The 72,089-nt window shown below is 47.9% G+C and overlaps 6 non-coding genes across 6 annotated transcripts; all 6 read right to left on the bottom strand.

Moving 5' to 3' along the window:
- Positions 1–18,572: 18,572 nt before the first annotated feature.
- Positions 18,573–18,736, bottom strand: LOC135032635 (U1 spliceosomal RNA). The gene has a single exon (XR_010228127.1). It is a non-coding gene; the product is annotated as a U1 spliceosomal RNA (small nuclear RNA).
- Positions 18,737–38,774: 20,038 nt separating this feature from the next.
- LOC135032628 (U1 spliceosomal RNA) lies at positions 38,775–38,940 on the bottom strand. The gene has a single exon (XR_010228121.1). It is a non-coding gene; the product is annotated as a U1 spliceosomal RNA (small nuclear RNA).
- A 13,665-nt stretch (positions 38,941–52,605) lies between these two features.
- Positions 52,606–52,768, bottom strand: LOC135032655 (U1 spliceosomal RNA). Its single transcript, XR_010228145.1, has one exon. It is a non-coding gene; the product is annotated as a U1 spliceosomal RNA (small nuclear RNA).
- Positions 52,769–52,920: 152 nt separating this feature from the next.
- Positions 52,921–53,084, bottom strand: LOC135032640 (U1 spliceosomal RNA). Its single transcript, XR_010228132.1, has one exon. It is a non-coding gene; the product is annotated as a U1 spliceosomal RNA (small nuclear RNA).
- A 674-nt stretch (positions 53,085–53,758) lies between these two features.
- On the bottom strand, positions 53,759–53,921 carry LOC135032645 (U1 spliceosomal RNA). Its single transcript, XR_010228136.1, has one exon. It is a non-coding gene; the product is annotated as a U1 spliceosomal RNA (small nuclear RNA).
- A 152-nt stretch (positions 53,922–54,073) lies between these two features.
- Positions 54,074–54,237, bottom strand: LOC135032622 (U1 spliceosomal RNA). Its single transcript, XR_010228115.1, has one exon. It is a non-coding gene; the product is annotated as a U1 spliceosomal RNA (small nuclear RNA).
- Positions 54,238–72,089: the final 17,852 nt, after the last annotated feature.

The following is a 72,089-nucleotide window of genomic DNA, read 5'->3' as shown; positions in this document are numbered from 1 at the left end:
GCATTTTTTTCCCAAACGAAGGACACTAGAAAGAAAATTTTAAAGCCTCCTGTTAGGCCATCATCTACACGGCATAGCCCTGAATTTTCCAATGCGCAGCTCCTTGCAAAAGAGAGATATTGGCAAGGAAAAGCTGTCTTGTACCTTTGCATTTTTCTCCCAAACGAAGGACACTAGAAAGAAAATTTTAAAGCTTCCTGTTAGGCCATCATCTACACGGCATAGCCCTGAATTTTCCAATGCGCAGCTCTTTGCAAAAGAGAGATATTGGCAAGGAAAAGCTGTCTTGTACCATTGCATTTTTCTCCCAAACGAAGGACACTAGAAAGAAAATTTTAAAGCCTCCTGTTAGGCCATCATCTACACGGCATAGCCCTGAATTTTCCAATGCGCAGCTCTTTGCAAAAGAGAGATATTGGCAAGGAAAAGCTGTCTTGTACCTTTGCTTTTTTCTCCCAAACGAAGGACACTAGAAATAAAATGTTAAAGCCTCCTGTTAGGCCATCATCTACACGGCATAGCCCTGAATTTTCCAATGCGCAGCTCTTTGCAAAAGAGAGATATTGGCAAGGAAAAGCTGTCTTGTACCTTTGCATTTTTCTCCCAAACGAAGGACACTAGAAAGAAAATTTTAAAGCCTCCTGTTAGGCCATCATCTACACGGCATAGCCCTGAATTTTCCAATGAGCAGCTTTGTGCAAAAGAGAGATATTTGCAAGGAAAAGCTGTCTTGTACCATTGGATTTTTCTCCCAAACGAAGGACACTAGAATGAAAATTTTAAAGCCTCCTGTTAGTGCTTCATCTACACGGTATAGCCCTGAATTTTCCAATGCGTAGCTCTTTGCAAAAGAGAGATATTGGCAAGGAAAAGCTGTCTTGTACCTTTGCATTTTTCTCCCAAACGAAGGAAACTAGAAAGAAAATTTTAAAGCCTCCTGTTAGGCCATCATCTACACGGCATAGCCCTGAATTTTCCAATGCGCAGCTCTTTGTAAAAGAGAGATATTGGCAAGGAAAAACTGTCTTGTACCATTGGATTTTTCTCCCAAACGAAGGACACTAGAATGAAAATTTTAAAGCCTCCTGTTAGTGCTTCATCTACACGGTATAGCCCTGAATTTTCCAATGCGCAGCTCTTTGCAAAAGAGAGATATTGGCAAGGAAAAGCTGTCTTGTACCTTTGCATTTTTCTCCCAAACGAAGGACACTAGAAAGAAAATTTTAAAGCCTCCAGTTAGGCCATCATCTACACGGCATAGCCCTGAATTTTCCAATGCGCAGCTTTGTGCAAAAAAGAGATATTGGCAAGGAAAAACTGTCTTGTACCATTGGATTTTTCTCCCAAACGAAGGACACTAGAATGAAAATTTTAAAGCCTCCTGTTAGTGCTTCATCTACATGGTATAGCCCTGAATTTTCCAATGCGTAGCTCTTTGCAAAAGAGAGATATTGGCAATGAAAAGCTGTCTTGTACCTTTGCATTTTTCTCCCAAACGAAGGACACTAGAAATAAAATTGTAAAGCCTCCTGTTAGGCCATCATCTACACGGCATAGCCCTGAATTTTCCAATGCGCAGCTCTTTGCAAAAGAGAGATATTGGCAAGGAAAAGCTGTCTTGTACCTTTGCATTTTTCTCCCAAACGAAGGACACTAGAAAATTTTTTTTAAAGCCTCCTGTTAGGCCATCATCTACACGGCATAGCCCTGAATTTTCCAATGCGCAGCTCTTTGCAAAAGAGAGATATTGGCAAGGAAAAGCTGTCTTGTACCTTTGCATTTTTCTCCCAAACGAAGGACACTAGAAAGAAAATTTTAAAGCCTCCTGTTAGGCCATCATCTACACGGCATAGCCCTGAATTTTCCAATGCGCAGCTCTTTGCAAAAGAGAGATATTGGCAAGGAAAAGCTGTCTTGTACCTTTGCATTTTTCTCCCAAACGAAGGACACTAGAAAGAAAATTTTAAAGCCTCCTGTTAGGCCATCATCTACACGGCATAGCCCTGAATTTTCCAATGCGCAGCTCTTTGCAAAAGAGAGATATTGGCAAGGAAAAGCTGTCTTGTACCTTTGCATTTTTCTCCCAAACGAAGGACACTAGAAAGAAAATTTTAAAGCCTCCTGTTAGGCCATCATCTACACGGCATAGCCCTGAATTTTCCAATGCGCAGCTCTTTGCAAAAGAGAGATATTGGCAAGGAAAAACTGTCTTGTACCTTTGCATTTTTCTCCCAAACGAAGGACACTAGAAAGAAAATTTTAAAGCCTCCTGTTAGGCCATCATCTACACGGCATAGCCCTGAATTTTCCAATGCGCAGCTCTTTGCAAAAGAGAGATATTGGCAAGGAAAAGCTGTCATGTACCTTTGCATTTTTCTCCCAAACGAAGGACACTAGAAAGGAAATTTTAAAGCCTCCTGTTAGGCCATCATCTACACGGCATAGCCCATAATTTTCCAATGCGCAGTTCTTTGCAAAAGAGAGATATTGGCAAGGAAAAGCTGTCTTGTACCTTTGCATTTTTCTCCCAAACGAAGGACACTAGAAAGAAAATTTTAAAGCCTCCTGTTAGGCCATCATCTACACGGCATAGCCCTGAATTTTCCAATGAGCAGCTTTGTGCAAAAGAGAGATATTGGCAAGGAAAAGCTGTCTTGTACCATTGGATTTTTCTCCCAAACGAAGGACACTAGAATGAAAATTTTAAAGCCTCCTGTTAGTGCTTCATCTACACGGTATAGCCCTGAATTTTCCAATGCGTAGCTCTTTGCAAAAGAGAGATATTGGCAAGGAAAAGCTGTCTTGTACCTTTGCATTTTTCTCCCAAACGAAGGACACTAGAAAGAAAATTTTAAAGCCTCCTGTTAGGACATCATCTACACGGCATAGCCCTGAATTTTCCAATGCGCAGCTCTTTGCAAAAGAGAGATATTGGCAAGGAAAAGCTGTCTTGTACCGCACTCAAGGGCCCACAGCCGCCGGCATTACAATGAGTCACAATGACTCATTGTATCATGCCGCAGCCGCACACCAGCGCTCCCGTCGGGTCTGCGTCCTGCGACTCCCGCCGCCCGCCCGTCGTAACGAACAGATCAGGCCAGGGCACTACGGGCAGCAGCCGCAGCACCAGACACGCTGCCGCCTCTGTAACACACGAAGAGGGAGGAGGGTCGCTTGGAGATGAGAGGAGCAGCGGCACGGGGGGGAGGAGGAGGAGACGGGAGGTGAAGGAAGGAGCCGCAGCAGCGCTTTGTTACTGGTGGAGGCGCTGCTGCTGCCCCTCTGCTTCACTATAGGCTGTCTTCCGAGAACAGCCTATAGTGAAGCAGAGGGGCAGCAGCAGCAGCGCCTCCACCAATAACACAGCGCTGCTGCGGCTCCCTCCTCCACCTCCCTTCTCCTCCTTCTCTACTGCCCGGGAATCGTCAAGCTGCACGAGGAGCCTGAGCCAGCGGAGAGGGTAAGTATAATTCTTCTTTCTTTCTTTCTTTCTTTCTTTCTTTCTTTCTTTCTTTCTTTCTTTCTTTCTTTCTTTCTTTCTTTCTTTCTTTCTTTCTTTCTTTCTTTCTTTCTTTCTTTCTTCTCTTTCTTTCTTGGGACTGCCTGCCGCTATGTGTAAAAAGGGGGAATCTGCCTGCCGCTATGTGTAAAAAGGGGGAATCTGCCTGCCGCTATGTGTAAAAAGGGGGAATCTGCCTGCAGCTATGTGTAAAAGGGGGGAATCTGCCTGCAGCTATGTGTTAAAAGGGGGAATCTGCCTGCAGCTATGTGTAAAAAGGGGGACTGCCTGCCGCAATGTGTAAAAAGGGGGAATCTGCCTGCCGCTATGTGTAAAAAGGGGGAATCTGCCTGCAGCTATGTGTAAAAAGGGGGACTGCCTGCCGCAATGTGTAAAAAGGGGGAATCTGCCTGCCGCAATGTGTAAAAAGGGGGAAGCTGCTTGCCGCAATGTGTAAAAAGGGGGAATCTGCTTGCCGCAATGTGTAACAAGGGGGAATCTGCCTGCCGTAATGTGTAACAAGGGGGATGCTGTCTGCCGTAATGTGTAACAAGGGCACGCTGTCTGCCATAATGTGTAACAAGGGCAAGCTGTCTGCTGTAATGTGTAACAAGGGCAAGCTGTCTGCTGTAATGTGTAAAAAGTGTACGATGTCTGCCATTATGTGTAACAAGGGCAGGCTGACTGCTGTTATGTGAAAAAAGTGTACGCTGTCTGCCGCTATGTTTAACAAGGGCAGGCTGTCTGCCGTTATGTGTAAAAAGTGTACGCTGTCTGCCGCTATGTTTAACAAGGGCAGGCTGTCTGCCGTTATGTGAAAAAAATGTACGCTGTCTGCCGCTATGTGTAACAAGGGCACGCTGTCTGCCGTTGTGTAAAAAAGGGGGATGCTGTCTGCCGTAATGTGTAAAAAGGGGACGCTGTCTGCTGTAATGTGTAAAAAGAGGACGCTGTCTGCTGTAATGTGTAAAAAGAGGAATCTGTCCACCATAAGGTGTAAAAGGGTCTCTACCTGGTGTAGTGGTGCTACTGTGCGGCGTAATTTGAATAATGGAGACTACTGTGCACCGTTTTATGAATTGGTACTATTTTGTGGCCACACCCCTTAACCACGAAGCCACGCCACTATGTTTTTTTGCGCGCGCCTACGGCGCGCACTGCCCCTGTTTTGCATGCAGGGGTGGGGCTCCAATGCCATTTCTTGCACACACTGCTAAAATGTCTAGTTACGGCACTGTTGCTAGGTATCCACTTCCCTGAGCAGGCCCCCCTCACCAGATCCTCTCCAGGAGTGAGGGGGTGGACTTGGATGGGATGGGATGGGGGGGGGGCCCAAGCCATTTTGTCGCACATGGGCCCACTGCTTGCTAGTTCCGCCACTGGGGGGCACGTCTAAAACTCTTCAGACAGTTCTGGATTCATTCGGACCTGGACTCGTGGGTTTTACAAATAGTGTCCCAAGGGTACAAACTGGGGTTTCAAGAAGTTCCCCCTCACCAATTGTTCAAATCAGCCTTAGTCAGCAGGGAGAAGGTTTTTATTCAAGCCTCTTCGTGGTCCCGAAGCCTGACGGCTCAGTCAGACCAATCTTAAATCTGAAATCCCTTAATTTCTACCTAAAGAAATTCAATTTCAAGATGGAATCTCTCAGGGTAGTGATCTCCAGTCCGGGGGATAAAGGAGATTTCATGGTTTTGGTAGACATAAAGGATGCCTACTTACATGTTCCCATTTAGCCACTGCATCAAGCTACCTGAGGTTTGCAATTCAGGATTGTCATTACCAATTTCAGACGTTGCCGTTTGGTCTGTCCACGGCTCCGAGGATTTTCACCAGGGTGATGGCGGAAATGATGGTTCTCCTTCGCAAGCAAGGAGTCACAATTATCCCGTACTTGGATGATCTCCTGATAAAGGACGCGATCCCGGTACCAGCTGGTGCAAAACATCTACTCTCCCTGACAGTTCTTTAACAACATAGGCCCTCATTCCGAGTTGTTCGCTCGGTATTTTTCATCGCATCGCAGTGAAAATCCGCTTAGTACGCATGCGCAATGTTCGCACTGCGACTGCGCCAAGTAACTTTACTATGAAGATAGTATTTTTACTCACGGCTTTTTCTTCGCTCCGGCGATCGTAATGTGATTGACAGGAAATGGGTGTTACTGGGCGGAAACACGGCGTTTCAGGGGCGTGTGGCTGAAAACGCTACCGTTTCCGGAAAAAACGCAGGAGTGGCCGGGGAAACGGTGGGAGTGCCTGGGCGAACGCTGGGTGTGTTTGTGACGTCAACCAGGAACGACAAGCACTGAACTGATCGCACAGGCAGAGTAAGTCTGGAGCTACTCTGAAACTGCTAAGAAGTTAGTAATCGCAATATTGTGAATACATCGGTCGCAATTTTAAGAAGCTAAGACTCACTCCCAGTAGGCGGCGGCTTAGCGTGTGTAACTCTGCTAAATTCGCCTTGCGACCGATCAACTCGGAATGAGGGCCATGGTTGGCTCCTAAACTTGCCAAAATCGCAGTTGGTCCTAATGACGCGGTTGTTGTTTTTGGGAGTGATACTGGACACAGAAGAGGTTTTCTTCTAGTGGAATGGCTCTGGAGATCCAGAGTCTGGTCAAACAAATTCTGAAACCAGCAAGAGTGTTAATCCATCAATGCATTCGGTTGCTGGGGAAGATGGTTGCGGCCTACGAGGCCATTCAGTTTGGCAGGCTCCATGCCAGAGTGTTCCAGTGGGACCTGTTGGACAAGTGGTCCGGATCCCACCTACACATGCACCGGAGGATAATCCTGTCTTCCAAGACCAGAATCTCACTCCATTGGTGGCTGCACAGTTCTCACCACCTAGAGGGGCGATGGTTTGGGATCCAGGACGGGATCCTAGGGACCACGGATGCAACCCTCCGAGGCTGGGGAGCAGTCACACAGGGGGAAACATCCAAGGAAGATGGTCAAGTCAGGACAGTTGTCTCCACATAAATGTTCTGGAGTTAAGGGCCATTTAATAACTGCAGACACAGTACGCACTGGGACGGGTGCCCAGCATCCTCTACGGAATAAGAGAAAAGGATTTACCAGTAGGTATTAAAATCCTATTTTCTCTAAAGTCCTAGAGGATGCTGGGGACTCCGTAAGGACCATGGGGATAGACGGGCTCCGCAGGAGACATGGGCACTTTAAGAAAGACTTTAGTTCTGGGTGTGCACTGGCTCCTCCCTCTATGCCCCTCCTCCAGACCTCAGTTTGATACTGTGCCCAGTGGAGACTGGGTGCTTTTCAGGAGCTCTCCTGAGCTTTCTGACAGAAAGTATTTTGTTAGGTTTTTAATTTTCAGGGAGCACTGCTGGCAACAGACTCCCTCATCGAGGGACTGAGGGGAGAGAAGCAGCCCTACTCTCTGAGTTGCAAGGTCCTGCTTCTTAGGCTACTGGACACCATTAGCTCCAGAGGGATTGGTACGCAGGATCTCACCCTCGCCGTCCGTCCCAGAGCCGCGCCGCCGTCCCCCTCGCAGAGCCGGAAGATAGAAGCCGGGTGAGTATGAGAAGAAAAGAAGACTTCAGAGGCGGCAGAAGACTTCATGATCTTCACTGAGGTAACGCACAGCACTGCAGCTGTGTGCCTTTGCTCCCATACACCTCACATACTCCGGTCACTGTAAGGGTGCAGGGCGCAGGGGGGGCGCCCTGGGCAGCAATATAAACCTCTTTCGCAAAAATATAACATATATACAGCTGGGCACTGTATAAATGTATGAGCCCCCACCAATTTTACAGTTTAAGCGGGACAGAAGCCCGCCTCCGAGGGGGCGGGGCTTCTCCCTCAGCACTCACCAGCGCCATTTTTTCTCCACAGCACCGCTGAGAGGAAGCTCCCCGGACTCTACCCTGCTTATACCACGTTAGACAAGAGGGTTGAAAAGAGGGGGGGGGGGCACATAATTCGCAAATTACATACTGCAGCACTACTGGGCAAACATTAAGTTACTGTTTTATTCCTGGGTTATATAGCGCTGGGGTGTGTGCTGGCATACTCCCTCTCTGTCTCTCCAAAAGGCCTTGTGGGGAAACTGTCTTCAGAAAAAGCATTCCCTGTGTGTGTGGTGTGTCGGTACACGTGTGTCGACATGTCTGAGGAAGAAGGCTATATTAGAGAGGAGCGGGAGCAAATGAATGTGGTGTCTCCGCCGACAGCTGATTGGATGGATATGTGGAATGTTTTAAATGCTAGTGCAAACTCATTGCACAAAAGATTAGACAAGGCAGAAGCTTTGGGACAGTCAGGGTCTCAACCCATGCCTGATCCTATGTTGCAGGGACTGTCAGGGTCTCATAAGCGCCCACTATCCCAGTTTGTTGACACAGATACCGACACGGATTCTGACTCCAGTGTCGATTACGATGATGCAAAGTTACAGCCAAAATTGGCAAAATCCATTCGATTTATGATTATGGCAATAAAAGATGTTTTGCACATCACAGAGTAACCCCCTGTCGCTGACAAGAGGGTACATATGTACAAGGGAAAGAAGCCTGAGGTAACCTTTCCCCCCTCACACGAGCTGAACGAGTTATGTAAAAAAGCTTGGAAATCTCCAGATAAAAGACTGCAGATTTCCAAAAGGATTCTTATGGCGTATCCTTTCCCATCAACGGATAGGTTACGATGGGAATCCTCCCCTAGGGTGGACAAAGCATTAACACGCTTATCCAAGAAGGTAGCCCTCCCATCCCAGGATACGGCTACCCTCAAAGAGTGTGCTGACCGCAAACAGGAGATTACCCTGAAGTCCATTTATACACATTCAGGTACCTTACTCAGACCGGCAATTGCGTCGACCTGGGTGTGTAGTGCTGTAGCGGCATGGACAAATGCCTTATCTGAGGGGATGGATAGCCTAGACAAGGATACTATTTTATTGACCCTGGGGCATATAAGAGATGCTGTCCTATATATGTGTGTATGCAAACTACCGGTGGTGCTGCAGGGCCCACACCCTTTTACTTGTCTTGTAGAGCAGCTCTGAAGCTGTTACAGTGCCCAGCTGCTGCAAGAAATCAGCTTGAATGCTTCAGGGGCTTGGGCATGGCCAACATGAGCCCCACACCGAAGGAGGGTGGGGGTGTTTAATGCAAACTTGGGGTTATCCAAGCGCCGCAAAAGACCGCCATGCCCCTTTTCTCTTTTCATATACAGATGAGGGTTCAAGCCAACTTTGGCCCACTGCTGGGATGACATCACTGAATGCAAATCCGTCTGCTGCAGACCTTCCCCCAGGAATGCTTGCGATAGTTGTTGCATATGGTTTAATGTCTGAGGGTGCTTCAGTATTAGGCAGCCTTCCGCCCTCCCATGTTCATCTGAAAAGATGTGGTCTCCCTGCAGTTGTTGTCCCCAGACGAGAGTTCCCTTGTGCTTCCTCAGTTAAATCTCCTTAACTTGACGAGGGTGTGCCCGAGCAGCCGCCCTCCCCAGCCCTTTCCCAACACATACTTATCTTGCATATGAGATCTCTTGATCATGAAGATAGTTCTCACAGGTTGAGGTTCATCCTGGCCCCGCTCCCCGCTGGAGAGCGCTGATGGGGACAGCAGCGGGGCTTCAGCAGCAGGGTGAGTATGTGTGGCGAGAGACCTCCCTTCCCATGTGCAGGCCTGCAGAGTGTGCCGCGCAGGATGGGGCATGTGACACTCTCCCTCCCTGGGGCTCTTCCAGATGTAGCTCCTCAGCAGTATTTTTCCCGGGCTGCGCGGCGCTCTCCCCGACTGGCATCTGCCCTGGAACACTGCCTTCCTCAACGCAACATCAGCAGGGGGCCCGGGCCTCATCACCATCCCAGGTCTTTCTCATGTATGTATCATGTATGTGTGTGTGATATATGTATGAATCATATATGTTTGTGATAGATATATATATATATATATATATCTATCTATCTATCTATCTATCGTATGTGTGTGTATATATGTATCTATCATGTATGTATGTATGTATGTATGTATCTATCTTGTATGTATGTGTTCTATCTATCTATCTATCTATCTATCTATCTATCTATCTATCGTGTGTGTGATATATGTATGTATCTATCATGTATGTGTTATATGTATGTATCACACCTTCCTCTATACATATACATACATACATACATACATACACACACACCTATATCTGTACGTACACTGACATACACACACCAACATCTATACATAAACACGCTGACCCCTAAACGTACACCAACGTACCCACATGTGAATCTATACATACATGTGCTGACACCTGGACATACACTGATGTACCCACACCTAACATCTATACATACACATGCTAACAACTGGACGTATACAGACGTACCCACATTTGCATCCATGCATATATAGATGTAGGTGTGTGTACATCAGTGTACGTCCAGGTGTCAACGCGTGTATGTATAGATGCAGGTGTGGGTACGTCTGTGTATGTCCAGGTGTCAGAATGTGTATGTATAGATGCAGGTGTGGGAACGTCAGTGTAGGTTCAGGTGCCAGCGCGTGTATGTATAGATGCAGGTGCTTGTATGTCCAGATGTCAGTGCATGTATGTATAGATGCAAGTGTGGGTACGTCGGTGTATGTCCATTTGTCAGCGCGTGTATATATAGATGCAGGTGCTTGTATGTTGGTGTATGTCCAGGTGTCAGCATGTGTATGTATAGATGCAGGTGTGGGAATGTTGGTGTATGTCCAGGTGTCAGGGCGTGTATGTATGGATATTAGGTGTGGGTACATCAGTGTATGTCCAGGTGTTAGCGCATGTATGTATAGATGCAGGATAATAATCGCACAGCGTGCCCCCCGCCAACCACAAACCTCCCCCACCCCCCTGTATGACATAAACACCGCTAATTCCACTTACACACAATAATTTCAGTTTGCGACCAGGAGCCGGCAATGTATGTGCACCCAAATGAAGCCACTGTACATGCCCTGCAGGCTGCTATGTACTGCACAGGTGCAACAAATTTAAATGCCCTATCTTTAAAATGGGGCATATTTTACTAAATTAAAAAAACCTGTAACTTTCTGTAAAACCTTAACCCCAAATGGCACTACACTAACATCGGGGTGTAGAGTTGGATGTTGATCCAAGGCACCAACAGGCTAAAGCTTTGACTGTTCCCAGGATGCCTTGCACCGCCTCCTCTATAACCCTGCCCAGTGGCGTAACTAGACCTTTGTGGGCCCCATAGCAAAATTCTGAATGGGCCCACCAGCACTCAACAAGAATGAGTGGCGTTTGGGGTCAGAAAAGTAGAGGGGAAGGGGTCTGACAGAGTAGGGGGCAGGACATGAATGAATAGAAACTGAGGTGTCCATTATATAAAGAAATACAGTATGTGTGTCTGTGTGTATATCACACACACACATATAAGGGAAATTCAAATGCCCTCAATTATTGCGCCCATTACACTCTGGTTTAGGTGCACAAAGCACCTAAACCTGAATAAAGTAATGGGCGCGATCGTGAAAAGACACCGTTTGGTTGCCCAAATGGGTCTCTTTGCACACATTTCAGCTTGTTTCCCCTGGGGGTAGCGAGCTGAAATAAACATGTCGCACCCGTTGGCAGCAACATTAGAATAGCTGCTGACGGGCACGATTGAGGGAGGAAAGGGACATTTGAATCCAGCCCATAGATGCAATGTGAATATGTAATTTGTACCTTCCTATCTTAAAATGTATATAGTAGTGTATACACTAGAGGTCTTTCCGAACCCCCTAATCCTAACATTGTAATTTGCTTTAGGGCGCACCTCCAATTAGTCTAGTGTTTCGTATTTTCACATTAAATACTTTCTTGCATTGGTTGATTAAAGATTAGATCGTATATTTTTCTAGATATAGCTGTGCATAGTCTACAAGGCTACATGCTTCTCCCCTAACTAGAGATGTGCAGCGGGCATTTTTCGTGTTTCATGTTTTGGTTTTGGTTTCGGATCCGCAGTTGTGTTTTGGATACGGACGCGTTTTGGCAAAACCACCCTTTCGGGTTTTGGATTCGGGTGATTTTTTTTTAAAACCTCAAACAGCTAAAATCATAGAATTTGGGGGTAATTTTGATCCTATAGTATTAAGCTCAATAACCATAATTTCTACTCCTTTCCAGTCTATTCTGAACACCTCACACCTCCCAATATTATTTTTAGTCCTAAAATTTGCACCAAGGTCCCTGGATGACTAAGCTAAGCGACCCAAGTGGGCAGCACAAACACCTGGCCCATCTAGGAGTGGCACTGCAGTGTCAGACAGGATGGCACTTAAAAAAATAGCCCCAAACAGCACATGATGCAAAGATAAATAAAAAAAGAGGCGCAAGATGAAATTGTAGTGTGTCTCTCCTGCTCAGTGTCAGTTCTCAGTAGTATCCTCATCAGTGCTCAGTATCACTGCTCATTGTCTTGTGCTGCATTGTGGTGCTCAGTATACTAGAGTACATTACTAATAGTCCAGTGCTGCATCTTGCTGCTCAGTGTCAGTTCTAGTATCCTCAACAGTGCTCAGTATCACTGCTCATTGTTTTGTGCTGCATTGTGGTGCTCAGTATACTACAGAACATTACTAATAGTCCAGTGCTGCATCTGGCTGCTCAGTGTCAGTTCTAGTAATCTCATCAGTGCTCCGTATCACTGCTCATTGTCTTGTGGTGCTCAGTATACTACAGTACATTACTAATACTCCAGTGTCTTGTGCCGCATATGGCTGCTGTAGGGTGCTGTGGTAGTGTCCTGTCACTGTGCATATGTCATCATTCCAGTCACAGTGACATACCCTCCAACTGTACCTTTTTAATAGGTACAGTACCTTTTTTTCATGGTCTGTACCTATTTTTGGCTCTCCAAACTTCCATTGAAAGTATAGGAAAAGGGGCGTGACCACGCCCCCCTTTACCCGTGACCACGCCCCTTTTTCTAATTTGTACCGATTTTTGTGTGTAAAATGTTGGAGGGTATGCAGTGATATCTGGTATCTATCTAGTGGTATCTAATTCCAGACATTACCACCGTCTAATTCCAGATATATTACTGGCATATAATTCCACACATTAAAAAATGGAGAACAAAAAGGTGGAGGGTAAAATAGGGAAAGATCAAGATCCACTTCCACCTAGTGCTGAAGCTGCTGCCACTAGTCAAGGCAGAGACAATTCAATGCCATCAACATTATGTAATGATTATACGATACATTATATATCATATCATTGTATGGTTGTAAAATACAACTTAAAAACTTTAATGAATAAATACATAAAGTAGCTTTTATGTAACCTTTTTAAACCTATTAGCATAGACCGAATCTCATCGTGTGTATAGGCCTTTAGTTCAACAACAGCATGGGACCAGTTAGTGTGTTTTGACCACTGCACAGCACCTGGTGTTATATAGTAAGCACCACTATGGCATAGTATACAGCATTATGGGCCTGATATGAGTGTAACCAGCGGTGATGTGGAATGCAGTAGGAGGTGCTGTTTAGTAAGCACCACTTCTATATTCACCATGCAGTATATTGTGTGAATATAGAAGTGTTGGCTGTGTTATGTATTAGAGTAATTATTGCAGCTCCCAGCTAAAATTGCAACAATGTAATTTAGTGACAAGCTGCAGAGATTAACCCTTTCTGTGGCTGCTGCACAACCTCTATTCATATCGCTGAATTCAATTAGGGAGATGTTCTCACCCCGCGAGCAAGCGCAGGTATATGCCACACTTATGGTAACATTGGATTTGCAGATATTTTCTTGCAGGGGTGTTTCTAAACAATTTGGCTTCAAATGCGTGCCCCCCGCCACCATTGGCATTAAAAATTGTGCCCCTCCCCCATATATATATATATAAAAAAAACGATATTTGCGTGAGCGCTCCGGATGGGATGGGGGGGCGTGACCTCGCAAAAATGGGTATGGTCTCCATAAAATGGGCGTAGCCTTGCAGGCAAAGACTACCTTACACCCCAGTTCTTGACCCTGCACCAACAGACCTCGGCCACCACAGGGAAAAAAGTACAGTAATTTCCACCATGTTAAGCCCCACACATTAATGCCCTTTGGAACATATTATGTCACTCACCACAATATCTGTGATACACTATGCCCTACAGTAAAGCTTCTAATTACTTTTACAAAAACTGCTCAATGCCAAGAGTTTCACGTGCTGGGTGTCATGCTCATTGCCAGGGGTTTCACTCTCTGGGTGTCATGCTCATTGCCAGGGGGAACGCAGTAGGAGGTGTTATATAGTAAGCACCACTATGGCATAGTATATAGCATTATATATATTGTGAGCACTGGTGATGTTGAGTGCAGTAGAGCTGCTGCTGGGTAATTACAATTGACTACAACCACCAATATATTCTGCTGCACTATATATATGCAAAGCTAATTCTGCTGGGTAATTACAACTGACTACAACCACCAATATATTCTGCTGCACTAAATCTATATTTGCAAAGCTAATTCTGCTGGGTAATTACAATTGACTACAACCACCAATATATTCTGCTGCACTATATCTATATATGCAAAGCTAATTCTGCTGAGTAATTACAATTGACTACAACCACCAATATATTCTGCTGCACTATATCTATATATGCAAAGCTAATTCTGCTGGGTAATGCAAATTGAAACATTATTGCATAGTATGTGATTTTGAAGTACTTTTTTAAAGTTTTGAATGATATAGACCCAGTTTAATCTTTGTGGAATGCCTGGTTGTTATTTTTAAGGTAATTTATTGCCTGGCATTTGAGGGGGTGGGGTGTGGTTACAGATTTCAATTATTGGTTTCACTTGTAATAGTCTTCTACTTAAGTCCAATGGTGTAGGCTGTGCAAAGCCATTTGGCTGTGCATTTATTGATCTAAGCGTGCATTTTTATCAAAGCGTGATAAAATTGACACATAACAGCAGTGTTCAATCAGCGTTCAATCGAAGTGAAAAAGAAGGAAAACAGAAGCACACCAATCTAACAAAACAAAGAAAACTGAAGAACTAATAACAAATGTTAGTCACTTACTCCTCAGATCACTCACCTCCTGATTGTTGCATCTGATTACATAGCACAGAACTACCTTACTTGGACATTTCATAAACCATCCATTTCACCTACAAATGCCTGTATCTGTATTATTGTAATTTTGTTTTTTAAGCACAATGCAATGCAATTTTACCTGCAAACACTTAAAACATCTAACATAATTACCATTGCTTCTTAAACCTCTCACAATCCTTTCATTTCTTACACTCCAAATACTTTTCTGCACCCACTTTATCTACGCTTTTGACTCATTTCATACTAAATCTACACCCCTTGAGCCTACACTGCTTTTCTCACCTGCATTTCTGCAATTCTTCTGCTCGGATTGCCTTACAGTCTCCTCTCCTACTTCCACTTTCCCTCAACCTATTTACCTACTTAACACTATGTCAAGGTTTTCTTATACTTCCCACATCACTCAGTGTCTACCTAATAATGTATCTTTAGCCTTCCCCCCTAGTCTCCTCCACCTCCTCCTCTCTCCCCTCCTCTGTCTCCCCTCCATCCCTCTGTTTCCTTCCCCCACCTTTCCTGTTACCCCACTTTCATTCACCTCTGCCCCATGGTCCTGCTACCCCACAACTCAGCCCTGCTCCCTCTCTCCCTTCCCTGTCACCTCCCCACACCCCCATCCACATCACACTGACCTCCCTCCCTGCCCACCTCCTGCAGTTTCCCCTCCTAGCTCAGGCACCCGTACCATCACTACTCTCTCATCATCCCTGCCCTCAAAGTTAATCCCACCTCATCACTACAGCAACCCTGAAAATCTAATTCACATCTCTCCCACAAACTCATACCCCCTATCCTGTGCCCTCTGGAATGCCAGATCTGTTTATAACAAACTGGTCCCCACTCATGACCTTTTCATTTCCAACTCCCTACACCTACTAGCCATTACTGAAACTTGGATTACGCCCTCTGACACTACTTCTGCTGCTGCTCTCTCTGCTGGGGGCCTTACATTCACACACACACCCCGACCTGGGGGTCGCCATGGGGGTGGTGTTGGGGTCCTTTTACCTTCTAGTATCGGCGTACGAGGTTACTTCCAGAAAATGTGGAGAAGATGATGATCATCAAAATGAATTATAATCAATTCCTCCGTGGAGACATTTACCAGCAATTGCCTCCAGAAAGTACACAGGGATCTGAGATGGTGGATTCCAGTGGGGACGAATTAATAATATGTGAGGGGGGCGATGTACACAGTGAAAGGGGTGAGGAATCGGAGGATGATGAGGTGGACATCTTGCCTCTGTAGAGCCAGTTTGTGCAAGGAGAGATTGATTGCTTCTTTTTTGGTGGGGGCCCAAACCAACCAGTCATTTCAGTCAGCCGTGTGGCAGACCCTGTTGCTGAAATGATGGGTTCGTCAATGTTTTTCTTTTCAATCTAAGCCCCTGCAGTTTTCTGTAAGAATCTGCTTCGCTATGATGATCAACAAGTCACAAGGGCAAACACTCAGGGCTGGAGGCGTAGATCTTAGGACCAGCTGCTACAAGCATGGCAAAGGTGTCACTATCATTGGTGACACCCAGAGAGGCAGCGAGGGAGATTGTAATGCAGTGCGCGCAGATAAGCAGCGCAACGGTAAAAAGGAGGCATGGTCTCATAGGTAGGGGTGTGGCCTGTTTTCCTGAATCTCCATTTTGTTGCTCCGGGTATCCCGGGGGTTGAGTGCTGCACCCGGGGACTAGTGTGTGAGTGGTGCTGGCTCCTGCACAGTGACAGAAACTGGGTGTTGCACGTAATGTTACAGTGAAACGCCCATATTCTGTCACTGAAGAGGAGCCGGCACTTTGGTGTCACCCCCCTTGGCGGGTGACACTCGGGTGTGGGCCGCAACCCCGTTGTGATGCCACTGACCCATGGGAAGCTTTACGTGGCTTACCCATGTGTTAGTAGCCCCAAGCATCTTTTGTGTTAGTCCCTGAAGAAAAACTTCAAATATTTACAAATACATTTTGTAATCAATGGGCCTAATTCAGTAAGGATTGCAAATTCTGCTAAGTTACAGAATTTGCAATCCTTTGGTTCGCATGCTGGGGCCACCCAGCATGCCGCCTCCCTTCTTGACCACGCTGAAATTGCAGTCTCAGCGCAGTTCAGCGTGATCATAAAAAATGGGTTAGCCTCCTGTTGGTGCAGACTGTATGTGTGCGCAGGAAGCCGCCACCATTTTTGTGATCGCAGCTGCTGTATGTGATGTCATGCAGCAGCTCTGACCACGCCTCCTGTTTCTCCGTTGCCGACCCCATTTTGTAGCCCTGCCCATGCACCGCTCCATCTCCGACTTGGAAATGGATTGTTGCTGACCCCCCCCCCCCAGCACCGATTGACAGTCAGAAGCGATCGCATTATCTGCGGGGTGCCGCAGAAAATGCAGGCGCATGCGTATGCTCTTAGCAATTTTTGCAGTTGGATTGCTTATTGCGATTGCAATCCAACCTGAATCAGGCTCTATTACCTATCACAATGCACTGCGGGTAATACAAAATGGGGTTAATATAAGAGAAAACCCCCCCAGAGCTGTGCTCCTTAACTGTCCCTGGTGGCTAGTGGAGCGGCTGCCCAGTAATCAGTGTCCACGCCAGTGCGCACATGGCCCACCCCCTACAGCCACGCTGGATCACGGTATAGTGTGGGCACAGAAGTCCCTTACCTCCCTTTCATCAGCGGCCTCGTGATCCCGGAGGGCGGTGTGTGTGTGACTGACCTTAGGAAGAAACCGGAGCCTCCGCTGCAGTGACCCAGCAACCAGGGCACGGGAGTATACTGCGCCGCTGGGAGTGATGGAGCTGCAGTAAAGATGTCTATTAGACCTAACCTGCTGCAGCCCTTGTAGATTCTTATTAAAAAAAGTTCTTCTTTTCTTGTCAAAATTAATAGCTAAGAATAGGCTGCCTGAGGCAGCCCCCTGTTAAGTGGCCTGCTACTGAAGGCACCAACTACAAACTGAGCTCCCTGTTCATGGAAGCGAGGTTATAGAGCAGGGGGCGCTGAGCATCTTGGGAACAGTCAAAAGCTTTGAGCCTGTTGGTGCCTCAGATCAAGATCCTACTCTACACCCCAATGTGAATCCTTGTGGAGTCCAGTTTACCCCACAGAAGAAATGAATGTGTCACACCCATTGGCAGCAACATTAGAATAGCTGCTGATGGGCACAATTGAGAAAGGAAGGGGGGAAAACATTTGAATCCAGCACATATATGTAATTTGAATATGTCATTTGTACCTTCCTACTTTAAAATGTAATGGATGAACCTCACCCTGTGAGAACTATCTTCATGATCAAGAGATCTCATACGCAAGAAAAGCATGTATTGGGATAGGGCTGTGGAGGGCGGCTGCTCGAGCACACCCCCGTCAAGTTAAGGAGATTCAACTGAGGAAGCACAAGGGAACTCTTGTCTGGGGACAACAACTGCAGGGAGACCACATCTTTTCAGATGAAAATGAGAGGGCGTAAGGCTGCCTAATACTGAAGCACCCTCAAACATCAAACCATATGCAACAACTAGTACAAGCATTCCTGGGGAAAGGGCTGCAGCAGACGGATTTGCATACGGTGATGTCATCCAAGCAGTGGGCCAAAGTTGGCTGGAACCCTCATCTGCATATGAAAAGAGAAAAGGGGCGCTTGGATGACCCCTAGTTCGCATTGAACACCCCCCACCCTCCTTTGGTGTGGGGCTCATGTTGGCCATGCCTCAGCCCCTGAAGCATTCAAGCTGATTTCTTGCAGCAGCTGGGCACTGTAACAGCTCCAGAGCTGCTCTGTAAGGCAAATAAAAGGGTGTGGGCCATGCAACACCACCTGTAGTTCGCATTGTGCGTTGGAAGGCACAAAGTAAGCAGACGGGAGAAGTCAGGATAGTGCGCAAGGGCATAGAAGGGAGGGGCTCAAGAAAAGAGAAGTGGAAACAGACAGCAAACTAGGCTGGAGAGAGACCTGAGACAATGAGATCTAAATTATACCAGAGCCAACTAGGGGAAAGCACAAATGCAGCCCCCCCCCCCCACAAATTATGCAGTCGAGATTCCCACATTTGGGGAAATCACAGAGGTCAGCATACCCAGAATGCAATGAATGAACCTCACCCTGGGAAAACAATCTTCATGACCATGGTATCACCTAAGCAAAATAAGTATGATTTGAGATAGGGCTGGGGAGGGCCGCTGCTCAGGCACACCTCCGTCAAGTAAAGGAGATTCAACTGAGGCAGCACAAGGGAACTCTCATCTGGGGACAACAACTGCAGGGAGAACACATTTTCAGACGAATGTGTGAGGGCAGAAGGCTGCCTAATACTGAAGCACCCCCCAAACAACAAACCAAATGCAACAACTAGTGCAAGCATTCCTGGGGGAAGGCCTGCAGCAGATGGATTCGCATATGGTGATGTCATCCAAGCAATGGGTATAGTTGGCTGCAACCCTCGTCTGCATATGAAAAGAGAAAATGGTCACGCAGGGCATGGCGGCCTTTGTGGGGTTGCGCTTGGATGACCCCTAGATCGCTTTATACACCCCCATCAGTGTGGGGCTCATGTTGGCCATGCCCCAGCCCCTGAAGCATTCAAGCTGATTTCTTGCAGCAGCTGGACCCAGTAACAGCTCCAGAGTTGCTCTACAAGACAAGTAAAAGGGTGTGAGCCATGCAGCAGCACCTGTAGTTTGCATACACACATATATAGGACAGCATCTCTTATATGCCCCAGGGGCAATAAAATAGTATCCTTATCTAGGGTATCCGTCCATGCCGCTACAGCACTACACATACACACCCAGGCAGACGCAATTGCCGGTCTGAGTAAGGTACCTGAATGTGTATAAATGGACTTCAGGGTAATCTCCTGTTTGCGGTCAGCAGACTCTTTGAGGGTAGCCGTATCCTGGGACGGGAGGGCTAACTTCTTGGATAAGCGTGTTAATGCTTTGTCCACCCAAGGGGAGGATTCCCATCGTAACCTATCCGTTGATGGGAAAGGATACGCCATAAGAATCCTTTTGGAAATCAGCAGGAGATTCCCAAGCTTTTTCACATAACTCGTTCAGCTCGTGTGAGGGGAAAAGGTTACCTCAGGCTTCTTTCCCTTGTACATATGTACCCTCTTGTCAGGGATAGGGGGCTCCTCTGTGATGTGCAAAACATCTTTTATTGCCATAATCATATATCAAATGTATTTTGCCAATTTTGGCTGTAACTTTGCATCATCGTAATCGACACTGGAGTCAGAATCCGTGTCGGTATCTGTGTCAACAATTTGGATAGTGGGCACTTATGAGACCCTGACAGTCCCTGCGACATAGGATCAGGCATGGGTTGAGACCCTGACTGTCCCAAAGCTTCAGCCTTGTCTAATCTTTTGTGCAATGAGTTTACACTAGCATTTAAAACACTCCACATATCCATCCAATCAGGTGTCGGCGGAGACACCACATTCATTTGCTCCCGCTCCTCTCTAATATAGCCTTCTTCCTCAGACATGTCGACACACGCGTACCGACACACCACACACACAGGGAATGCTTTTACTGAAGACATTTCCCCCACAAGGCCCTTTGGCAGAGCTGGCCCTAACCAATATGATGCCCTAGGCAAGATTTTGCCTGGTGCCCCCTAGCACCACCGCTGGTTCCGCCTCTGACCTTGCACCTCTTTCCCAGCACCATCAACCCTCACCCATAACAGTACTTATTTTGGTGTTTGTACCCCCTATATTTTAAACAGGAACAGTTCGCACATTTGGCGCACAGTCCAAAAAGGGGTGTGTTTTTGCTGGCAATGGGCATGTCCACACAATAGTACCCCCAATTAAAATTCCGCCACACAGTACTGCAATTTTATTCACATTTGATCACGCGATAGTGTCCATAATTCACATTACATCCCACAGTAGTATCACTTTACCTTATAAACGTTACTTCTCACAGTAGTGCTCCTTATTCACATTACATCACACTGAATTGCTCCTTATTTACATTACACCACACCCTATTGCTCTTTATTCACATTAGACGACACAGTAAATGCCCTTTCTATACGCAACGCTACATATTAGAGCACCTTATACACATAATGCCACACATTAGTAATGCATTTATACACATAATTCCACACAGTAATGCCCCTTACACATATGAGACACATCATTAATGTCCTTATAAACATAATGCGTCTTACACATTATGACAACCTTTATTAATGCCCTTTTACACATAATGGCCCTCATTCCGAGTTGTTAGCTCGCAAGCTGCTTTTAGCAGCATTGCACACGTTAAGCCGCCGCCTACTGGGAGTGAATCTTAGCTTATCAAAATTGCGAACGAAAGATTAGCAGAATTGCGAATAGACACTTCTCAGCAGTTTCTGAGTAGCTCCAGACTTACTCGACAACTGTGATCAGTTCAGTCAGTTTCGTTCCTGGTTTGACGTCACAAACACACCCAGCGTTCGCCCAGACACTCCCACGTTTCTTCAGACATTCCCGCGTTTTACCAAGAAACGGCAGCGTTTTTTCACACACACCCATAAAACGGCCAGTTTCCGCCCAGAAACACCCACTTCCTGTCAATCACACTACGATCAGCAGAACAAAGAAAAAACCTCGTAATGCCGTGAGTAAAATACCTAACTGCATAGCAAATTTACTTTGCGCAGTCGCAGAGCGAACATTGCGCATGCGCAATTAGCGGAAAATCGCTGCGATGCGAAGAAAATTACCGAGCGAACAACTCGGAATGACCACCCTTGCGCATGCGCAATTAGCGGAAAATCGCTGCGATGCGAAGAAAATTACAGAGCGAACAACTCGGAATGACCACCAATGTCCCTTACACATATGCCGCACATTATTAATGCCCTTATACACATAATGACACACATAGTGCCCCTTACACATATGTTGCACATTATTAATGCATTATTACATGACACACATAATGCTCCTTACTCATATTCCGAACACTACTGCACAATCAACCCACTCACATGCACACAGCACTCACACTGCCACTAACACTGTGACCTCTGCCTCTGCTTGGATACAGATGTGTCCTCATAAATCTTGCCTCAATGCTAAAGTTGGGGCACCTTTTTTTATTAAAATGCATCTTATTTGCATTGCTATGTTGCTAGGATGCACACGCAGCTTCTGCTGATTAAAATGATATGCAGCACGCCTATATACTGTGTGAGACTGTGGCTGTATCTGCATATGAAATGCTACACACAGAATATAGGCATGCCGCATATCATTTTAATCAGCAGAAGTTGCTGATGCCCCTAGGCATATCAAATGCCCTAGGCAATTGCCTAGTTTGCCTATGCCTATGGCCGGCTCTGCCCTTTGGAGAGACAGAGAGAGAGTATGCCAGCACATACCCCAGCGCTATATAACCCAGGAATAGCACAGTAACTTAATGTTTGCACAGTAGCGCTGCTGTATGTAATTTGCGCCAAATTATGTGCCCCCCTCTCTTTTCAACCCTCTTGTCTACCGTGGTATAAGCAGGGGAGAGTCCGGGGAGCTTCCTCTCAGCGGTGCTGTGGAGAAAAAATGGCGCTGGTGAGTGCTGAGGGAGAAGCCCCGCCCCCTCGGCGGCGGGCTTCTGTCCCGCTTAAACTGTACAATTGGCGGGGGCTCATACATATATACAGTGCCCAGCTGTATATATGTTATATTTCTGCCAAAAAGAGGTTTATATTGCAGCCCAGGGCGCCCCCCCTGCGCCCTGCACCCTTACAGTGACCGGAGTATGTGAGGTGTATGGGAGCAATGGCGCACAGCTGCAGTGCTGTGCGTTACCTCAATGAAGATCATGAAGTCCTCTGCCGCCTCTGAAGTCTTCTTTTCTTCTCATACTCACCCGGCTTCTATCTTCCGGCTCTGCGAGGGGGACGGCGGCGCGGCTCTGGGACGGACGGCGAGGGTGAGATCCTGCGTACCAATCCCTTTGGAGCTAATCCCTTTGGAGCTAATGGTGTCCAGTAGCTTAAGAAGCAGGACCTTGCAACTCGGAGAGTAGGGCTGCTTCTCTCCCCTCAGTCCCTCGATGCAGGGAGTCTGTTGCCAGCAGTGCTCCCTGAAAATTAAAAACCTAACAAAATACTTTCTGTCAGAAAGCTCAGGAGAGCTCCTGAAAAGCACCCAGTCTCCACTGGGCACAGTATCAAACTGAGGTATGGAGGAGGGGCATAGAGGGAGGAGCCAGTGCACACCCAGAACTAAAGTCTTTCTTAAAGTGCCCATGTCTCCTGCGGAGCCGTCTATCCCCATGGTCATTACGGAGTCCCCAGCATCCTCTAGGACGTTAGAGAAAATAGGATTTTAATACCTACCAGTAAATCCTTTTCTCTTAGTCCGTAGAGGATGCTGGGCACCCGTCCCAGTGCGTACTGTGTCTGCAGTTATTAAATGGCCCTTAACTCCAGAACATTTATGTGGAGACAACTTTCCCGACTTGACCATCTTCCTTGGACGTTTTCCCCCTGTGTGACTGCTCCCCAGCCTCGGAGGGTTGCATCCATGGTCCCTAGGATCCAGTCCTGGATCCCGAACCTTCGCCCCTCTAGGAGGTGAGAACTGTGCAGCCACCAATGGAGTGAGATTCTGGTCTTGGAAGACAGGATTATCCTCCGGTGCGTGTGTAGGTGGGATCCGGACCACTTGTCCAACAGGTCCAACTGGAACACTCTGGCATGGAACCAGCCAAACTGAATGGGCTCGTAGGCCGCAACCATCTTACCCAGCAACCAAATGCATTGATGGATTAACACTCTTGCTGGTTTCAGAATTTGTTTGACCAGACTCTGGATCTCCAGAGCCTTTCCACTGGAAGAAAACCTCTTCTGTGTCCAGTATCACTCCCAAAAACAACAACCGCGTCATTGGGACCAACTGCGATTTTGGCATGTTTAGGAGCCAACTATGTTGTTGAAGAACTGTCAGGGAGAGTGCAATGTTTTGCACTAACTGGTCCCTGGATTTCGCCTTTATCAAAAGATCATCCAAGTAAGGGATAATTGTTACTCCTTGCTTGCGATCACCCTGGTTAAAATCCTCGGAGCCGTGGACAGACCAAACGGCAATGTCTGAAATTGGTAATGACAATACTGAATTGCAAACCTCAGGTAGCTTGATGCAGAGGCTAAATGGGAACATGTAAGTAGGCATCCTTTATGTCTACCAAAACCATGAAATCTCCTTCCTCTGGACTGGAGATCACTGCACTGAGAGATTCCATCTTGAAATTTAATTCAGATTTCAGATTGGTCTGACTGAGCTGTCCGGCTTAGGGACCACGAAGAGGCTTGAATAAAAACCTTCTCCCTGCTGACTAAAGCCGATTTGAACAATCGGTGAGGGGGAACGTCTTGAAACCCCAGTTTGTACCCTTGGGACACTATTTGTAAAACACACGAGTCCATGTCCGAATGAATCCAGAACTGACTGAAGAGTTTTAGACGTGCCCCCACTGGTGCGGGCTCCTGCAAGAGAGCCCCAGCGTCATGCGGTGGATTTGGCAGAAGCAGAGGATGATCTCTGCTCCTGCGATCTTGAAGAGGATGCAGACCTCTTCCCTCTTCTCCTTCCTCTACCTGCAAAGAAAGGGGAATCTTAACTTCTTGCATATCTATTGGGCCGAAATGACTGCATCAGATAATGATGCGTCTTCATCCGTTGGGAGGGAACATAGGGCAAGAAGGTTGACTTACCTGCGGGAGCTGCCGAGATCAAATTAACTAGGCAGTCACCAAACAACGCTTCACCTTCATAGGGAAGAGACTCCCTTTCTTCTTGGAGTCAGCATCAGCATTCTCTTGGTGAATCCACAATGCCCTCCTATCCGAGACTGCCATGAAATTGGCCCGTGAACTCAATAGTCCTATATCCCTTGCAGTCTCACGTAAGTATGCTGCAGTGTCCTTGATATGATACAACGTAAGGAGTATCCCATCTCTCCAAGGTATCTATATCGGATGACAAGGTATTCGACCAATTCTTGAATACTACTACTCACCCATGCACATGTAATGGCAGGTATAAGTAATGTACCCTTGGTTACATAACTAGAAATAATGTAGCTTCCTGCATACGATCCGCTGGATTTGTGACAGGGCCCCGTGCAGAACAGGGGGTGACTCCCACTTTATTCTGTCCGCGGCGGGAAATGAATAAACAACCAGAATCCTTTTGGGGATTTGAAACCATCTTGTCGAGCTGGCCCAGACTTTCTCAAACAGAGATGGAGGAACGTTACATCAGCTTTCATTATATATCTATATATACATACATATAGACCCCTTTGTCAGGAACAGCAGGGTCTTCAGTGATTTTAATATGTCCTTAATATCCACAATCATGTACTGAATGCTCCTTGCCAATATTGGATCTAATCAGGAAACATTATGGTCGACATAGGAATCAGTATCCGTGTCAGTATCAGTGTGTAGTAACTGGGCAAAATAACATTTTTGCGACCCCGCGGGGCCTGAGGGAAAAGAAACATAGCCATGAACATCACATCTATTCTCTACGTCTGTGTCTGGGACACAGATTTATCCAACCTTACTCTGATATTACTGAAACTTTTACCCAGTCAGTTATTGGTGGTGCCAACAGGGCCACCATCATATGTCTGCATTCCTAATATAGTTTCCTCTTGGGAAAAACATTCAGCCACCGACATGTTGACACACATGTACCAAGTACCCACAGACACATCGGCTTATGGGGGACAGACCGTCAGTAAATCTGTCAGAGGGACACAGAGGATTTTTCAGCTCACAATCCAGCGCCAAAAGTACACAGTCTGGGAAATAATAAACTCTATAGTGATAGACTTGTAATGCTCTAAAGATGTTCTGGTGAGGTGAGGAAGAAGCCCCGCTACTGTAATGGCGCGTATCTGTCCCGCTCAGAAATAATTAATTACGCTAGCGGGGTAAGGACAGTGCCCAGGCACTAATGTCCACTTTTTCCAGCCTTTTGTGAGGAATTTATGCTGCCCAGGGTGCCCCCCCCCCCGTGCCCTGCACCCTGCAGTGCCTGTGTTTGTGTGGGAGCATGGCGCGCAGCGTTCCGCTCGCTGCTCGGTACCTCAGAATGCCATCACTGGAGAAGAAGTCTTCTGTTCTTCTGCTACTCACCTGTCTTCTGGCTCTGTAAGGCGTACCCAGTGATCAGCACCCTCAGGAGCTAATGGTGTTCTGTCAGCCTGAAGCAGAGCCATTGAACTCACTAGAAGTTGGTCATACTTCTCTCCCCTAAGTCCCACGAAGCAGGGAGACTGTTGCCAGCAGCCTCCCTGAAAATAAAAAAAACTAACAAGTCTTTTCAGAGAAACTCAGTAGAGCTCCCCTGTAGTGCATCCAGTATCACTGCGCACAATACTAAAACTGGAGTCTGGAGGAGGGGCATAGAGGGAGGAGACAGTTCACACCCTTTGAAAGTCTTAAAGTGCCCATGTCTCCTGCAGATCCCGTCTATACCCCATGGTTCTTAATGTGACCCCAGCATCATCTAGGACGTATGAGAAAACAAATAACGCACACATGAGGAGGAGAGAACTAAGGAAGCTATAAGGAGAAGAGGGGAGGGAGGGGGGGTTGAAAGGTAAGGTAGTAAAGGCATATTGGATAAACTACAACCTTATACATATTCATTAATGTACCAGTAGTTAGAAGTAGAAGAGCTCTAACAGAAACCACAAAGCTTATCTAAAGCCACACCACACTGGATATGCCCAATCTCATTTGATTTTTGAAGCAAAGCAGTATTGGACTTTGTTAATACATGGATGGGAGACTGCTTGGTAGTATCAGATTCTTTAGGTGTTTTTAAACTACCAACACCATTTTCTTGGTACATTTAATTTTTACATGTATTCTTTTATGTACCAGAAGTTAGAAGTAGAAGAGCTGTAATAAAAACCACCAGCTCATCTACAGCCACAGCACACTGGATTTGCCCAATCTCTCCTGATCATGGAAGCTGAGCAGTGTTGGTCCTGGTTTTAGTACTTCGATGGGAGACCACCAGGAAATACCAGGAGCTGTGTGTATTTTTACAATACTAACACCGTTCTCTTGGGCCCTCATTCCGAGTGGTTCGCTCGGTAAAAATCTTCGTATCGCAGCGATTTTTCGCTTAATACGCATGCGCAATGTCCGCACTGCGACTGCGCCAAGTAAATTTGCTATGCACTTAGTAATTTTACTCACGGCTTTTTCATCGTTCTGGCGATCGTAATGTGATTGACAGGAAATGGGTGTTACTGGGCGGAAACAGGCCGTTTTATGGGCGTGTGGGAAAAAACGCTACCGTTTCCGGAAAAAACGCAGGAGTGGCCGGAGAAACGGGGGAGTGTCTGGGTGAACGCTGGGTGTGTTTGTGACGTCAAACCAGGAACGACAAGCACTGAACTGATCGCAGATGCCGAGTAAGTCTGGAGCTACTCTGAAACTGCTACGAGGTGTGTAATCGCAATATTGCGAATACATCGTTCGCAATTTTAAGATGCTAAGATTCACTCCCAGTAGGCGGCGGCTTAGCATGAGCAAATCTGCTAAAATTCACTTGCGAGCGAACAACTCGGAATGAGGGCCTTGATGCATTCCATTTTGAAACATTGGGGCAGATCTATTAAGCCTGGTGAACTAATAAAGTGCAAGGTGATAAAGTACCAGCCAGTCAGCTCCTAACTGTCATTTTTCAAACCCAGCCTGTGACATGGCAATTAGGAGCTGATTGGCTGGTACTTTATCACCATGCAAATTATCATTTCACCAGGTTTAATAAATCGTCCGCTTACTCATTTATGTACGAGTAGTTAGAAGTAGAAGAACTCTAACAGAAACCACTAAGCTCATCTACAGCCACACCACACTGTATATGCCCAATATCACCTGATTTTAGGCCTGGTTTGTTCTTGGATGTGAGACCACCTGGGAATATCAGGTGCTGTAGGTAGTTTTATACTACCAACACCGTTCTCTTGATGCATTCTATTTTGAAACTTATTCATTGATGTACCAGTAGTTAGAAGTAGAAGTTAGAAACAGCAAAAATCATCTACAGCCGCATCACACTGGATATGTCCAATCTCATCTGATGTTGGAAGCTAAGCAGTGTTGTGCCTGGTTAGTTTTTGGATTTCAGGTCCTGCCTTCTGGTTTGGCCACGGCACCTCGGAAATTCACCAAGGTCATGGCCGTGATGACGACCCTTCACCATCGGTGGACCAGGGAGGAATCTCTCCTCCCGATAAACATTCTGGAATTGCAGGCAGTGTTCAATTCATTGACACTGGCCCTGCCTCTAGTACAGAACAGGCCTGTTCAAGTACAATCGGACAACGCCACCACGGTAGTGTACACAAATCATCAAGGCGGCACTCGAAATTGCATAGCAAAGCTGGAAGTATCAAAAATCCTCAGTTGGGTAGAACGTTATCTGCCAGCAATATCGGCAGTGTTCATTCCCGGAGTCCTCAACTGGGAAGCGGATTTCCTCAGTCGTCAGGACGTTCACGCTGGAGAGTGGAGAGGCCGCAGCAGAAATGTCTGCACTGGTGTCAGTAGGTGACTGAGGCAGGGATGACTGGGAGATAGTGGGTGACTGAAGCATGTATGAGTGGGAGATAGTGGGTGACTGAGGCCGGGGTGACTGGGAGATAGTCAGTGACTAAGGCAGGGGTGATAGGGATATAGTGGATGACTGTGGCAGGGGTGACAGGGACAGTAGGAGACTGAGGCAGGGGTGACAGGGATAGTGGGTGACTGAGGCAGGGGTGATATGGAGATAGTGGTTGACTGAGGAAGGGGTGACAGAGATAGTGGGTGACTAAAGCAGGGGTGACTGGTATAGTGGGTGACTGAGGCAGGGGTCGCAGGTATAGTGGTTAACTGAGGCAGCGTTGACTGGGAGATAGTGGGTAACTGGGGCAGGGGTGACAGGGAAAGTGTGTGACTCAGGCAGGGGTGATAGGGAGATAGTGGGCAGCAGATCACTGCCTTGCTGACAGCAGCACATCCCTGCTTCACTGACAGCAGCACATCCCTGCCTCATTGACAGCAGCACATACCTGCCTCACTTATAGCAGCACATCCCTGCCTTACTGACAGCAGCAGATCACTGCCTCACTGACAGCAGCAGATCACTGCTTCACTGACAGCAGCACATCCCTGCCTCACTGGCAGCAGCAGATCCCTGCCTCACTGGCAGCAGCAGATCCCTGCCTCACTGGCAGCAGCAGATCCCTGCCTTACTGACAGCTGTATATAGGGCCTAATTCAGACCTGATCTCTGCTGTGCATATTCACACAACAGGAGATCAGGTCTGAAGTGTGTGTGTGTGCTGGTGCCGCAGTGCACCGGCACATGCCAGAGATGCGATCAGCATCTCTGCCCAGTGAGCGCCTCTGCCAACACATACTTATCTTGCATATGAGATCTCTTGATCATAAAGATAGTTCTCACAGGGTGAGGTTCATCCATTACATTTTAAAGTAGGAAGGTACAAATTACATATTCAAATTACATATATGTGCTGGATTCAAATGTTTTCCCCCCTTCCTTTCTCAATTGTGCCCATCAGCAGCTATTCTAATGTTGCTGCCAATGGGTGTGACACATTAATTTCTTCTGTGGGGTACACTGGACTCCACAAGGATTCACATTGGGGTGTAGAGTAGGATCTTGATCTGAGGCACCAACAGGCTCAAAGCTTTTGACTGTTCCCAAGATGCTCAGCGCCCCCTGCTCTATAACCTCGCTTCCATGAACAGGGAGCTCAGTTTGTAGTTGGTGCCTTCAGTAGCAGGCCACTTAACAGGGGGGCTGCCTCAGGCAGCCTATTCTTAGCTATTAATTTTGACAAGAAAAGAAGAACTTTTTTTATAAGAATCTACAAGGGCTGCAGCAGGCTAGGTCTAATAGACATCTTTACTGCAGCTCCATCACTCCCAGCGGCGCAGTATACTCCCGTGCCCTGGTTGCTGGGTCACTGCAGCGGAGGCTCCGGTTTCTTCCTAAGGTCAGTCACACACACACCGCCCTCCGGGATCATGAGGCCGCTGATGAAAGGGAGGTAAGGGGCTTCTGTGCCCACACTATACCGAGATCCAGCGTGGCTGTAGGGGGCGGGCCGTGTGCGCACTGGCGTGGACACTGATTACTGGGCAGCTGCTCCACTAGCCACCAGGGACAGTTAAGGAGCACAGCTCTGGGGGTTTTTCTCCTATATTAACCCCATTTTGTACTACCTGCAGTGCATTGTGATAGGTAATAGAGCCTGATTCAGGTTGGATTGTAATCGCAATAAGCAATCCAACTGCAAAAATTGCTAAGAGCATACGCATGCGCCTGCATTTTCTGTGGCACCCCGCAGATAATGCGATCACCTCTGACTGTCAATCGGTGCGGGGGGGGGGGGGGGGTCAGCAACAATCCATTTCAAAGTCGGAGATGGAGCGGTGCAGGGGCAGGGCTACAAAATGGGGTCGGCAACGGAGAAACAGGAGGCGTGGTCAGAGCGGCTGCATGACATCACATGCAGCCGCTGCGATCACAAAAATGGTGGCGGCTTCCTGCGCACACGTACAGTCTGCACCAACAGGAGGCTAACCCATTTTTTATGATCACGCTGAACTGCACTGAGACTGCAATTTCAGCGTGGTCAAGAAGGGAGGCGGCATGCTGGGTGGCCATGCCCTGTGATGGGTGGCCCCAGCATGCGAACCAAAGGATTGCAAATTCTGTTACTTAGCAGAATTTGCAATCCTTACTGAATTAGGCCCATTGATTACAAAATTGTAAACAATATTTGAAGTTTTTCTTCAGGGACTAACACAAAAGATGCTTGGGGCTACTAACACATGGGTAAGCCACGTAAAGCTTCCCATGGGTCAGTGGCATCACAACAGGGTTGCGGCACACACCCGAGTGTCACCCGCCAAGGGGGGTGACACCAAAGTGCCGGCTCTTCTTCAGTGACAGAATATGGGTGTTTCACTGTGACATTACGTGCAACACCCAGTTTCTGTCACTGTGCAGGAGCCAACACCACTCACACACTAGTCCCCGGGTGCAGCCCCCAACCCCCGGGATACCCGGAGCAACAAAATGGTGATTCAGGCCACGCCCCTACCTATGAGACCATGCCTCCTTTTTACCATTGCGCTGCTTATCTGCGCGCACTGCATTACAATCTCCTTCGCCACCTCTCTGGGTGTCACCAGTGATAGTGACACCTCTGCCATGCTTGTAGCAGCTGGTCCTAAGATCTACGCCTCCAGCCCTGAGTGTTTGCCCATGTGACTTGTTGATCATCATAGCGAAGCAGATGCTTACAGAAAACTGCAGGGGCTTAGATTGAAAAGAAAAACATTGATGAACCCATCATTTCAGCGACAGGGTCTGCCACACGACTGACTGAAATGACTGGTTGGTTTGTGCCCCCATCAAAAAAGAATCAATCAATCAATCTCTCCTTGCACAAACTGGCTCTACAGAGGCAAGATGTCCACCTCATCATCCTCCGATTCCTCACCCCTTTCACTGTGTACATCCCCCTCCTCACAGATTATTAATTCGTCCCCACTGGAATCCACCATCTCAGATCCCTGTGTACTTTCTGGAGGCAATTGCTGGTGAATGTCTCCACGGAGGAATTGATTATAATTCATTTTGATGATCATCATCTTCTCCACATTTTCTGGAAGTAACCTCGTACGCCGATTGCTGACAAGGTGAGCGGCTGCACTAAACACTCTTTTGGAGTACACACTGGAGGGAGGGCAACTTAGGTAGAATAAAGCCATTTTGTGCAAGGGCCTCCAAATTGCCTCTTTTTCCTGCCAGTATACATACTGACGTGCCTACCTGGATGCAGTCACTCATATAATTCTCCACCATTCTTTCAAAGGTGACAGAATCATATGCAGTGACAGTAGACGACATGTCAGTAATCGTTGCCAGGTCCTTCAGTCCGGACCAGATGTCAGCACTCACTCCAGACTGCCCTGCATCACCGCCAGTGGGTGGGCTCGGAATTCTTAGCCTTTTCCTCGCACCCCCACTTGCGGGAGAATGTGAAGGAGGAGCTGTTGACGGGTCACGTTCCGCTTGACTTGACAATTTTCTCACCAGCAGGTCTTTGAACCTCTGCAGACTTGTGTCTGCCGGAAAGAGAGATACAATGTAGGTTTTAAATCTAGGATCGAGCACGGTGGCCAAAATGTAGTGCTCTGATTTCAACAGATTGAATCCTGGTTAAGTGAATTAAGGGCTCCATCCACAAGTCCCACATGCCTAGTGGAATCGCTCTGTTTTAGCTCCTCCTTCAATGTCTCCAGCTTCTTCTGCAAAAGCCTGATGAGGGGAATGACCTGACTCAGGCTGGCAGTGTCTGAACTGACTTCACGTGTGGCAAGTTCAAAGGGTTGCAGAACCTTGCACAACGTTGAAATCATTCTCCACTGCGCTTGAGTAAGGTGCATTCCCCCTCCTTTGCCTATTTAGTGGGCAGATGTATAGGCTTGAATGGCCTTTTGCTGCTCCTCCATCCTCTGAAGCATATAGAGGGTTGAATTCCACCTCGTTACCACCTCTTGCTTCAGATGATGGCAGGACAGGTTCAGGAATGTTTGGTGGTGCTCCAGTCTTCGACATGCGGTGGCTGAAGGCAGAAAGTGGCCCGCAATTCTTCGGGCCACCGACAGCATCTCTTGCACGCCCCTGTTGTTTTTTAAATAATTCTGCACCACCAAATTAAATGTATGTGCAAAACATGGGACGTGCTGGAATTTGCCCAGATGTAATGCACGCACAATATTGGTGGCGTTGTCCGATGTCACAAATCCCCAGGAGAGTCCAATTGGGGTAAGCCATTCTGCGATGATGTTCCTCAGTTTCCGTAAGAGGTTGTCAGCTGTGTGCCTCTTATGGAAAGCGGTGATACAAAGCGTAGCCTGCCTAGGAACGAGTTGGCAATTGCGAGATGCTGCTACTGGTGCCGCCGCTGCTGTTCTTGCTGCGGGGGGCAATACATCTACCCAGTGGGCTGTCACAGTCATATAGTCCTGAGTCTGCCCTGCTCCACTTAACCACAGACAAGTGGACATTTTCAGTATCGCCTGCCTAGAGAAATGGAACCTAGAGGGTATTTGGTACCGGGGACACAGTACCTCAATCAAGTCTCTAGTTGCCTGTAAATTAACGATGGATACCGGAACCACGTTTCTCACCACCCAGGCTGACAAGACCTGAGTTATCCGCTTTGCAGCAGGATGACTGCTGTGATATTTCATCTTCCTCGCAAAGGACTGTTGGACAGTCAATTGCTTACTGGAAGTAGTACAAGTGGTCTTCCGACTTCCCCTCTGGGATGACGATCGACTCCCAGCAGCAACAACAGCAGCGCCAGCAGCAGTAGGCGTTACACTCAAGGATGCATCGGAGGAATCCCAGGCAGGAGAGGACTCGTCAGACTTGCCAGTGACATGGCCTGCAGGACTATTGGCTCTCCTGTCTAAGGAGGAAATTGACACTGAGGGAGTTGGTGGTGTGGTTTGCAGGAGCTTGGTTACAAGAGGAAGGGATTTAGTGGTCAGTGGACTGCTTCCGCTGTCATCCAAAGTTTTTGAACTTGTCACTGACTTATGATGAATGCGCTGCAGGTGTCGTATAAGGGAGGATGTTCCGAGGTGGTTAACGTCCTTATCCCTACTTATTACAGCTTGACAAAGGCAACACACGGCTTGACACCTGTTGTCCGCATTTGTGTACAGGATGCATACCTTCACGCTTACACATAGCGGCAGACAGCGTACATTTTTTTCACATAACGGCAGACAGCCTGCCCTGCTGTTCAGCAACTGCTCTCTTGATCTCGCTTTTATGAGATCGCCCAAGTACGGGATAATTGTGACACCTTGTTTACGCAGGAGAACCATCATTTCCGCCATTACCTTGGTGAAAATTCTCTGGGCCGTGGAGAGACCAAACAGCAACGTCTGAAATTGGCAATGACAGTCCTGTACCGCAAATCTGAGGTACGCCTGATGAGATGGATAAATGGGGACATGAAGGTATGCATCCTGTACACAAATGCGGACAACAGGTGTCAAGCCATGTGTTGCCTTTGTCAAGCTGTAATAAGTAGGGGTAAGGACGTTAACCACCTCAGAACATCCTCCCTTATACGTCACCTGCAGCGCATTAATCATAAGTCAGTGACAAGTTCAAAAACTTTGGATGACAGCGGAAGCAGTCCACTGACCACTAAATCCCTTCCTCTTGTAACCAAGCTCCTGCAAACCACACCACCAACTCCCTCAGTGTCAATTTCCTCCTTAGACAGGAAAGCCAATAGTCCTGCAGGCCATGTCACTGGCAAGTCTGACGAGTCCTCTCCTGCCTGGGATTCCTCCGATGCATCCTTGAGTGTAACGCCTACTGCTGCTGGCGCTGCTGTTGTTGCTGCTGGGAGTCGATCGTCATCCCAGAGGGGAAGTCGGAAGACCACTTGTACTACTTCCAGTAGGCAATTGACTGTCCAACAGTCCTTTGTGAGGAAGATGAAATATCACAGCAGTCATCCTGCTGCAAAGCGGATAACTCAGGTCTTGTCAGCCTGGGTGCTGAGAAACGTGGTTCCGGTATCCATCGTTAATTCAGAGGCAACTAGAGACTTGATTGAGGTACTGTGTCCCCGGTACCAAATGCCATCTAGGTTCCATTTCTCTAGGCAGGCGATACCGAAAATGTACACAGACCTCAGAAAAAGAGTCACCAGTGTCCTAAAAAATGCAGTTGTACCCAAGGTCCACTAGTCCACATGTCCGTGGTTAAGTGGAGCAGGGCAGACTCAGGACTATATGACTGTGACAGCCCACTGGGTAGATGTATTGCCTCCCGCAGCAAGAACAGCAGCGGCGGCACCAGTAGCAGCATCTCACAAATGCCAACTCGTTCCTAGGCAGACTACGCTTTGTACCACCGCTTTCCATAAGAGGCATACAGCTGACAACCTCTTACGGAAACTGAGGAACATCATCGCAGAATGGCTTACCCCAATTGGACTCTCCTGGGGATTTGTGACATCGGACAATGCCACCAATATTGTGCGTGCATTACATCTGGGCAAATTCCAGCACGTCCCATGTTTTGCACATACATTGAATTTGGTGGTGCAGAATTATTTAAAAAAACGACAGGGGCGTGCAAGAGATGCTGTCGGTGGCCCGAAGAATTGCGGGCCACTTTCTGCATTCAGCCACCGCGTGCCGAAGACTGGAGCACCACCAAACATTCCTGAACCTGCCCTGCCATCCTCTGAAGCAAGAGGTGGTAACGAGGTGGAATTCAACCCTCTATATGCTTCAGAGGATGGAGGAGCAGCAAAAGGCCATTCAAGCCTATACATCTACCCACGATATAGACAAAGGAGGGGGAATGCACCTGACTCAAGCGCAGTGGAGAATGATTTCAACGTTGTGTAAGGTTCTGCAACCCTTTGAACTTGCCACACATGAAGTCAGTTCAGACACTGCCAGCCTGAATCAGGTCATTCCCCTCATCAGGCTTTTGCAGAAGAAGCTGGAGACATTGAAGGAGGAGCTAAAACAGAGTGATTCCGCTAGGCATGTGGGACTTGTGGATGGAGCCCTTAATTCGCTTAACCAGGATTCAATCTATTGAAATCAGAGCAATACATTTTGGCCACCGTGCTCGATCCTAGATTTAAAACCTACATTGTATCTCTCTTTCCGGCAGACACAAGTCTGCAGAGGTTCAAAGACCTGCTGGTGAGAAAATTGTCAAGTCAAGCGGAACGTGACCCGTCAACAGCTCCTCCTTCACATTCTCCGGCAACTGGGGGTGCAAGGAAAAGGCTAAGAATTCCGAGCCCACCCGCTGGCGGTGATGCAGGGCAGTTTGGAGTGAGTGCTGACATCTGGTCCGGACTGAAGGACCTGGCAACGATTACTGACATGTCGTCTACTGTCACTACATATGATTCTGTCACCTTTGAAAGAATGGTGGAGGATTATATGAGTGACCGCATCCAGGTAGGCACGTCAGACAGTCCGTATGTATACTGGCAGGAAAAAGAGGCAATTTGGAGGCCCTTGCACAAACTGGCTTTATTCTACCTAAGTTGCCCTCCCTCCAGTGTGTACTCCAAAAGAGTGTTTAGTGCAGCCGCTCACCTTGTCAGCAATCGGCGTACGAGGTTACTTCCAGAAAATGTGGAGAAGATGATGATCATCAAAATGAATTATAATCAATTCCTCCGTGGAGACATTTACCAGCAATTACCTCCAGAAAGTACACAGGGATCTGAGATGGTGGATTCCAGTGGGGACGAATTAATAATATGTGAGGGGGGCGATGTACACAGTGAAAGGGTTGAGGAATCGGAGGATGATGAGGTGGACATCTTGCCTCTGTAGAGCCAGTTTGTGCAAGGAGAGATTGATTGCTTCTTTTTTGGTGGGGGCCCAAACCAACCAGTCATTTCAGTCAGCCGTGTGGCAGACCCTGTTGCTGAAATGATGGGTTCGTCAATGTTTTTCTTTTCAATCTAAGCCCCTGCAGTTTTCTGTAAGAATCTGCTTCGCTATGATGATCAACAAGTCACAAGGGCAAACACTCAGGGCTGGAGGCGTAGATCTTAGGACCAGCTGCTACAAGCATGGCAAAGGTGTCACTATCATTGGTGACACCCAGAGAGGCAACGAGGGAGATTGTAATGCAGTGCGCGCAGATAAGCAGCGCAACGGTAAAAAGGAGGCATGGTCTCATAGGTAGGGGTGTGGCCTGTTTTCCTGAATCTCCATTTTGTTGCTCCGGGTATCCCGGGGGTTGAGTGCTGCACCCGGGGACTAGTGTGTGAGTGGTGCTGGCTCCTGCACAGTGACAGAAACTGGGTGTTGCACGTAATGTTACAGTGAAACACCCATATTCTGTCACTGAAGAGGAGCCGGCACTTTGGTGTCACCCCCCTTGGCGGGTGACACTCGGGTGTGGGCCGCAACCCCGTTGTGATGCCACTGACCCATGGGAAGCTTTTCGTGGCTTACCCATGTGTTAGTAGCCCCAAGCATCTTTTGTGTTAGTCCCTGAAGAAAAACTTCAAATATTTACAAATACATTTTGTAATCAATGGGCCTAATTCAGTAAGGATTGCAAATTCTGCTAAGTAACAGAATTTGCAATCCTTTGGTTCGCATGCTGGGGCCACCCAGCATGCCGCCTCCCTTCTTGACCACGCTGAAATTGCAGTCTCAGCGCAGTTCAGCGTGATCATAAAAAATGGGTTAGCCTCCTGTTGGTGCAGACTGTATGTGTGCGCAGGAAGCCGCCACCATTTTTGTGATCGCAGCTGCTGCATGTGATGTCATGCAGCAGCTCTGACCACGCCTCCTGTTTCTCTGTTGCCGACCCCATTTTGTAGCCCTGCCCATGCACCGCTCCATCTCCGACTTGGAAATGGATTGTTGCTGACCCCCCCCCCCCAGCACCGATTGACAATCAGAAGTGATCGCATTATCTGCGGGGTGCCGCAGAAAATGCAGGCGCATGCGTATGCTCTTAGCAATTTTTGCAGTTGGATTGCTTATTGCGATTGCAATCCAACCTGAATCAGGCTCTATTACCTATCACAATGCACTGCGGGTAGTACAAAATGGGGTTAATATAAGAGAAAACCCCCCCAGAGCTGTGCTCCTTAACTGTCCCTGGTGGCTAGTGGAGCGGCTGCCCAGTAATCAGTGTCCACGCCAGTGCGCACATGGCCCACCCCCTACAGCCACGCTGGATCACGGTATAGTGTGGGCACAGAAGTCCCTTACCTCCCCTTCATCAGCGGCCTCGTGATCCCGGAGGGCGGTGTGTGTGTGACTGACCTTAGGAAGAAACCGGAGCCTCCGCTGCAGTGACCCAGCAACCAGGGCACGGGAGTATAATGCGCCGCTGGGAGTGATGGAGCTGCAGTAAAGATGTCTATTAGACCTAACCTGCTGCAGCCCTTGTAGATTCTTATAAAAAAAAGTTCTTCTTTTCTTGTCAAAATTAATAGCTAAGAATAGGCTGCCTGAGGCAGCCCCCTGTTAAGTGGCCTGCTACTGAAGGCACCAACTACAAACTGAGCTCCCTGTTCATGGAAGCGAGGTTATAGAGCAGGGGGCGCTGAGCATCTTGGGAACAGTCAAAAGCTTTGAGCCTGTTGGTGCCTCAGATCAAGATCCTACTCTACACCCCAATGTGAATCCTTGTGGAGTCCAGTGTACCCCACAGAAGAAATGAATGTGTCACACCAATTGGCAGCAACATTAGAATAGCTGCTGATGGGCACAATTGAGAAAGGAAGGGGGGAAAACATTTGAATCCAGCACATATATGTAATTTGAATATGTAATTTGTACCTTCCTACTTTAAAATGTAATGGATGAACCTCACCCTGTGAGAACTATCTTCATGATCAAGAGATCTCATACGCAAGTAAAGCATGTGTTGGGATAGGGCTGTGGAGGGCGGCTGCTCGAGCACACCCCCGTCAAGTTAAGGAGATTCAACTGAGGAAGCACAAGGGAACTCTTGTCTGGGGACAACAACTGCAGGGAGACCACATCTTTTCAGATGAAAATGAGAGGGCGGAAGGCTGCCTAATACTGAAGCACCCTCAAACATCAAACCATATGCAACAACTAGTACAAGCATTCCTGGGGAAAGGTCTGCAGCAGACGGATTTGCATACGGTGATGTCATCCAAGCAGTGGGCCAAAGTTGGCTGGAACCCTCATCTGCATATGAAAAGAGAAAAGGGGCGCTTGGATGACCCCTAGTTCGCATTGAACACCCCCCACCCTCCTTTGGTGTGGGGCTCATGTTGGCCATGCCCCAGCCCCTGAAGCATTCAAGCTGATTTCTTGCAGCAGCTGGGCACTGTAACAGCTCCAGAGCTGCTCTGTAAGGCAAATAAAAGGGTGTGGGCCCTGCAACACCACCTGTAGTTCGCATTGTGCGTTGGAAGGCACAAAGTAAGCAGACGGGAGAAGTCAGGATAGTGCGCAAGGGCATAGAAGGGAGGGGCTCAAGAAAAGAGAAGTGGAAACAGACAGCAAACTAGGCTGGAGAGAGACCTGAGACAATGAGATCTAAATTATACCAGAGCCAACCAGGGGAAAGCACAAATGCAGTCCCCCCCCCTACCACAAATTATGCAGTCGAGATTCCCACATTTGGGGAAATCACAGAGGTCAGCATACCCAGAATGCAATGAATGAACCTCACCCTGGGAAAACAATCTTCATGACCATGGTATCACCTAAGCAAAATAAGTATGATTTGAGATAGGGCTGGGGAGGGCCGCTGCTCAGGCACACCTCCGTCAAGTAAAGGAGATTCAACTGAGGCAGCACAAGGGAACTCTCATCTGGGGACAACAACTGCAGGGAGAACACATTTTCAGACGAATGTGTGAGGGCAGAAGGCTGCCTAATACTGAAGCACCCCCCAAACAACAAACCAAATGCAACAACTAGTGCAAGCATTCCTGGGGGAAGGCCTGCAGCAGATGGATTCGCATATGGTGATGTCATCCAAGCAATGGGTATAGTTGGCTGCAACCCTCGTCTGCATATGAAAAGAGAAAATGGTCACGCAGGGCATGGCGGCCTTTGTGGGGTTGCGCTTGGATGACCCCTAGATCGCTTTATACACCCCCATCAGTGTGGGGCTCATGTTGGCCATGCCCCAGCCCCTGAAGCATTCAAGCTGATTTCTTGCAGCAGCTGGACCCAGTAACAGCTCCAGAGTTGCTCTACAAGACAAGTAAAAGGGTGTGAGCCATGCAGCACCACCTGTAGTTTGCATACACACATATATAGGACAGCATCTCTTATATGCCCCAGGGGCAATAAAATAGTATCCTTATCTAGGGTATCCGTCCATGCCGCTACAGCACTACACATACACACCCAGGCAGACGCAATTGCCGGTCTGAGTAAGGTACCTGAATGTGTATAAATGGACTTCAGGGTAATCTCCTGTTTGCGGTCAGCAGACTCTTTGAGGGTAGCCGTATCCTGGGACGGGAGGGCTAACTTCTTGGATAAGCGTGTTAATGCTTTGTCCACCCAAGGGGAGGATTCCCATCGTAACCTATCCGTTGATGGGAAAGGATACGCCATAAGAATCCTTTTGGAAATCTGCAGGAGATTCCCAAGCTTTTTCACATAACTCGTTCAGCTCGTGTGAGGGGAAAAGGTTACCTCAGGCTTCTTTCCCTTGTACATATGTACCCTCTTGTCAGGGATAGGGAGCTCCTCTGTGATGTGCAAAACATCTTTTATTGCCATAATCATATATCAAATGTATTTTGCCAATTTTGGCTGTAACTTTGCATCATCGTAATCGACACTGGAGTCAGAATCCGTGTCGGTATCTGTGTCAACAATCTGGATAGTGGGCACTTATGAGACCCTGACAGTCCCTGCGACATAGGATCAGGCATGGGTTGAGACCCTGACTGTCCCAAAGCTTCAGCCTTGTCTAATCTTTTGTGCAATGAGTTTACACTAGCATTTAAAACATTCCACATATCCATCCAATCAGGTGTCGGCGGAGACACCACATTCATTTGCTCCCGCTCCTCTCTAATATAGCCTTCTTCCTCAGACATGTCGACACACGCGTACCGACACACCACACACACAGGGAATGCTTTTACTGAAGACATTTCCCCCACAAGGCCCTTTGGCAGAGCTGGCCCTAACCAATATGATGCCCTAGGCAAGATTTTGCCTGGTGCCCCCTAGCACCACCGCTGGTTCCGCCTCTGACCTTGCACCTCTTTCCCAGCACCATCAACCCTCACCCATAACAGTACTTATTTTGGTGTTTGTACCCCCTATATTTTAAACAGGAACAGTTCGCACATTTGGCGCACAGTCCAAAAAGGGGTGTGTTTTTGCTGGCAATGGGCATGTCCACACAATAGTACCCCCAATTAAAATTCCGCCACACAGTACTGCAATTTTATTCACATTTGATCACGCGATAGTGTCCATAATTCACATTACATCCCACAGTAGTATCACTTTACCTTATAAACGTTACTTCTCACAGTAGTGCTCCTTATTCACATTACATCACACTGAATTGCTCCTTATTTACATTACACCACACCCTATTGCTCTTTATTCACATTAGACGACACAGTAAATGCCCTTTCTATACGCAACGCTACATATTAGAGCACCTTATACACATAATGCCACACATTAGTAATGCATTTATACACATAATTCCACACAGTAATGCCCCTTACACATATGAGACACATCATTAATGTCCTTATAAACATAATGCGTCTTACACATTATGACAACCTTTATTAATGCCCTTTTACACATAATGGCCCTCATTCCGAGTTGTTAGCTCGCAAGCTGCTTTTAGCAGCATTGCACACGCTAAGCCGCCGCCTACTGGGAGTGAATCTTAGCTTATCAAAATTGCGAACGAAAGATTAGCAGAATTGCGAATAGACACTTCTCAGCAGTTTCTGAGTAGCTCCAGACTTACTCGACAACTGCGATCAGTTCAGTCAGTTTCGTTCCTGGTTTGACGTCACAAACACACCCAGCGTTCGCCCAGACACTCCCCCGTTTCTTCAGACACTCCCGCGTTTTACCCAGAAACGGCAGCGTTTTTTCACACACACCCATAAAACGGCCAGTTTCCGCCCAAAAACACCCACTTCCTGTCAATCACACTACGATCAGCAGAACAAAGAAAAAACCTCGTAATGCCGTGAGTAAAATACCTAACTGCATAGCAAATTTACTTTGCGCAGTCGCAGAGCGAACATTGCGCATGCGCAATTAGCGGAAAATCGCTGCGATGCGAAGAAAATTACCGAGCGAACAACTCGGAATGACCACCCTTGCGCATGCGCAATTAGCGGAAAATCGCTGCGATGCGAAGAAAATTACCGAGCGAACAACTCGGAATGACCACCAATGTCCCTTACACATATGCCGCACATTATTAATGCCCTTATACACATAATGACACACATAGTGCCCCTTACACATATGTTGCACATTATTAATGCATTTTTACATGACACACATAATGCTCCTTACTCATATTCCGAACACTACTGCACAATCAACCCACTCACATGCACACAGCACTCACACTGCCACTAACACTGTGACCTCTGCCTCTGCTTGGGTACAGATGTGTCCTCATAAATCTTGCCTCAATGCTAACGTTGGGGCACCTTTTTTTTATTAAAATGCATCTTATTTGCATTGCTATGTTGTTAGGATGCACACGCAGCTTCTGCTGATTAAAATGATATGCAGCACGCCTATATACTGTGTGAGACTGTGGCTGTATCTGCATATGAAATGCTACACACAGAATATAGGCATGCCGCATATCATTTTAATCAGCAGAAGTTGCTGATGCCCCTAGGCATATCAAATGCCCTAGGCAATTGCCTAGTTTGCCTATGCCTATGACCGGCTCTGCCCTTTGGAGAGACAGAGAGAGAGTATGCCAGCACATACCCCAGCGCTATATAACCCAGGAATAGCACAGTAACTTAATGTTTGCACAGTAGCGCTGCTGTATGTAATTTGCGCCAAATTATGTGCCCCCCCCCTCTCTTTTCAACCCTCTTGTCTACCGTGGTATAAGCAGGGGAGAGTCCGGGGAGCATCCTCTCAGCGGTGCTGTGGAGAAAAAATGGAGCAGGTGAGTGCTGAGGGAGAAGCCCCGCCCCCTCGGCGGCGGGCTTCTGTCCCGCTTAAACTGTACAATTGGCGGGGGCTCATACATATATACAGTGCCCAGCTGTATATATGTTATATTTCTGCCAAAAAGAGCTTTATATTGCAGCCCAGGGCGCCCCCCCTGCGCCCTGCACCCTTACAGTGACCGGAGTATGTGAGGTGTATGGGAGCAATGGCGCACAGCTGCAGTGCTGTGCGTTACCTCAATGAAGATCATGAAGTCCTCTGCCGCCTCTGAAGTCTTCTTTTCTTCTCATACTCACCCGGCTTCTATCTTCCGGCTCTGCGAGGGGGACGGCGGCGCGGCTCTGGGACGGACGGCGAGGGTGAGATCCTGCGTACCAATCCCTTTGGAGCTAATCCCTTTGGAGCTAATGGTGTCCAGTAGCTTAAGAAGCAGGACCTTGCAACTCGGAGAGTAGGGCTGCTTCTCTCCCCTCAGTCCCTCGATGCAGGGAGTCTGTTGCCAGCAGTGCTCCCTGAAAATTAAAAACCTAACAAAATACTTTCTGTCAGAAAGCTCAGGAGAGCTCCTGAAAAGCACCCAGTCTCCACTGGGCACAGTATCAAACTGAGGAATGGAGGAGGGGCATAGAGGGAGGAGCCAGTGCACACCCAGAACTAAAGTCTTTCTTAAAGTGCCCATGTCTCCTGCGGAGCCGTCTATCCCCATGGTCCTTACGGAGTCCCCAGCATCCTCTAGGACGTTAGAGAAAATAGGATTTTAATACCTACCGGTAAATCCTTTTCTCTTAGTCCGTAGAGGATGCTGGGCACCCGTCCCAGTGCGTACTGTGTCTACAGTTATTAAATGGCCCTTAACTCCAGAACATTTATGTGGAGACAACTTTCCCGACTTGACCATCTTCCTTGGACGTTTTCCCCCTGTGTGACTGCTCCCCAGCCTCGGAGGGTTGCATCCATGGTCCCTAGGATCCAGTCCTGGATCCCGAACCTTCGCCCCTCTAGGAGGTGAGAACTGTGCAGCCACCAATGGAGTGAGATTCTGGTCTTGGAAGACAGGATTATCCTCCGGTGCGTGTGTAGGTGGGATCCGGACCACTTGTCCAACAGGTCCCACTGGAACACTCTGGCATGGAACCAGACAAACTGAATGGGCTCGTAGGCCGCAACCATCTTACCCAGCAACCAAATGCATTGATGGATTAACACTCTTGCTGGTTTCAGAATTTGTTTGACCAGACTCTGGATCTCCAGAGCCTTTCCACTGGAAGAAAACCTCTTCTGTGTCCAGTATCACTCCCAAAAACAACAACCGCGTCATTGGGACCAACTGCGATTTTGGCAAGTTTAGGAGCCAACTATGTTGTTGAAGAACTGTCAGGGAGAGTGCAATGTTTTGCACTAACTGGTCCCTGGATTTCGCCTTTATCAAAAGATCATCCAAGTACGGGATAATTGTTACTCCTTGCTTGCGATCACCCTGGTGAAAATCCTCAGAGCCGTGGACAGACCAAACGGCAATGTCTGAAATTGGTAATGACAATACTGAATTGCAAACCTCAGGTAGCTTGAGGCAGAGGCTAAATGGGAACATGTAAGTAGGCATCCTTTATGTCTACCAAAACCATGAAATCTCCTTCCTCCGGACTGGAGATCACTGCACTGAGAGATTCCATCTTGAAATTTAATTTCCTTAGGTAGAAATTGAGGGATTTCAGATTTCAGATTGGTCTGACTGAGCTGTCCGGCTTAGGGACCACGAAGAGGCTTGAATAAAAACCTTCTCCCTGCTGACTAAAGCCGATTTGAACAATCGGTGAGGGGGGACGTCTTGAAACCCCAGTTTGTACCCTTGGGACACTATTTGTAAAACACACGAGTCCATGTCCGAATGAATCCAGAACTGACTGAAGAGTTTTAGACGTGCCCCCACTGGTGCGGGCTCCTGCAAGAGAGCCCCAGCGTCATGCGGTGGATTTGGCAGAAGCAGAGGATGATCTCTGCTCCTGCGATCTTGAAGAGGCTACAGACCTCTTCCCTCTTCTCCTTCCTCTACCTGCAAAGAAAGGGGAATCTTAACTTCTTGCATATCTATTGGGCCGAAATGACTGCATCAGATAATGATGCGTCTTCATCCGTTGGGAGGGAACATAGGGCAAGAAGGTTGACTTACCTGCGGGAGCTGCCGAGATCAAACAACGCTTCACCTTCATAGGGAAGAGACTCCCTTTCTTCTTGGAGTCAGCATCAGCATTCTCTTGGTGAATCCACAATGCCCTCCTATCCGAGACTGCCATGAAATTGGCCCGTGAACTCAAGAGTCCTATATCCCTTGCAGTCTCACGTAAGTATGCTGCAGTGTCCTTGATATGATACAACGTAAGGAGTATCCCATCTCTCCAAGGTATCTATATCGGATGACAAGGTATTCGACCAATTCTTGAATACTACTACTCACCCATGCACATGTAATGGCAGGTATAAGTAATGTACCCTTGGTTACATAACTAGAAATAATGTAGCTTCCTGCATACGATCCGCTGGATTTGTGACAGGGCCCCGTGCAGAACAGGGGGTGACTCCCACTTTATTCTGTCCGCGGCGGGAAATGAATAAACAACCAGAATCCTTTTGGGGATTTGAAACCATCTTGTCGAGCTGGCCCAGACTTTCTCAAACAGAGATGGAGGAACGTTACATCAGCTTTCATTATATATCTATATATACATACATATAGACCCCTTTGTCAGGAACAGCAGGGTCTTCAGTGATTTTAATATGTCCTTAATATCCACAATCATGTAATGAATGCTCCTTGCCAATATTGGATCTAATCAGGAAACATTATGGTCGACATAGGAATCAGTATCCGTGTCAGTATCAGTGTGTAGTAACTGGGCAAAATAACATTTTTGCGACCCCGCGGGGCCTGAGGGAAAAGAAACATAGCCATGAACATCACATCTATTCTCTACGTCTGTGTCTGGGACACAGATTTATCCATCCTTACTCTGATATTACTGAAACTTTTACCCAGTCAGTTATTGGTGGTGCCAACAGGGCCACCATCATATGTCTGCATTCCTAATATAGTTTCCTCTTGGGAAAAACATTCAGCCACCGACATGTTGACACACATGTACCAAGTACCCACAGACACATCGGCTTATGGGGGACAGACCGTCAGTAAATCTGTCAGAGGGACACAGAGGATTTTTCAGCTCACAATCCAGCGCCAAAAGTACACAGTCTGGGAAATAATAAACTATATAGTGATAGACTTGTAATGCTCTAAAGATGTTCTGGTGAGGTGAGGAAGAAGCCCCGCTACTGTAATGGCGCGTATCTGTCCCGCTCAGAAATAATTAATTACGCTAGCGGGGTAAGGACAGTGCCCAGGCACTAATGTCCACTTTTTCCAGCCTTTTGTGAGGAATTTATGCTGCCCAGGGTGCCCCCCCCCGTGCCCTGCACCCTGCAGTGCCTGTGTTTGTGTGGGAGCATGGCGCGCAGCGTTCCGCTCGCTGCTCGGTACCTCAGAATGCCATCACTGGAGAAGAAGTCTTCTGTTCTTCTGCTACTCACCTGTCTTCTGGCTCTGTAAGGGGGTGACGGCAGGCTGCGGGAGTGTGCATCTAGGCGTACCCAGCGATCAGCACCCTCAGGAGCTAATGGTGTCCTGTCAGCCTGAAGCAGAGCCATTGAACTCACTAGAAGTTGGTCATACTTCTCTCCCCTAAGTCCCACGAAGCAGGGAGACTGTTGCCAGCAGCCTCCCTGAAAATAAAAAAAACTAACAAGTCTTTTCAGAGAAACTCAGTAGAGCTCCCCTGTAGTGCATCCAGTATCACTGCGCACAATACTAAAACTGGAGTCTAGAGGAGGGGCATAGAGGGAGGAGACAGTTCACACCCTTTGAAAGTCTTAAAGTGCCCATGTCTCCTGCGGATCCCGTCTATACCCCATGGTTCTTAATGTGACCCCAGCATCATCTAGGACGTATGAGAAAACAAATAACGCACACATGAGGAGGAGAGAACTAAGGAAGCTATAAGGAGAAGAGGGGAGGGAGGGGGGTTGAAAGGTAAGGTAGTAAAGGCATATTGGATAAACTACAACCTTATACATATTCATTAATGTACCAGTAGTTAGAAGTAGAAGAGCTCTAACAGAAACCACAAAGCTTATCTAAAGCCACACCACACTGGATATGCCCAATCTCATTTGATTTTTGAAGCAAAGCAGTATTGGACTTTGTTAATACATGGATGGGAGACTGCTTGGTAGTATCAGATTCTTTAGGTGTTTTTAAACTACCAACACCATTTTCTTGGTACATTTAATTTTTACATGTATTCTTTTATGTACCAGAAGTTAGAAGTAGAAGAGCTGTAATAAAAACCACCAGCTCATCTACAGCCACAGCACACTGGATTTGCCCAATCTCTCCTGATCATGGAAGCTGAGCAGTGTTGGTCCTGGTTTTAGTACTTGGATGGGAGACCACCAGGAAATACCAGGAGCTGTGTGTATTTTTACAATACTAACAATGTTCTCTTGATGCATTCCATTTTGAAACATTGGGGCAGATCTATTAAGCCTGGTGAACTGATAAAGTGCAAGGTGATAAAGTACCAGCCAGTCAGCTCCTAACTGTCATTTTTCAAACCCAGTCTGTGACATGGCAATTAGGAGCTGATTGGCTGGTACTTTAACACCATGCAAATTATCATTTCACCAGGTTTAATAAATCGTCCGCTTACTCATTTATGTACGAGTAGTTAGAAGTAGAAGAACTCTAACAGAAACCACTAAGCTCATCTACAGCCACACCACACTGTATATGCCCAATATCACCTGATCTTAGGCCTGGTTTGTTCTTGGATGTGAGACCACCTGGGAATACCAGGTGCTGTAGGTAGTTTTATACTACCAACACCGTTCTCTTGATGCATTCTATTTTGAAACTTATTCATTGATGTACCAGTAGTTAGAAGTAGAAGTTAGAAACAGCAAAAATCATCTACAGCCGCATCACACTGGATATGTCCAATCTCATCTGATGTTGGAAGCTAAGCAGTGTTGTGCCTGGTTAGTTTTTGGATTTCAGGTCCTGCCTTCTGGTTTGGCCACGGCACCTCGGAAATTCACCAAGGTCATGGCCGTGATGACGACCCTTCACCATCGGTGGACCAGGGAGGAATCTCTCCTCCCGATAAACATTCTGGAATTGCAGGCAGTGTTCAATTCATTGACACTGGCCCTGCCTCTAGTACAGAACAGGCCTGTTCAAGTACAATCGGACAACGCCACCACGGTAGTGTACACAAATCATCAAGGCGGCACTCGAAATTGCATAGCAAAGCTGGAAGTATCAAAAATCCTCAGTTGGGTAGAACGTCATCTGCCAGCAATATCGGCAGTGTTCATTCCCGGAGTCCTCAACTGGGAAGCGGATTTCCTCAGTCGTCAGGACGTTCACGCTGGAGAGTGGAGAGGCCGCAGCAGAAATGTCTGCACTGGTGTCAGTAGGTGACTGAGGCAGGGATGACTGGGAGATAGTGGGTAACTGAAGCATGTATGAGTGGGAGATAGTGGGTGACTGAGGCCGGGGTGACTGGGAGATAGTCAGTGACTAAGGCAGGGGTGATAGGGTGATTTGACTGTTCCCAAGATGCTCAGCGCCCCCTGCTCTATAACCTCGCTTCCATGAACAGGGAGCTCAGTTTGTAGTTGGTGCCTTCAGTAGCAGGCCACTTAACAGGGGGCTGCCTCAGGCAGCCTATTCTTAGCTATTAATTTTGACAAGAAAAGAAGAACTTTTTTTTATAAGAATCTACAAGGGCTGCAGCAGGCTAGGTCTAATAGACATATTTACTGCAGCTCCATCACTCCCAGCGGCGCAGTATACTCCCGTGCCCTGGTTGCTGGGTCACTGCAGCGGAGGCTCCGGTTTCTTCCTAAGGTCAGTCACACACACACCGCCCTCCGGGATCACGAGGCCGCTGATGAAAGGGAGGTAAGGGGCTTCTGTGCCCACACTATACCGAGATCCAGCGTGGCTGTAGGGGGCGGGCCGTGTGCGCACTGGCGTGGACACTGATTACTGGGCAGCCACCAGGGACAGTTAAGGAGCACAGCTCTGGGGGTTTTTCTCCTATATTAACCCCATTTTGTACTACCTGCAGTGCATTGTGATAGGTAATAGAGCCTGATTCAGGTTGGATTGTAATCGCAATAAGCAATCCAACTGCAAAAATTGCTAAGAGCATACGCATGCGCCTGCATTTTCTGTGGCACCCCGCAGATAATGCGATCACCTCTGACTGTCAATCGGTGCGGGGGGGGGGGGTCAGCAACAATCCATTTCAAAGTCGGAGATGGAGCGGTGCAGGGGCAGGGCTACAAAATGGGGTCGGCAACGGAGAAACAGGAGGCGTGGTCAGAGCGGCTGCATGACATCACATGCAGCCGCTGCGATCACAAAAATGGTGGCGGCTTCCTGCGCACACGTACAGTCTGCACCAACAGGAGGCTAACCCATTTTTTATGATCACGCTGAACTGCACTGAGACTGCAATTTCAGCGTGGTCAAGAAGGGAGGCAGCATGCTGGGTGGCCATGCCCTGTGATGGGTGGCCCCGGCATGCGAACCATAGGATTGCAAATTCTGTTACTTAGCAGAATTTGCAATCCTTACTGAATTAGGCCCATTGATTACAAAATTGTAAACAATATTTGAAGTTTTTCTTCAGGGACTAACACAAAAGATGCTTGGGGCTACTAACACATGGGTAAGCCACGTAAAGCTTCCCATGGGTCAGTGGCATCACAACAGGGTTGCGGCACACACCGAGTGTCACCCGCCAAGGGGGGTGACACCAAAGTGCCGGCTCTTCTTCAGTGACAGAATATGGGTGTTTCACTGTGACATTACGTGCAACACCCAGTTTCTGTCACTGTGCAGGAGCCAGCACCACTCACACACTAGTCCCCGGGTGCAGCCCCCAACCCCCGGGATACCCGGAGCTACAAAATGGTGATTCAGGCCACGCCCCTACCTATGAGACCATGCCTCCTTTTTACCATTGCGCTGCTTATCTGCGCGCACTGCATTACAATCTCCTTCGCCACCTCTCTGGGTGTCACCAGTGATAGTGACACCTCTGCCATGCTTGTAGCAGCTGGTCCTAAGATCTACGCCTCCAGCCCTGAGTGTTTGCCCATGTGACTTGTTGATCATCATAGCGAAGCAGATGCTTACAGAAAACTGCAGGGGCTTAGATTGAAAAGAAAAACATTGATGAACCCATCATTTCAGCGACAGGGTCTGCCACACGACTGACTGAAATGACTGGTTGGTTTGTGCCCCCACCAAAAAAGAATCAATCAATCAATCAATCAATCAATCAATCTCTCCTTGCACAAACTGGCTCTACAGAGGCAAGATGTCCACCTCATCATCCTCCGATTCCTCACCCCTTTCACTGTGTACATCCCCCTCCTCACAGATTATTAATTCGTCCCCACTGGAATCCACCATCTCAGATCCCTGTGTACTTTCTGGAGGCAATTGCTGGTGAATGTCTCCACGGAGGAATTGATTATAATTCATTTTGATGATCATCATCTTCTCCACATTTTCTGGAAGTAACCTCGTACGCCGATTGCTGACAAGGTGAGCGGCTGCACTAAACACTCTTTTGGAGTACACACTGGAGGCAGGGCAACTTAGGTAGAATAAAGCCAGTTTGTGCAAGGGCCTCCAAATTGCCTCTTTTTCCTGCCAGTATACATACTGATGTGCCTACCTGGATGCAGTCACTCATATAATTCTCCACCATTCTTTCAAAGGTGACAGAATCATATGCAGTGACAGTAGACGACATGTCAGTAATCGTTGCCAGGTCCTTCAGTCCGGACCAGATGTCAGCACTCACTCCAGACTGCCCTGCATCACCGCCAGCGGGTGGGCTCGGAATTCTTAGCCTTTTCCTCGCACCCCCAGTTGCGGGAGAATGTGAAGGAGGAGCTGTTGACGGGTCACGTTCCGCTTGACTTGACAATTTTCTCACCAGCAGGTCTTTGAACCTCTGCAGACTTGTGTCTGCCGGAAAGAGAGATACAATGTAGGTTTTAAATCTAGGATCGAGCACGGTGGCCAAAATGTAGTGCTCTGATTTCAACAGATTGAATCCTGGTTAAGCGAATTAAGGGCTCCATCCACAAGTCCCACATGCCTAGTGGAATCGCTCTGTTTTAGCTCCTCCTTCAATGTCTCCAGCATTATTTTGCAAAAGCCTGATGAGGGAAATGACCTGACTCAGGCTGGCAGTGTCTGAACTGACTTCACGTGTGGCAAGTTCAAAGGGTTGCAGAACCTTGCACAACGTTGAAATCATTCTCCACTGCGCTTGAGTCAGGTGCATTCCCCCTCCTTTGCCTATTTCGTGGGCAGATGTATAGGCTTGAATGGCCTTTTGCTGCTCCTCTATCCTCTGAAGCATATAGAGGGTTGAATTCCACCTCGTTACCACCTCTTGATTCAGATGATGGCAGGACAGGTTCAGGAATGTTTGGTGGTGCTCCAGTCTTCTACATGCGGTGGCTGAAGGCAGAAAGTGGCCCGCAATTCTTCGGGCCACCGACAGCATCTCTTGCACGCCCCTGTCGTTTTTTAAATAATTCTGCACCACCAAATTAAATGTATGTGCAAAACATGGGACGTGCTGGAATTTGCCCAGATGTAATGCACGCACAATATTGGTGGCGTTGTCCGATGTCACAAATCCCCAGGAGAGTCCAATTGGGGTAAGCCATTCTGCGATGATGTTCCTCAGTTTCCGTAAGAGGTTGTCAGCTGTGTGCCTCTTATGGAAAGCGGTGATACAAAGCGTAGCCTGCCTAGGAACGAGTTGGCATTTGCGAGATGCTGCTACTGGTGCCGCCGCTGCTGTTCTTGCTGCGGGGGGCAATACATCTACCCAGTGGGCTGTCACAGTCATTTAGTCCTGAGTCTGCCCTGCTCCACTTAACCACAGACAAGTGGACATTGGGTACAACTGCATTTTTTAGGACACTGGTGACTCTTTTTCTGAGGTCTGTGTACATTTTTGGTATCGCCTGCCTAGAGAAATGGAACCTAGAGGGTATTTGGTACCGGGGACACAGTACCTCAATCAAGTCTCTAGTTGCCTCTAAATTAACGATGGATACTGGAACCACGTTTCTCACCACCCAGGCTGACAAGACCTGAGTTATCCGCTTTGCAGCAGGATGACTGCTGTGATATTTCATCTTCCTCGCAAAGGACTGTTGGACAGTCAATTGCTTACTGGAAGTAGTACAAGTGGTCTTCCGACTTCCCCTCTGGGATGACGATCGACTCCCAGCAGCAACAACAGCAGCGCCAGCAGCAGTAGGCGTTACACTCAAGGATGCATCGGAGGAATCCCAGGCAGGAGAGGACTCGTCAGACTTGCCAGTGACATGGCCTGCAGGACTATTGGCTCTCCTGTCTAAGGAGGAAATTGACACTGAGGGAGTTGGTGGTGTGGTTTGCAGGAGCTTGGTTACAAGAGGAAGGGATTTAGTGGTCAGTGGACTGCTTCTGCTGTCATCCAAAGTTTTTGAACTTGTCACTGACTTATGATGAATGCGCTGCAGGTGTCGTATAAGAGGGAGAACACATATTTTCAGATGAACATGGGAGGGCAGAAGGCTGCCTAATACTGAAGCACCCCCAAACAACAAACCAAATGCAACAACTAGTGCAAGCATTCCTGGGGGAAGGCCTGCAGCAGATGGATTTGCATATGGTGATGTCATCCAAGCAGTGGGTCAAAGTTGGCTTCAACCCTCGTCTGCATATGAAAAGAAAAAAGGGATGTGCAGGGCATGGCGGCCTTTTGCGGCGCTTGGATGACCCCTAATTCACATTAAACACCTCCACCCTCCTTCGGTGTGGGGCTCATGTTGGCTATGCCCCAGCCCCTGAAGCATTCAAGCTGATTTCTTGCAGAAGCTGGGCACTGTAACAGCTCCAGAGCTGCTCTGTAAAGCATGTAAAAGGGTGAGGGCCCTGCAGCACTACCTGTAGTTTGCATTGACGTTGGAAGGCACAAAGTAAGCAGACAGGAGAGGTCATAATAGTGCGCAAGGGCATAGAAGGGAGCGGCTCAAGAAAAGAGAAGTGGAAACAGACAGCAAACTAGGCTGGAGAGAGACCTGAGACAAAGAGATCTGAATTATACGAGAGCCGACCAGGGGAAACACAAATTATGCAGTCAAGTTTCTTACATTTGGGGAAATCGCAAGAGCAGCACACCCAGAGTGCAATGGGTGAGCCTTGCCCTGGGAGAAGCACCTTCATGATCATAGTATCTCACCTGGCAGGTAAGTAGGAGTTGGGCTAGAGCTGGGTAGGGTCGCTGCTCGGGCACTTCCCTGTCAAGTGAAGGAGATCCAACTGAGTCAGCACAAGGGAACTCTCGAAAGAAGAACAAGGCTAGAGGAAGATCTGAGACAAAGAAATCTGACTTTTACCAGAGCTGACCAGAGGAAAGCACAAACACAGTCCCCCACTACCACAAATAATGAAGTCGAGTTTCCCACATTTGGGGAAATCACAGGGGTCAGCATACCCAGAATGCAATGAATGAACCTCACCCTGGGATAACAGTCTTCATTACCATGATATCTCCTATGCAAAATAAGTATGATTTGGGATAGGGCTGGGGAGGGCCGCTGCTCAGGCACATCTCTGTCAAGTAAAGGAGATTCAACTGAGGCAGCACAAGGGAACTCTCATCTGGGGACAACAACTGCAGGGAGAACACATATTTTCAGATGAACATGGGAGGGCAGAAGGCTGCCTAATACTGAAGCACCCCCAGACAACAAACCAAATGCAACAACTAGTACAAGCATTCCTGGGGGAAGGTCTGCAGAAGACGGATTTGCATACAGTGATGTCATCCAAGCAGTGGGCAAAAGTTGGCTGGAACCCTCATCTGCATATGAAAAGAGAAAAGGGGTATGCAGGGAATGGCGGCCTTTTGCGGTGCTTGGATGACCCTTAGTTCGCATTAAATACCCCCACCCTCCTTCGGTGTGGGGCTCATGTTGGCAATGCCCCAGCCCCTGAAGCATTCAAGCTGATTTCTTGCAGCAGCTTGGCACTGTAACAGCTCCAGAGCTGCTCTGTAATGCAAGTAAAAGTTTGTGGGCCCTGCAGCACTACCTGTAGTTTGCATTGTGCATTGGAAGGCACAAAGTAAGCAGACAGGAGGAGAAGTCAGGATAGTGCACAAGGGTATAGAAGGGAGGGGCTCAAAAAAAAAGAAGTGGAAACAGACTGCAAACTAGGCTGGAGAGAGACCTGAGACAAAGAGATCTGAATTATATGAAAGCCGACCAGTGGAAACACAAATTATGCAGTCAAGTTTCCCACATTTGGGGAAATCACAGGGGCAGCACACCCAGAGTGCAATGGGTGAGCCTTGCCCTGGGAGAAGCACCTTCATGATCATAGTATCTCACCTGGCAGGTAAGTAGGAGTTGGGCTAGAGCTGGGGAGGGTCGCTGCTTGGGCACCCCCCTGTCAAGTAAAGGAGATCCAACTGAGGCAGCACAAGGGAACTCTCGAAAGAAGAACAAGGCTAGAGGAAGATCTGAGACAAAGAAATCTGACTTTTACCAGAGCTGTCCAGAGGAAAGCACAAACACAGTCCCCCACTACCACAAATAATGCAGTCAAGTTTCCCACATTTGGGGAAATCACAGGGGTCAGCATACCCAGAATGCAATGAATGAACCTCACCCTGGGAGAACAATCTTCATGACCATGGTATCTCCTATGCAAAATAAGTATGATTTGGGATAGGGCTGGGGAGGGCCGCTGCTCAGGCACATCTCTGTCAAGTAAAGAAGATTCAACTGAGGCAGCACAAGGGAACTCTCATCTGGGGACAACAACTGCAGGGAGAACACATATTTTCAGATGAACATGGGAGGGCAGAAGGCTGCCTAATACTGAAGCACCCCCAAACAACAAACCAAATGCAACAACTAGTGCAAGCATTCCTGGGGGAAGGCCTGCAGCAGATGGATTTGCATATGGTGATGTCATCCAAGCAGTGGGTCAAAGTTGGCTTCAACCCTCGTCTGCATATGAAAAGAGAAAAGGGGCGTGCAGGGCATGGCGGCCTTTTGCGGCGCTTGGATGACCCCTAGTTCGCATTAAACACCTCCACCCTCCTTCGGTGTGGGGCTCATGTTGGCTATGCCCCAGCCCCTGAAGCATTCAAGCTGATTTCTTGCAGAAGCTGGGCACTGTAACAGCTCCAGAGCTGCTCTGTATGGCAAGTAAAAGGGTGTGGGCCCTGCAGCACTACCTGTAGTTCGCATTGTGCGTTGGAAGGCACAAAGTAAGCAGATGGGAGAAGTCAGGATAGTGCGCAAGGGCATAGAAGGGAGCGGCTCAAGAAAAGAGAAGTGGAAACAGACAGCAAACTAGGCTGGAGAGCTCTTCTGTCTATATTTTGCAAACCTGCTCTTGTCCTCTCCAGCTGCTCCATGTAGATTTGACGTCTGGAAAGGTGCATAACCCACTGACAAGCAGGCACACTCCTGCATGAGTTTTCTCTCTCACTAGCTGGATGATACACAATCATTTGCATGTGCTCCACCTCCGACACACCACCCACCCAACCACCCAGTGACCAGAGCCACCCACAAGCCAACTGGCTCCGTGATTTAATTTGCACAGTGTAGTCATCCAGGCAGCATGTCCTTCTCAATGGAAGGATCTCTGGTTCCATGGAATCTTCCACATTGGAATGCTGCGGAATAAAAAGGATTTAAATATTCAGCTTGCTAGCATTCAATGTACCTGCGGCTTGGCTTTAGCACATTGGTCTTCATCCTGTGGCCCTCCAGCTGCTGTGAAACTACACATCCCAGCATGCCCTGCCACATTTTTGCTATTAAGGTATGCTAAAACTGAGGCAGGGCATGCTGGGATGTGTAGTTCCACAGCAGCTGGAGGGTCGCAGGTTGAAGACCCATGTTCTAGCATGCCTGTTCTATGATGCATGTACCGTGATGTCACAATCAGCTTGGAATGGGGTGTCGAGCAGGCATTTGCTGACAGCCACTTGAGGGAGACACACATCAGGAGATGCAGCATATCGGAGGTCTTCGATGCCTTTCCAGCAAATGCACACCACCTGCTGCTGGTCTGGACACAAAACAATGCCCACAATCGAAGTCCCAAAATGCCCAACTACAGGATTCATGTAAGTAGTTAATTTAGGAATGAATTTAGAAGTAGGAAATTAAGTTAGTTCACAAGTACATTCAAATTCAGATCTAAAGTCTAGGTAGGCCTCACGTCCTGGCAGCCCCCAGCACTTAAAAATGCCTTGATTAGAGGTAGAGAATTGAATGTAGATAAAAAGTAGACACAAAATAAGACTCCACAGAGCAGTTATCAGGTGTCTTTATCAATTGTTGCATTTAAAAAATCAAGCAATTAGGGAACACAATGTTGCAACAATGTAACCCTATTTGCAAAATAGTACTAAATAAGTTTGTCGATGTAAGACATTTGCAAAGGCGCATCCAAAACACGCTGAAAAATGCAACTGAATCTGTTTTTGGAGGCTAGAATAGGAAATGAGCATCGGTCCTACAAGTACTGAAAGCTCTTCTCCCTTCTCCCTTTTCTGAAAAGCCATTTAATATATGGTTCCCAGATAGGGGACATATCAGATATTGCCTTTCAAAAGCAGCAAATATCATACCACTTCTATTGCCATCAAAGATAAACATTGATTGTTTTCAGATATTGGATTGAAAAAGCAGTCTTTATTGACATAAAGAAGCAAAAAAACATACATAAACATTACACACATAAGTACCGTGTTGCAGCACAGCCAAAACACAATACAAATGCTGTCGGTATAGTACAGTTCAAGAACTACAGCACAGGCCAGCCTACACTATAAATCATGAACTGCACTATACATTTAAACAATACAATAATACAACAGTTAATAAGGCTATGGGTGTGGAGTGTAAGAGGGTGAGGGAATCACAAGCCCGAAGCTTTATTGAAAGACAGACACATATAAAGGGAGGATTAATAAATACAAAGATATCCTTTACTATAGAATGTAGTCCAATCCGGTCTTTCAACTCTTCCACAACTGAAAAACGGATAGTGTTCCCAAGCCTTCCATCCTGGAATATCTTCAGTCTCTCGCCAATGAAGAAAACAATCCCTCCAGCAGACTCTTCAACCACGATACAAGATCACAGCCAAAAGGGCGAGAAGCAACTACACTTGCGTTTAACCAAAATGGCTAAAACTTAGTGAAGGAAAGTGCAGTGCACCAAAACATAAGCTGACACAATCATGGAGAATGCGCCAGCATATATGCTCTTCTATCTATATTTTGCAAACCTGCTCTTGTCCCCTCCAGCTGCTCCATGTAGATTTGACGCCTGGCAAGGTGCATAACCCACTGACAAGCAGGCACACTCCTGCATGAGTTTTCACTCTCACTAGCTGGATGATACACATTCATTTGCATGTGCTCCACCTCCGACACACCGCCCACCCAACCACCCAGTCACCAGAGCCACCCACAAGCCAACTGGCTCCGTGATTTAATTTGCACAGTGCAGTCATCCAGGCAGCATGTCCTTCTCAATGGAATAATCTCTGGTTCCATGGAATCTTCCGCATTGGAATGCTGCGGAACAAAAATGATTTAAACATTCAGCTTGCTAGCATTCAATGTACCTGCGGCTTGGCTCTAGCACATGGGTCTTCATCCTGTGGCCCTCCAGCTGCTGTGAAACTACACATCCCAGCATGCCCTGCCACAGTTTTGCTATTAAGGTATGCTAAAACTGAGGCAGGGCATGCTGGTATATGTAGTTCCACAGCAGCTGGAGGGTCGCAGGTTGAAGACCCATATTCTAGCATGCCTGTTCTATGATGCATGTTCCGTGATGTCACAATCAGCTTGGAATGGGGTGTCTAGCATGCATTTGCTGACAGCCACTTGAGGGAGACACACATCAGGAGATGCAGCATATCGGAGGTCTTCGATGCCTTTCCAGCAAATGCACACCACCAGCTGCTGGTCTGGACACAAAACAATGCCCACAATTGAAGGCTCAAAATGCCCAACTACAGGATTAATGTAAGTAGTGAATTTAGGAATGAATTTAGAAGTAGGAAATTAAGTTAGTTCACAAGTACATTCAAATTCAGATCTAAAGTCTAGGTAGGCCTCACGTCCTGGCAGCCCCCAGCATTTAAAAATGCCTTGATTAGAGGTAGGGAATTAAATGTAGATAAGAAGTAGACACAAAATAAGACTCCACAGAGCAATTATCAGGTGTCTTTATCAATTGTTGCATTTAAAAAAATCAAGCAATTAGGGAACACAATGTTGCGACAATGTAACCCTATTTGCAAAATAGTACTAAATAAGTTTGTCGATGTAAGACATTTGCAAAGGTGCAAACAAAACACGCTGGAAAATGCAACTGAAATTGTCCCTAGTTTAAAAAAAAAAAAAAAAAAAATTGATCAACTCCATTTATTTAGTATGATATCCCAGGTGATAGGATGCCGGCAGTCAGAACAACATACTTTATTAAATAACACATCTCAAACTACCATACCCAGGATTCAAACCTATAACCTGTTGAATTCTAATCAAACACCCTACCTATTGAGCTATTTGATCCTGCATAAAAATTGTGAACATTATATGAAGCTATTGGTACTTTGAAAAAAAAAGTATCAGCATTACAACGCAGCAGATCCATGCAGTTTGCAGCCACACACTACATGTATCTGCTCAGCCACAATGCTGATTATTTCTTCACAAAGTACAAGGTGAGCTCCAAACAGAATTCTCTAGCTTAGAATTATGCCAAACCTAGAAGTCGGGCCCCCCACCCTGGGATCCCCCAGAGGGAGGCCTGCACCATCATGCGGCAGGCTTGTCCGTTTTGGAAGCAGGCTGATGGGCAGCCCAGGCTTGCTTCAGTCTGGGCTTGGCAGGTCTGGAAGCATGAGCTTGCTTTGGGTATGCCTGACCTTGGGTACGCTTTACCTTGAGGATGAAAGGGCCAAGGGAAAGTACTTTTAGCCTTCTGCGTGGTAGGAGCCATACTAGGTTGGCAAGCTGTTTTAGCAGTAGCCAGATCAGCTACAATCTTATTGAGGTCTTCTCCAAAGAGAGTGTCTCCCTTGAAAGGAAGCACCTCCAGGGTTTTCTTGGAATCCATATCCACCGACCAGGATCTCAACCAGCTGTATAAAGTATTACCTTGGAACTGGCTCTCCACTCCCCATTATCTGGTTATCATGGCTTCCTCCGCCAGTGTCCAGACTCGCTTACTGAAGCTCGGCCACTTCTTCCTAGCAGCAGGCTCCTGGATCACTGGGCAGCAGAGGTGCTTGGGAGCCGGAAGGGGGCGGAGCAATCAGGCAGGCAGTTGCAGTGCTGCCCAGCTATCTGTGGTGTGAGAAGAAGCAGGGGCACCCCACCGCTGGCAGTGCTGCAGCTAGCGGTGGTGGCAGCGGCGAGGCTGCTGGGCTGGGTCTTGAAAAAGGTGGAAAGAAGGGTGTTACGGCATGGAATGTACAAACTGCGAGACCCTGCTGGTAGCGCCTTTGTCTATTTAGTAGGAAGGGCACGTAACAGCCGGAGGGCAATGGAGGAAGCCCCTTTAGGGCTGGAGCCCGGCGGCAACTGACTCCGTTGTCTCTGGCAGTTCCGCCCCTGGACTAGAGGAATGGTCAAGAACATGGCAACATTTAATGCCAAAAAATGCAAAATCATACACGTCTCAAAAATACAAAGGCTAACTATAATATTAAGGGCATTATAATGGCAAGAGGAAAGCTATCTAAGTATTACTATTTCAGGTGAGCAATGTAACAAAGCAATAGGAAAGGCAAGTCAGATGCTTGTTTGCATAGGTAAAGAACCAGTAGCAGAAAAAAGTAATACAGGTTGAGTATCCCATATCCAAATATTCCGAAATACGGAATATTCCGAAATACGGACTTTTTTGAGTGAGACTGAGATAGTGAAACCTTTGTTTTTTGATGGCTCAGTGTACACAAACTTTGTTTAATACTCAAAGTTATTAAAAATATTGTATTAAATGAACTTCAGACTGTGTGTATAAGGTGTATATGACACATAAATGAATTCTGTGAATGTACACACACTTTGTTTAATGCACAAAGTTATAAAAAATATTGGCTAAAATGACCTTCAGGCTGTGTGTATATGGTATATATGAAACATAAATGCATTCTGTGCTTAGATTTAGGTCCCATCACCATAATATCTCATTATGGTATGCAATTATTCCAAAATACAGAAAAATCCGATATCCAAAATTCCTCTGGTCCCAAGCATTTTGGATAAGGGATACTCAACCTGTAATGCCACTGTATAGGTCCTTGGTACAGCCACATTTAGAATCCTGTGTTCAGTTCCAGAAGCCATATCTCAAGCGCCTTGAGTCCTGTTGGAGAAAGAGCACTATATAAATAAATAGTATCAAAATTTGTTTCACGGCACCCCTAGGCCAAAGTTGTTTTTATTGAGAAATTCAGAAAAAAATATAAAATTAAGTAAATTGTGTTTATAGCATGTCATCCTCAGGTTCAGTTATGTTGTGAGGGAATGGTTTTGCCAATTTAATAAAGTATAAAATAAGAATTTACTTACCGATAATTCTATTTCTCATAGTCCGTAGTGGATGCCGGGGACTCCGTAAGGACCATGGGGAATAGCAGCTCCGCAGGAGACTGGGCACATCTAAAGAAAGCTTTAGGACTAACTGGTGTGCACTGGCTCCTCCCCCTATGACCCTCCTCCAAGCCTCAGTTAGGATACTGTGCCCGGACGAGCGTACACAATAAGGAAGGATTTTGAATCCCGGGTAAGACTCATACCAGCCACACCAATCACACCGTATAACTTGTGATCTGAACCCAGTTAACAGTATGATAACAGAGGAGCCTCTGAAAAGATGGCTCCCAACAATAATAACCCGATTTTTGTAACAATAACTATGTACAAGTATTGCAGACGGATTGTCTTGCACTTGGGATGGGCGCCCAGCATCCACTACGGACTATGAGAAATAGAATTATCGGTAAGTAAATTCTTATTTTCTCTAACGTCCTAAGTGGATGCTGGGGACTCCGTAAGGACCATGGGGATTATACCAAAGCTCCCAAACGGGCGGGAGAGTGCGGATGACTCTGCAGCACCGAATGAGAGAACTCCAGGTCCTCCTCAGCCAGGGTATCAAATTTGTAGAATTTAGCAAACGTGTTTGCCCCTGACCAAGTAGCTGCTCGGCAAAGTTGTAAAGCCGAGACCCCTCGGGCAGCCGCCCAAGATGAGCCCACTTTCCTTGTGGAACGGGCTTTTACAGATTTTAGCTGTGGCAGGCCTGCCACAGAATGTGCAAGCTGAATTGTACTACAAATCCAACGAGCAATAGTCTGCTTAGAAGCAGGAGCACCCAGCTTGTTGGGTGCATACAGGAGAAACAGCGAGTCAGATTTCCTGACTCCAGCCGTCCTGGAAACATATTTTCAGGGCCCTGACAACATCCAGCAACTTGGATTCCTCCAAGTCCCTAGTAGCCGCAGGCACCACAATAGGTTGGTTCAGGTGAAAACGCTGGAACCACCTTAGGGAGAAACTGAGGACGAGTCCTCAATTCCGCCCTGTCCGAATGGAAAATCAGATAAGGGCTTTTACAGGATAAAGCCGCCAATTCTGACACGCGCCTGGCCCAGGCCAGGGCCAACAGCATGACCACTTTCCATGTGAGATATTTTAACTCCACAGATTTAAGTGGTTCAAACCAATGTGACTTTTGGAACCCAAACTACATTGAGATCCCAAATTGCCACTGTAGGCACAAAAGGAGGCTGTATATGCAGTACCCCTTTTACAAACGTCTAAACTTCAGGGACTGAAGCTAGTTCTTTTTTGGAAGAAAATTGACAGGGCCGAAATCTGAACCTTAATGGACCCCAATTTCAGGCCCATAGACACTCCTGTTTGCAGGAAATGTAGGAATCGACCCAGTTGAATTTCCTCCGTCGGGCCTTACTGGCCTCGCACTACGCAACATATTTTCGCCAATTGCGGTGATAATGTTTTTGCGGTTACATCCTTCCTGGCTTTAGATCAGGATATGGATGACTTCATCCGGAATGCCTTTTTTCCTTCAGGATCCGGTGTTCAACCGGCATGCCGTCAAACGCAGCCGCGGTAAGTCTTGGAACAGACAGGGTCCTTGCTGGAGCAGGTCCCTTCTTAGAGGTAGAGGCCACGGATCCTCCGTGAGCATCTCTTGAAGTTCCGGTTACCAAGTCCTTCTTGGCCAATCCGGAGCCACGAATATAGTGCTTTCTCCTCTCCATCTTATCAATCTCAGTACCTTGGGTATGAGAGGCAGAGGAGGGAACACATACACTGACTGGTACACCCACGGTGTTACCAGAGCGTCTACAACTATTGCCTGAGGGTCTCTTGACCTGGCGCAATACCTGTCGAGTTTTTTAATCATGTGGACGACTTCTGGGTGAAGTCCCCACTCTTCCGGGTGGAGGTCGTGCTGAGGAAGTCTGCTTCCCAGTTGTCCACTCCCGGAATGAATACAGTTGACAGTGCTATCACATGATTTTCCGCCCAGCGAAGAATCCCTGCAGCTTCTGCCATTGCCCTCCTGCTTCTTGTGCCACCCTGTCTGTTTACGTGGGTGACTGCATGATGTTGTCCGATTGGATCAACACCGGCTGACCTTGAAGCAGAGGTCTTGCTAAGCTTAGAGCATTGTAAATGGCCCTTAGCTTCAGGATATTTATGTGAAGTGATGTATCCAGGCTTGACCCTAAGCCCTGGATATTCCTTCCCTGTGTGACTGCTCCCCAGCCTCGCAGGCTGGCATCCGTGGTCACCAGGACCCAGTCCTGAATGCCGAATCTGCGGCCCTCTAGAAGATGAGCACTCTGCAACCACCACAGGATGGATACCCTTGTCCTTGGTGACAGGGTTATCCGCTGATGCATCTGAAAATGCGACCCGGACCATTTTTCCAGTAGGTTCCACTGGAAAGTTCTTGCGTGGAATCTAACGAATGGGATTGCTTCGTAGGAAGCCACCATTTTTACCCAGAACCCTTGTGCATTGATGCACTGAGACTTGGTTCGGTTTTAGGAGGTTCCTGACTAGCTCGGATAACTCCCTTGCTTTCTCTTCCGGGAGAAACACCTTTTTTCTGGACTGTGTCCAGGAACATCCCTAGGAAACAGAAGACAAGTCGTCGGAACCAGCTGCGATTTTGGAATATTGAGAATCCAATCGTGCTGCCGCAACACTACCTGAGATAGTGCTACACCGACTTCCAACTGTTCCCTGGATCTTACCCTTATCAGGGAATCGTCCAAGTAAGGGATAACTAAAATTCCCTTCCTTCGAAGGGATATCATTTCGGCCATTACCTTGGTAAAGATCCGGGGTGCCGTGGACCATCCCTACAGCAGCGTCTGAACTGATAGTGACAGTTCTGTACCATAACCTGAGGTACCCTTGGTGAGAAGGGTAAATTTTGACATGAAGGTAAGCATCCTTGATGTCCCGAGACATCATGTAGTCCCCTTCTTCCAGGTTCGCAATCACTGCTCTGAGTGACTCAATCTTGAATTTGAACCTCTGTATGTAAGTGTTCAAAGATTTTAGATTTTAGATTTAGAATCGGTCTCACCGAGCCGTCTGGCTTCGGTACCACAATAGTGTGGAATAATACCCCGTTCCCTGTTGCAGGAGGGGTACCTTGATTATCACCTGCTGGGAATACAGCTTGTGAATGGCTTCCAAAACTGCCTCCCTGTCAGAGGGAGACGTCGGTAAAGCCGACTTTTGGAAACGGCGAGGGGGAGACGTCTCGAATTCCAATATGTACCCTTGAGATATTACCTGAAGGATCCAGGGGTCTACTTGCGAGTGAGCCCACTGCGCACTGAAATTCATTGAGAACGGGCCCCCACCGTGCCTGAGCTTGTAAGGCCCTAGCGTCATACTGAGGGCTTGGCAGAGGCGGGAAAGGGTTTCTGTTCCTGGGAACTGGCTAATCTCTTCAGCCTTTTTCCTCTCCCTCTGTCACGAGCAGAAAAGAGGAACCTTTTGTCCGCTTGCCAACAAAGGACTGCGCCTGATAATACGGCGTCTTATTTTGAGAGGCGACCTGGGGTACAAACGTGGATTTCCCAGTTGTTGCCGTGGCCACCAGGTCTAAAAGACCGACCCCAAATGTCCCCTTTCAAAGGCAATACTTCCAAATGCCGTTTGGAATCCGCATCACCTGACCATTTTACTGGTAGAATTGGACAACGCACTTATACTTGATGCCAGTCGGCAAATATTCCGCTGTGCATCATGCATATATAGAAATGCATCTTTTAAATGCTCTATAGGCAATAATATACTATCCTTATCTAGGATATCAATATTTCCAGTCAGGGAATCCGACCATGCCAACCCAGCACTGCACCTCCAGGCTGAGGCGATTGCTGGTCGCAGTAAAACACCAGTATGTGTGTGAATACATTTTTGGATACCCTCCTGCTTTCTATCAGCAGGATCATTAAGGGCGGCCATCTCATGAGAGGGTAGAGCCCTTGTTCTTACAAGCGTGTGAGCGCCTTATCCCCCCTAGGGGGTGTTTCCCAACGCACCCTAACCTCTGGCGGGAAAGGGTATACAGCCAATACTTTTTAAGAAATTATCAATTGTTATCGGGGGGAAACCCACGCATCATCACACACCTCATTTTATTTCTCAGATTCAGGAAAACTACAGGTAGTTTTTCCCTCACCGAACATAATACCCCTTTTTGGTGGTACTCGTATTATCAGAAATGTATAAAACATTTTCCATTGTCTCAATCATGTAACGTGTGGCCCTACTGGAAATCACGGTTGTCTCTTCACCGTCGACACAGGAGTCAGTATCCGTGTCGGCGTCTGTATCTGCCATCTGAGGTAACGGGCGCTTTAGAGCCCCTGACGGCCTATGAGACGTCTGGACAGGCACAAGCTGAGTAGCCGGCTGTCTCATGTCAGCCACTGTTTTTTTTTATACAGAGCTGACACTGTCACGTAATTTTCAACAGTACATCCACTCAGGTGTCGACCCCCTAGGTGGTGACATCACTGTTACAGACACTCTGCTCCGTCTCCACATAATTTTTCTCCTCATACATGTCGACACAAACGTACCGACACACATCACACACACAGGGAATGCTCTGATAGAGGACAGGACCCCACTAGCCCTTTGGGGAGACAGAGGGAGAGTATGCCAGCACACACCAGAGCGCTATATATATATACAGGGATAACCTTATATAAGTGTTTTTCCCCTTATAGCTGCTGTATGTTTTAATACTGAGCCTAATTAGTGCCCCCCTCTCTTTTTTTAACCCTTTCTGTAGTGTAGTGACTGCAGGGAAGAGCCAGGGAGCTTCCCTCCAACTGAGCTGTGAGGGAAAATGGCGCCAGTGTGCTGAGGAGATAGGCTCCGCCCCCTTTTCGGCGGCCTTATCTCCCGTTTTTCTGTATATTCTGGCAGGGGTTAAATGCATCCATATAGCCCAGGAGCTATATGTGATGTATTTTTTGCCATGTAAGGTATTTTTATCGTGTTTTATTGCGTCTCAGGGCGCCCCCCCCCAGCGCCCTGCACCCTCAGTGACCGGAGTATGAAGTGTGCTGAGAGCAATGGCGCACAGCTGCAGTGCTGTGCGCTACCTTATTGAAGACAGGAACGTCTTCTGCCGCCGATTTTTCCGGACCTCTTCGCTCTTCTGGCTCTGTAAGGGGGCCGGCGGCGCGGCTCCGGGACCCATCCAGGCTGGGCCTGTGATCGTCCCTCTGGAGCTAATGTCCAGTAGCCAAGAAGCCCAATCCACTCTGCACGCAGGTGAGTTCGCTTCTTCTCCCCTTAGTCCCTCGATGCAGTGAGCCTGTTGCCAGCAGGTCTCACTGAAAATAACAAACCTAAACTAAAACTTTCACTAAGAAGCTCAGGAGAGCCCCTAGTGTGCACCCTTCTCGTCGGGCACAGAAATCTAACTGAGGCTTGGAGGAGGGTCATAGGGGGAGGAGCCAGTGCACACCAGTTAGTCCTAAAGCTTTCTTTAGATGTGCCCAGTCTCCTGCGGAGCCGCTATTCCCCATGGTCCTTACGGAGTCCCCAGCATCCACTTAGGACGTTAGAGAAATAATTTTAATTGGTCCTGGACCACCAAACTATGCTACCAGTGCAAGAACCCCAGTTTGGAAACTACTGCCATAAAATAAACCTTTTTTGTTTTTTTTAAACTACATGTAATACACCTTAGATCTCAGTTCCTAAAAGGTTTTAAACCCTTGCATACAGTAAACTACACATATTTAAAAATCCTACACCGGGCACAAGTGCTCACGGGCCAATTTCATGGCAGTCTCGGATAGGAGGGCATTGTGGATTCACCAAGGGAATGCTGATGCTGACTCCAAGAAGCCTCTTCAAGATCGCAGGAGCAGAGTCCTCTGCTTCTGCCAAATCAACTGCATGACGCTGGGGCTCTCCTGCAGGAGCCCACACCAGTGGGGGGCACCAGGGGCGGAACTACTGGCAGGGCAGGCAGTGCATTGCACTGGGGCCCCGCCGCACTCAAGGGCCCACAGCCGCCGGCATTACAATGAGTCACAATGACTCATTGTATCATGCCGCAGCCGCACACCAGCGCTCCCGTCGGGTCTGCGTCCTGCGACTCCCGCCGCCCGCCCGTCGTAATGAACAGATCAGGCCAGGGCACTATGGGCAGCAGCCGCAGCACCAGACACGCTGCCGCCTCTGTAACACACGAAGAGGGAGGAGGGTCGCTTGGAGATGAGAGGAGCAGCGGCACGGGGGGGAGGAGGAGGAGGAGGGAGGTGAAGGAAGGAGCCGCAGCAGCGCTTTGTTTCTGGTGGAGGCGCTGCTGCTGCCCCTCTGCTTCACTATAGGCTGTCTTCCGAGAACAGCCTATAGTGAAGCAGAGGGGCAGCAGCTGCAGCGCCTCCACCAATAACACAGCGCTGCTGCGGCTCCCTCCTCCACCTCCCTCCTCCTCCTTCTCTACTGCCCGGGAATCGTCAAGCTGCACGAGGAGCCTGAGCCAGCGGAGAGGGTAAGTATAATTCTTCTTTCTTTCTTTCTTTCTTTCTTTCTTTCTTTCTTTCTTTCTTTCTTTCTTTCTTTCTTTCTTTCTTTCTTTCTTTCTTTCTTTCTTTCTTCTCTTTCTTTCTTGGGACTGCCTGCCGCTATGTGTAAAAAGGGGGAATCTGCCTGCCGCTATGTGTAAAAAGGGGGAATCTGCCTGCCGCTATGTGTAAAAAGGGGGAATCTGCCTGCCGCTATGTGTAAAAAGGGGGAATCTGCCTGCAGCTATGTGTAAAAGGGGGGAATCTGCCTGCAGCTATGTGTTAAAAGGGGGAATCTGCCTGCAGCTATGTGTAAAAAGGGGGACTGCCTGCCGCAATGTGTAAAAAGGGGGAATCTGCCTGCCGCTATGTGTAAAAAGGGGGAATCTGCCTGCAGCTATGTGTAAAAAGGGGGACTGCCTGCCGCAATGTGTAAAAAGGGGGAATCTGCCTGCCGCAATGTGTAAAAAGGGGGAAGCTGCTTGCCGCAATGTGTAAAAAGGGGGAATCTGCTTGCCGCAATGTGTAACAAGGGGGAATCTGCCTGCCGTAATGTGTAACAAGGGGGATGCTGTCTGCCGTAATGTGTAACAAGGGCACGCTGTCTGCCATAATGTGTAACAAGGGCAAGCTGTCTGCTGTAATGTGTAACAAGGGCAAGCTGTCTGCTGTAATGTGTAAAAAGTGTACGATGTCTGCCATTATGTGTAACAAGGGCAGGCTGACTGCTGTTATGTGAAAAAAGTGTACGCTGTCTGCCGCTATGTTTAACAAGGGCAGGCTGTCTGCCGTTATGTGTAAAAAGTGTACGCTGTCTGCCGCTATGTTTAACAAGGGCAGGCTGTCTGCCGTTATGTGAAAAAAATGTACGCTGTCTGCCGCTATGTGTAACAAGGGCACGCTGTCTGCCGTTGTGTAAAAAAGGGGGATGCTGTCTGCCGTAATGTGTAAAAAGGGGACGCTGTCTGCTGTAATGTGTTAAAAGAGGACGCTGTCTGCTGTAATGTGTAAAAAGAGGAATCTGTCCGCCGTAAGGTGTAAAAGGGTCTCTACCTGGTGTAGTGGTGCTACTGTGCGGCGTAATTTGAATAATGGAGACTACTGTGCACCGTTTTATGAATTGGTATTATTTTGTGGCCACACCCCTTAACCACGAAGCCACGCCACTATGTTTTTTTGCGCGCGCCTACGGCGCGCACTGCCCCTGTTTTGCATGCAGGGGTGGGGCTCCAATGCCGTTTCTTGCACACACTGCTAAAATGTCTAGTTACGGCACTGTTGCTAGGTATCCACTTCCCTGAGCAGGCCCCCCTCACCAGATCCTCTCCAGGGGTGAGGGGGTGGACTTGGATGGGATGGGATGGGGGGGGGGCCCAAGCCATTTTGTCGCACATGGGCCCACTGCTCGCTAGTTCCGCCACTGGGGGGCACGTCTAAAACTCTTCAGTCAGTTCTGGATTCATTCGGACCTGGACTCGTGGGTTTTACAAATAGTGTCCCAAGGGTACAAACTGGGGTTTAAAGAAGTTCCCCCTCACCGATTGTTCAAATCAGCCTTAGTCAGCAGATAGAAGGTTTTTATTCAAGCCTCTTCGTGGTCCCGAAGCCGGACGGCTCAGTCAGACCAATCTTAAATCTGAAATCCCTTAATTTCTACCTAAAGAAATTCAATTTCAAGATGGAATCTCTCAGGGTAGTGATCTCCAGTCCGGGGGATAAAGGAGATTTCATGGTTTTGGTAGACATAAAGGATGCCTACTTACATGTTCCCATTTAGCCACTGCATCAAGCTACCTGAGGTTTGCAATTCAGGATTGTCATTACCAATTTCAGACGTTGCCGTTTGGTCTGTCCACGGCTCCGAGGATTTTCACCAGGGTGATGGCGGAAATGATGGTTCTCCTTCGCAAGCAAGGAGTCACAATTATCCCGTACTTGGATGATCTCTTGATAAAGGCTAGATCCAGGTACCAGTTGGTGCAAAACATCTACTCTCCCTGACAGTTCTTTAACAACATGGTTGGCTCCTAAACTTGCCAAAATCGCAGTTGGTACTAATGACGCGGTTGTTGTTTTTGGGAGTGATACTGGACACAGAAGAGGTTTTCTTCTAGTGGAATGGCTCTGGAGATCCAGAGTCTGGTCAAACAAATTCTGAAACCAGCAAGAGTGTTAATCCATCAATGCATTCGGTTGCTGGGGAAGATGGTTGCGGCCTACGAGGCCATTCAGTTTGGCAGGCTCCATGCCAGAGTGTTCCAGTGGGACCTGTTGGACAAGTGGTCCGGATCCCACCTACACATGCACCGGAGGATAATCCTGTCTTCCAAGACCAGAATCTCACTCCATTGGTGGCTGCACAGTTCTCACCACCTAGAGGGGCGATGGTTTGGGATCCAGGACGAGATCCTAGGGACCACGGATGCAACCCTCCGAGGCTGGGGAGCAGTCACACAGGGGGAAAACATCCAAGGAAGATGGTCAAGTCAGGAAAGTTGTCTCCACATAAATGTTCTGGAGTTAAGGGCCATTTAATAACTGCAGACACAGTACGCACTGGGACGGGTGCCCAGCATCCTCTACGGACTAAGAGAAAAGGATTTACCAGTAGGTATTAAAATCCTATTTTCTCTAAAGTCCTAGAGGATGCTGGGGACTCCGTAAGGACCATGGGGATAGACGGGCTCCGCAGGAGACATGGGCACTTTAAGAAAGACTTTAGTTCTGGGTGTGCACTGGCTCCTCCCTCTATGCCCCTCCTCCAGACCTCAGTTTGATACTGTGCCCAGTGGAGACTGGGTGCTTTTCAGGAGCTCTCCTGAGCTTTCTGACAGAAAGTATTTTGTTAGGTTTTTAATTTTCAGGGAGCACTGCTGGCAACAGACTCCCTCATCGAGGGACTGAGGGTAGAGAAGCAGCCCTACTCTCTGAGTTGCAAGGTCCTGCTTCTTAGGCTACTGGACACCATTAGCTCCAGAGGGATTGGTACGCAGGATCTCACCCTCGCCGTCCGTCCCAGAGCCGCGCCTCCGTCCCCCTCGCAGAGCCGGAAGATAGAAGCCGGGTGAGTATGAGAAGAAAAGAAGACTTCAGAGGCGGCAGAAGACTTCATGATCTTCACTGAGGTAACGCACAGCACTGCAGCTGTGTGCCTTTGCTCCCATACACCTCACATACTCCGGTCACTGTAAGGGTGCAGGGCACAGGGGGGGCGCCCTGGGCAGCAATATAAACCTCTTTCGCAAAAATATAACATATATACAGCTGGGCACTGTATATATGTATGAGCCCCCACCAATTTTACAGTTTAAGCGGGACAGAAGCCCGCCTCCGAGGGGGCGGGGCTTCTCCCTCAGCACTCACCAGCGCCATTTTTTCTCCAAAGCACCGCTGAGAGGAAGCTCCCCGGACTCTACCCTGCTTATACCACGTTAGACAAGAGGGTTGAAAAGAGGGGGGGGGGGGGGGCACATAATTCGCAAATTACATACAGCAGCACTACTGGGCAAACATTAAGTTACTGTTTTATTCCTGGGTTATATAGCGCTGGGGTGTGTGCTGGCATACTCCCTCTCTGTCTCTCCAAAGGGCCTTGTGGGGAAACTGTCTTCAGAAAAAGCATTCACTGTGTGTGTGTGTGGTGTGTCGGTACACGTGTGTCGACATGTCTGAGGAAGAAGGCTATATTAGAGAGGAGCGGGAGCAAATGAATGTGGTGTCTCCGCCGACAGCTGATTGGATGGATATGTGGAATGTTTTAAATGCTAGTGTAAACTCATTGCACAAAAGATTAGACAAGGCAGAAGCTTTGGGACAGTCAGGGTCTCAACCCATGCCTGATCCTATGTTGCAGGGACTGTCAGGGTCTCATAAGCGCCCACTATCCCAGTTTGTTGACACAGATACCGACACGGATTCTGACTCCAGTGTCGATTACGATGATGCAAAGTTACAGCCAAAATTGGCAAAATCCATTCGATTTATGATTATGGCAATAAAAGATGTTTTGCACATCACAGAGTAACCCCCTGTCGCTGACAAGAGGGTACATATGTACAAGGGAAAGAAGCCTGAGGTAACCTTTCCCCCCTCACACGAGCTGAACGAGTTATGTGAAAAAGCTTGGAAATCTCCAGATAAAAGACTGCAGATTTCCAAAAGGATTCTTATGGCGTATCCTTTCCCATCAACGGTTAGGTTACGATGGGAATCCTCCCCTAGGGTGGACAAAGCATTAACACGCTTATCTAAGAAGGTAGCCCTCCCGTCCCAGGATACGGCTACCCTCAAAGAGTGTGCTGACCGCAAACAGGAGATTACCCTGAAGTCCATTTATACACATTCAGGTACCTTACTCAGACCGGCAATTGCGTCGACCTGGGTGTGTAGTGCTGTAGCGGCATGGACAAATGCCTTATCTGAGAGGATGGATAGCCTAGACAAGGATACTATTTTATTGACCCTGGGGCATATAAGAGATGCTGTCCTATATATGTGTGTATGCAAACTACCGGTGGTGCTGCAGGGCCCACACCCTTTTACTTGTCTTGTAGAGCAGCTCTGAAGCTGTTACAGTGCCCAGCTGCTGCAAGAAATCAGCTTGAATGCTTCCGGGGCTTGGGCATGGCCAACATGAGCCCCACACCGAAGGAGGGTGGGGGTGTTTAATGCAAACTTGGGGTTATCCAAGCGCCGCAAAAGACCGCCATGCCCCGCATGCCCCTTTTCTCTTTTCATATACAGATGAGGGTTCCAGCCAACTTTGGCCCACTGCTTGGATGACATCACCGAATGCAAATCCGTCTGCTGCAGACCTTCCCCCAGGAATGCTTGCAATAGTTGTTGCATATGGTTTAATGTCTGAGGGTGCTTCAGTATTAGGCAGCCTTCCGCCCTCCCATGTTCATCTGAAAAGATGTGGTCTCCCTGCAGTTGTTGTCCCCAGACGAGAGTTCCCTTGTGCTTCCTCAGTTAAATCTCCTTAACTTGACGAGGGTGTGCCCGAGCAGCCGCCCTCCCCAGCCCTTTCCCAACACATACTTATCTTGCATATGAGATCTCTTGATCATGAAGATAGTTCTCACAGGTTGAGGTTCATCCTGGCCCCGCTCCCCGCTGGAGAGCGCTGATGAGGACAGCAGCGGGGCTTCAGCAGCAGGGTGAGTATGTGTGGCCAGAGACCTCCCTTCCCATGTGCAGGCCTGCAGAGTGTGCCGCGCAGGATGGGGCATGTGACACTCTCCCTCCCTGGGGCTCTTCCAGATGTAGCTCCTCAGCAGTATTTTTCCCGGGCTGCGCGGCGCTCTCCCCGACTGGCATCCGCCCTGGAACACTGCCTTCCTCAACGCAACATCAGCAGGGGCCCCGGGCCTCATCACCATCCCAGGTCTTTCTCATGTATGTATCATGTATGTGTGTGTGATATA

Source organism: Pseudophryne corroboree, unplaced genomic scaffold, assembly GCF_028390025.1.
Source record: "Pseudophryne corroboree isolate aPseCor3 unplaced genomic scaffold, aPseCor3.hap2 scaffold_550, whole genome shotgun sequence".
NCBI lineage: Eukaryota > Metazoa > Chordata > Amphibia > Anura > Myobatrachidae > Pseudophryne > Pseudophryne corroboree.
This window is presented reverse-complemented; position numbering and strand designations above follow the sequence as displayed.